This window comes from Hydra vulgaris, chromosome 12 (assembly GCF_038396675.1).
Source record: "Hydra vulgaris chromosome 12, alternate assembly HydraT2T_AEP".
Classification (NCBI taxonomy): Eukaryota; Metazoa; Cnidaria; class Hydrozoa; order Anthoathecata; family Hydridae; genus Hydra; species Hydra vulgaris.
Window position 1 is genome coordinate 77831309 of NC_088931.1, and position 60948 is coordinate 77892256.

A 60948-nucleotide genomic window follows, 5' to 3' on the forward strand; every position below is an offset into this window, starting at 1 on the left:
CAATTTAGATATGTTTTCTTTTAATCCAGCTTGACTATCAATTAATGGCCTGTAAAATTTTTCTAAGTCTAGCTGTAAATTAAATTTACCCATCTTTTCATATAAATTATTCTGCTGTATTCTTTTTTTAATACCTAAGAACTCTTTAACGATTTGATCTCTTTTTTCAGGATCTTCAATTTTTAGAAATGACATTTTGCTTTTTTATAAAAAAGATAAAAAAGCACAACATAACGATTTATGGTGTGTTTTATGTTTAATGTTTTATTTTAATACATTATTTTGTGTTTTTACGTTTACATTTTTACTAAATCTACTTTGGAGTATATTAAGTGCCTCATCTCTTCCTTGTTTAATTAATGATTCCTTAGTTTGTTCATTAATTTCAGCTTTTATTTTTGTTCTAATTTGTTCAAGCATGTCTTCAAATTTGACAAGTTCACCAAGTATTAATTCAAATTCATTTTCATTTATATAACCATCTACTAGAGCTTTAGAAATATAATCACTTATTGTATTTAGTTTTGAATCAGCAAGTACCTTAATCTTTTCATGCTTTTCTGCTTTTAAATTCAATTTTTTATAAAGTTGTTCTCCTAATAATGATAAAATACCTGGTCCTAATGCTGCACCCTCACATACAATAACTACTGGTGCCGCAATTATTGTTGATAAAAATCCAATTCCAATAGTTCCAAGTGTCATAATGCTTGCTAGTTATGAATTATCAATTGAAATGTTGAAATTATTTTTACAGCTCTACTTTTTACTTAAAATATTTATTTTTTCTCTCATTCTTTTTAAGAATGGAATATTAGCAAATGGTGAACTTGGTCCTAATAATAAACCTGATCCTGTTGATATACATCGAGATCTGTCATTACCACAACGTGAGTACAATTCATCACCTACAGAACCTTCCTTACTCCATGGCCTCAAAACCAGATCCTGCACCTGTCATTTTAACTCCTTGTCCATTCTTTTTTAAGTACACAACACCCCTTCCAGCAATTTTATCAACCATAGCTGATCTAGCTGCTGAACCTACTCCTGTTAATAGTCCTGCTGCAAGTTAATAGTCCTTTAGCAATGTTAATAGTCCTTAAGCAACGCTTGTAGTGCTCCAATAAATCCTCTCTCTATTTGAGAGTTGTGAGCTAGTTGTTTTTTACTTAAATTAATTATTACACTAGTACCTTTTTCATATGCTCTTCTAATTCTATTCAACTGTGTATTTGTTACAACTAAAACATGTTCACCATTAAGATCTGAACGCTATAACTTAATACTAGCTCCATAACCATCTTCAATTGCTTTTTTAAGTTTTTCTAATTGCCCTTGCGAAACATTTATATTAATATTAGTATATTTACTCATTTTGTTTTATATATACAATAGAAAAAAATTATTTTACTTCTCTTATATGAAATGTAAGAGTTTCTTCTCCTCGTAAATTCAAAAAAATTCCATTTTGATCAAGCAATTTATTTTCCATTTTAGTTATTGTTTTTAGTGTTACTGGTAAATAAATTAAATTATACGGCTCTAGAGCAATTTTATATCCAGGACCTACAGTTGGGAAAAAAGAATATACAACGTTATCAGTTCCTCCATTTATATACAATGATTCTATTAAACCACTTGTAATACGTATACTATTAACATTTAATATGTTTACTATATTAGTTGATATATTGTAGCCTGCTGAATTTATTCCACTGTCAAAACCAAAAACAGTTTTAATTGAATTTGAAGTTGTAAAATCAACTTTATGACCAGTTGCAATAGTTAAAGCTGATCTAAATATATAATTATTTCCTTCAATTGTAATATTTGCAATTCCTGAACTTGTATCACCGTTTCCTGTCATAACCAATTGAATATATTTATTTATATCAGTAATTTCATACCATCGATCAGGAATGTTTACATCCTTCCAAGTTGCTCCATTATTTGCGCTATATCTAAAATTGTTGTTTGAAGAATTAATATTAGGAAAACTGTATTATGTCTCTAACCTAACTAAAACCATTTCATATTCTCTATCTTCTCTAAGTGGAATAATAGGGCCAGGCTTAGTTTTTAAGATATTGCTATTTCCACTCACTAATAAATATGTCATTTTGTTTTTATATATACAAGAAAAAAATTTTTTTTTTATAATTTTGAAAAAAAAAATTAAATTTTTTTTTTTAAATTTGCAAGTTGGTATATAAAAGTTATCTAATCCACTTCTATATTTTCCATAACCTCTTTTGGGAGATAGATCTATAATAACAAATCCGTGAGGCTCTGACCAAGCATCTTTACAAAATTTTACAAACTCGTCTTATGTCATATCACTTGAAACATGATCTTTATAAATAAGATTTAAATTCTTTGAATCTTGTGGAAATAAGCAAATAAAATTTGTATTTTCTCTATAGTTTACCTAGGTAACATTAAATAATTTTGAGCAAGATATAAACAATCTACATTACTATGTCTTCCTCTTATATAACATTTTTCACACTTATTTTGTTTTGTTAATTGTAAATCATCAAATATCATTAAATTATTCTTATAAATATCAAGATCTTCAGGATCAGGTACATCTTCTACTGTTTCAAAAAACTTGCACTCTATATCCGTTTTCTAATTTAAATTTTTTGAAATGTCTTCAATTATAAGCTCAGGGTTTGCATTTAACTTTTCTATTTTGTCTCGTAACTTAAATAGTTCAAGAATAGTTTCTTTTTGTAATTTTTTTTCAAAAGATCGTTTTAATATTTTGTATTCTGGTTGAAAAAGAGATTTTCCAAAAACTTGTAAATTATTATGGTCTAACCAACCAGGTCTCAAAAGTAAATTCAATAATAAAGTAGTTTTTCCACAACTTGACTATCCAACAATAACTCCTCTTATACTCTTTGGTAACAACTTATTATTATTTCTCTTATTGTTATTTACATTCCATGAATTGTTAAATTCATGGAATGTAAATAACATTCCATGAATTTAACAACTGTAACTGTGTTAAATGCAAAAACAAAACAAATACACTAAACTTACAAAATGTTGTGAGTAAAAGCAAAAGAAATATGCAACGTAGAACTTGCGCTATTTGTGGAAAAATAAAAACTAAATTAGTCATCAAAATCAAAAAAAGGAGGTGATTTAGTTAGTTCAATTAATTCAGCAGCAAGTAAATTAAAACTACCATGGTCAAAGTTTCCAGGTGAAATGATTTACCTGGTACGAACTTTACAGGTCCTGGTACTAATTTAGATGAAAGATTAACTTCTACTGACGCATATAAAGAATGGAGTAAACCTGTAGATAGAGTTGATAATGCAGCTTACCATCACGATCTTGCTTACAAATACTTCAAGGATACGTCAAAAAGAAATTTAGCTGATAAAACTATGCTCGAGGAAATGGATGCTATAAAAAATCCGACGATTCGTGAAAGAATTGAACGAGGTATTATAAAACCTATTATATCATCTAAAGCAAAGTTTGATTTAGGTGTTCAAAAAAACTACCAACAATCAGTAAAAAAGACGAGGATAAAGAATTAAAGTGGACTAACAAGCTTGCAAACGAACTTCATAGGCCAGTTGTAAAACATTTCAGAAGAAGAAAAGTTATTGTAAATGGAATCGATGAAATATAGGCTGCTGATTAAGTTGACATGCAATCTTTTTCCAAATTCAATGACGGTATAAAATACTTAATAATGGTGATAGATGTTTTTTCAAAGTACGGATGGATTGTTCCATTGAAAAGTAAAACTATAGTTGATATTGCTAATGCTATCTAATAAAATCTTTAAAGATAGAAGGAGTCAAAAAATGTGGGTGGATAAAGGCTTAGAATTTTATAATAAGCATGTTAAAGCGCTAGGTGTTCAGTTATATTCAACTAAAAATGAAGAAAAAAGTTGAGTAGTTGAACGTTGGAATAGAACATAAAAAATATGTTCAAATACTTTTCAGCTAATTCTACTAGAAAATATATTGACGTTTTAAATAAAATGGTAAATAAATATAACAACACAAAGCATTCCTCAATTAAAATGACACCAGTTAAAGCTAGCGATAAAAAGAATGAAAATATTGTTTGGTTAAATCTAAATGAAAATGCACGATTAGAGTCTGTAAAACCAAAGTTTTTAATTGGTGATAGAGTTAGTTAAAAAGAAGATAGCGTTTGAAAAAGGATACACACCGAGATGGACTGAGGAAGTTTTTACTGTGTCACAGATTCAGTTCACAGATCCACCAGCGTATAAATTAACTGACGATAATGGTGAAGAAATACAAGGTACTTTTTATGAACAAGAAATGCAAAAAACTGAAAAAACTAAATTTAGAGTTGAAAAAGATATTCGTAAACTCAAAAAAAAATCATTAGTAAAGTGGTATGGGTATCCTGATTCGTTCAATTCATGGGTTGACAATAAAGAACTGATAAGTATGTAAAAAATAGTGGAAAAAGATTAGTAGTTACGTTAAACTCTGGGGATGCACTAGTTGGAAAATCTGGAAGTATTTATACTTTAATAGGACAAGTTTTCTTTTACGCTTAGGCTATATTACATTTACGCGTAGCTATATTACATTTACGCTTGAGCTCACCTTATAATTATTATTTCAACAAGAAATAATAATTAAATTAATACCATGTCATGCTAGTTGAGGAGATCTCATAATATACATGACGAAAAATGGTTGAGATGTATCATACTTTTTAACACACACTTTTTTTGAAAATGGTTGATGTAATACCATACTTTCTAATATATATATATATATATATATATATATATATATATATATATATATATATATATATATATATATATATTGTAAAATTGGAAAATAACGAATTTTTGTAACGTATTTTAGTCTGAATATTACTGAAACTATGTGCCAAAATATCGCACGCTTAAAATTAATAAAAATTTAATATGTTAAATAACTAGTATATCACTACCATCTTTTGTGAAATCATCTATTCATTCACGTAAATGATTTTGCAAAAGAGTTTAGAAATTTTTTTCCTTAAAACAGTTGCAGCATTAGTCAAATAATTTGTTTTTTAAAAGGAAAACTATACCTTGTAAAAAACTAGTTTTCTTTTCTTTTTAAATTTTTGCTGTAATGCTTTGAATATTTTAAAATATTTTATTTGCTGGTGATGGAGATCTTAAAGATAGTGTTTGAGTAAAGAGATTGGTTTGGTCAGTATTATCAGTAGCAATATCTGGATGACAATGACATCAATTGTTTTCTTGGCAGGGTTTTTTTATGGCAGGATAAATATCAAATTTAGTTTTTTTAACAAAGGATCAAATCTTGGTAGTAGATTCACTAGTGTTCGTATTGTCTAAAGTTTCTTTTTTGTCTTTTGCATATTTGCAGAAAATACAAAAATTAATGCCACAACATTCAATTTAAAATCGGGTTTATGATGACGCACATGCAATATTTATTACCTGAGATACAATATTTGTAAACTGATTCTAAAAAATAATTGCTGCATATAGGGGAAAATATCCACCCTTAGTCCTAAAATCCAGGAGGGAAAAACAAACCAAGCAAAAAGAATATAAAAGGCAAAGTTATAAAACTAATTTAGAATTATTTATATTTATAGCTCTAAGAAACTTTAATAAAGTATATTTGTTTTTATATTTAACAGTTTTAATTATTATTATTTTATAAATTTTTTATTAACTCAAAGCGACCTGGATTTTAGGATCAAGGGTGCATATTCTTCCCTACAAATATGTTTTAAAGGATGAAAATATGCACATTTCAAAGCAACAACCTATCTTTAACTCAATTCAGAATTCTTAAGAGGAAATTTATGGAAGGATTTCGTGGCGTTTTTTACATATCTACTAGAATATCTATGCAGTGAAAGATTTAATTATTTTTTATGGTGACTCGATTAAAGGAAATAACTAATTTAAAGTAAAGCTTCAGCAAGGTAAAGCAAATGATGTCAGGAATTAACTGCTTATATTATGTTATATTTACTGTTTTAGCCCGATATCATAATGGCCGATTAAAATAGTAAACAAAACAAAAAAAATCGGCTTCACTTGCAGATTATAAAAAAACCGAAGCTAGACATCTAGTTATTTATTATACGTCATTTTGAGTTACAGTTGACCGAATGTCAACGACGTTTTGGCATATAACTTAATGCTGAATTTCATGCTGATGTAATGCCTTAATTTTAGAACAAAAAAAATAATAGACTTTTTTTCTTGACTTTCTTTCGGCTTTAAAATGATCAAGGGTTTTTTTTAAATCTCTTTTAGTCTTATTCCAAGATTTTGTAGATATATATTTTTCAAGTTTAAATTAATTTAAATGTAAGTCATTCCATTTTAAGGTATATATGGCAAAATTGTTTATCGCATCATAAGCACACAAAGAAAATGTTCTGTTAAAATTTAACGAACCATATTAGCATATTTTTGATACATTTTAATAGTATATTTTTGATATATCTAAGTCTATTTATCTATATATCTCATGTTCAGGTGACGATATAAGATTAAAAAAATTGCACCCAATTGTAATAGAAAAAAATATTTTTTCAATTTCTAAAATTATTTATAAATACACCTATTAATTAAGAACTTGCTATTATTAAGTTTTTTGATTAAATAAAACGTTTTCTTCAATAAAATATTATTTAACATATAATTTTAAAAACAATAAAACTTATATAAACATTTAAATATCATTAGTTAACTGAAGGTTTAAAAATTAAAAATTTCAAGTACTAAAAATTTTTTTTTTAAAATTCAAAAAATATTTACAATATAAAGATATAAAAAGCTAATACTTATAAATACAAAAAACAAAAAACAAAAAAAAAAACATGCAAAACTAACAAAGTCACCCAAAATATCTTAAGAAAAACAAAAAGAACTCGTGATCCAATAAAATGTTTGATTATGTTATATACCTGGATAAGGAGGTGGAGGAGGTTCGATTACCCCTGAAAATAAATAATAATACAGTTTATAAATATAGAAGAATAAAAGATGCGAGCAACAACAACAACATCAACAAAAAATCTTAGACAACATCAACATTTTTTATTGATTTGTTATCTATAAATTAAACAATTTAAACAAATCATAAAATTGTCAAAAATGAAACTCGTCTTGTACTTCATCTGACAAGACATAAAATCGCTTGACAGAAATAAAAAAGACGTGATTAGCCTAAAAACCAATTCTTGCAACTTAAAACACAAACTATTATGCTTTTCTTGTGTCAACAATAAGCAATACCATTGTTTATATCTTATTGACTGTATTTGTAATCTTTTTAAGTTTCTATTGAACTTGAATTTACTTTAATGATTATTTTAGCTTATTTTATTAAATTTTACACTTTAAAAGAATTTATGCAAAACAAACTCACATATAAATATTATACTAAATGATTGCTAACTAAAATTTATTTAAAAATATATATATATATATATATATACCAAAAAAAAATTTTCAAAAATAAAATCAAAAAACAGTAATAATAAAAAGCTATTGTATAAAATAATTGCTACCTGTATTTTGCTGCTGAGGTGGACATTGTTGAGGTGGGGCTGCTAAGTATGGTTGAAAAGGTGCTGGGTATTGTACAGGAGGACCTGGATATTGTTGAATAGGGGCCTGATATTGCTGAGCAGGTGGATAGATTAATGGTTGCCTGAGTCCATCTTCACATCGAGGATATGCTTGCTGAACAGGGTATGGACTAGGATTAAAACTTTGTTTAGAGTAATATGCTTCCGGATTAGATGGAATGTTAAGATCAATTGTATCTGCACCTGAATTTGGTACCGCACTGTATTGTGGAGTCATATTTTGGTTAGATCGTGAAAGACGCCTGCTTCGAATACAACGATACACAATAATAATAATAACAGCAACAACAACAAATACTGCGGGAAGGACATAATTTCTTATATTTGTGTTCAAGAAAATCTTAATAAACGCTAAATCAGAAAATAATAATAAAAAAAAAATAACAATGAAAAATAAAACAAACTACAAAAATTACAGAAAAAATAAGTTAAAATCAGGAAAAAGAGAGAAAATTAAAGGAAAATATAATTATGATTTCATAAAAATTTAAATATCAAATTAACAATAGAATCTAATAATAAAATTTTTTTTAAAGTATAAATAATCAAAATGAAAGTATAAATAATAACAATGACAAAAGGGGTAAACAGATTCTATCTGTTGACTGTTGAGCCTCGCACCCCTTCTTCATCTATTAGGCTGGCGTAGATGTATTTTTTAACACATTGTTTTCAGTTTAGGATGTTGAATGCTAGACCTTCTTGACTCAATGCATGGATTTTGCTTGTGTCTCTGTTTTTATGACTAGGCAACTATTATTATTGTACTATTATTAATATCTCCTAATGAGGGTGCAGCTCTAAAACTCAGTTTTATGGTACTGAGGCTGGCTGGTAGTCAGACTTTCCAAACTCTGGGATTAGTAAACGACCGGGGCTGGTATTTGACTGTGGCCAAGGCAGGTTCTAAGGACGGGACTGCATAAACATCGGTGCATATTGAATCGTTTTTATATATCATATAAATATGCACCAATATTTATACAGCCCTAGCCACAAACCCGCGCATGGATGGCAACATGGCACTGATGGATGTCCCAGTTTGTTTTTTTGGTGTGCCTTGTTGAGGCCGCATTTTGAGTCTTTTGTTATAGCTTAGGGTTTATTAATACTAATGAGGTAATTGCTTGGACTATTAAATAGTGTACTAAGTAATACCTATGCTTTGAGACTTTAACAAATTTAAAAATTACCAAAGTATCAAAAATTATAAAACACAAATTTTTATCGCCAAGTTCTCTAAATCTATCATTCACAAATTTTAGTGGTCTTGGAGTAACTTTTCTTCTGTTGCGTCTTATCTCTTGCAAAGTTCACCAGAACTACTTGTCCTTTGTGAGACTAATTTGAATTCAGTCTCACCTTGTGATCTTAGTGTTGATGGTAATGTTCCTTTAATTCATCAAGACTTCAATAGTCACATACTTGGCAAGGGGATTTCCATTCGTAAGAATTCATCTATTCATCGGGAAACTAGATTTGAATTCACAGACCATTCTTTTATGTATTTTGGTTTAGCACCACTTCACTTTATTGCCTTTCTCTTTGTTCTATATTGCTCTCCATCTCAAGACTCTATTTGACGCTATTTTTGATCAAATTGACCAAGTCATTCCGCTTTATCCTTCAGCCAATATTGTTGTTGTAGGTGACATTTATGTTCATCACACTGAATGGCTTGGCTCTAGTGTCAGTGACTATGAAGACATGCCGGCCTGAATCCAACTTCTTGGATTCAGGCCAGCATGGAATCTTTTAATACCTCTCGACAATTTCAAGTCAAGCCTCACTTATCTCCATGGCTTTCCTCTTATTGTGCTTCTGTATTTCCAATTATAACTATTACTTTCATATCTATCAGCAAAATAATTCTCCAGAAAACAGACATCTATTTACTATTGCTAGAAACCAATGAAAAGAGGTTTTGTCTAACTCCAAAGCCCGCTATTCTCAGGTCACAAAATCTCGTATTTCAAAAACTAGGCTCTCATTACTTTTGTGATTTCAAAAATTAGGCTCTCATTACTTCTGGAGAAGTATCTATTCTATCTTAGCAGTATCTATAACAATGACAAAACTATTATTCCACCTCTTTTGTAGACAAAGCTGAATTGTTTGCTAAAAACTTCTCATCAATATCATCTCTTGATTTCACTAGCTGCGGTCTGCCTGATATAGCCGAAAAACAGGTTAATCCATTGCCTAATGTTCGTATCACTTCAGCTTCTTACTTTCTGATCATATGGATTTCAATCTTCTTGTTCTACTGTTGATTTGTAAATGCTAATAACTAGTTTTATCATGCATGTGGAGAGGCTAAGGCTCTTGATATTTCTAAAGCCTTTCATAAAGTTTAGCATGCTGCTCTTCTCAATAAGGTCTCTCTCAGTGTATCAGGTAACATCTTTAAGATTATTGAATCTTTCCTTACCAATCGTGTATAAAAATTGTCCTCAATGGACAGTACTCTTCTTCATATCATATAACTTCAGGTGTTCCTCAAGGTTCTATCCTTACCCTAATACTTTTTTTATTTTACACTAATGTTCTCCCAAAAATTCTTACATCTTAGGTGACATTGTTCGCTGATACTACCATCTATTCTTGTCTTGTTAAGAAACCAACACTCTGATTGCTTGGGGGGGACATTTGAGGTTACAAAAAGGATCTCACCTTTACTACAGCATGGACTCTCGTATTCTTTTTAAAAATTTAAATAAAAATGTATTTTTCAAGTTTAAACTCGCAAATAACTAACATTCCAATTACCTGCTAATGTTAATTTGTTTAAAATTATGATTTCGTGCACAGAATTTCATTAAAACTCTTAATTAAAAAAAAGTTTGATAATATCCAATTAATCTCATAATGAATTTTATTTTGTTGAAAAGAAGACAATTATTTTTTGAAACACAACTACAAAACATACTAATATTACTTAAAGCGAGATTTTACTAAACATAAATTTTAAATTTACCTATAAATCATTCATTCATTTATTACATTTGCAGCAAAAACTTACAAGAAAATAAATAAAAAGATTTAAAAAAAAAAATGATCAAGTAAATTTAAAAGAAAAAATGTTATAAGTTAAATACAGCAATTACTATATATTTTTATACTATTAAAATAATAATATATTAAATATTTTTATTAAAACAATAATAAAATTCAATTATTCATAAAAAAAAAAAAAAAAAAAAACTAGTAAAAGAAAATAACTTTTAATGCGAAAAAACTTAAAGGAAATTAAATTATGTTTAGAACAAATATTTCGAAACATCGCTCTTTTATAATTTTTTTATAAAATTAAGTGACATTTTTTATATAAAGTGCTTAATAACGAACAAATGTACTTTAATTTATCACAGAGTATAATATAATTTTTATTTATATACTTGTATCTTATTTCCAGTGCAGGATTAAGGAGATTAAGGGTTAGAAAGGGCTATAGCCCCGGGTCCCGCAATGATAGGGGTTCCGAATTAGTCAAGAAGACCTATTTTTTTGTTGTTTTTACGCTGTGGCACATGAAAAAAGGCTACTATCCAACAAGATTCGAATAAAACTAACATTAGTATTAGTTTTACTTAAGCTAAATTATTTTATAGTTAATTTTTTTAACAACTATTTTATGCTTCGTATAGTTTGAAAAGTTTAACATATTTGAAACAATTCTTCCTAGTAAGATGAACAAATGAAATAATTAAATCATTGAGTGTAGAAAATAAATTAACTAGATAGAAATCAACAAAAAAAGATTAAAAATACTTTATGAAAAGGAAGCGGAACTGCTTCACAATATCGCTGATGTTTAGTGAGTGGGCTTTTTAATTTTAACTCGTACTTAAAACAGAAAAAACTTTAAGTTTAAGTATAACGAGTTTGTGAGAATGGCAACTGAAGCGAAAATAATTAGAGTTAGTAAACCAATATCTAAGAACTTAAAAACTTTTCTTTCTTTGGGGAAAGAATCAGTTATTGGTACATGAAAGAAAATTAATTATGTTTGTTTTGTGAAAAAATATTGTCTAATGTTGGATATAGCTCCTTAACTTGTAGTTTTGTTGAGCTCTCTCCTTCTGGGATGCGTCATTGCTGTTTTCCCACTACTCTGTAGTTTGTACACAACAGAACAGTTTTTTAGTTTTATTGCTTAGATATAGTCCCATAAAATCATTATATTACTGAAGAGTCCTAGAGGATGAAACAGAATTGTCTAATGTTACTCTTGAGTCCTTAATACGAGGGGGATGGAAATAAAAGGGTGGGTGGGAATTTTACTCCAGATCTAAAATATGAAGGTTTGGTCTGAATTTACACTGAAAGTTTCAATATTTATCAGTTACTAGTATTTTTTTTAATTCTAAAGGCCAATTTTCACTTAAATTTTTTTTTTTGGTTTTGAGAAATAATTTTTTTGTTGATAACAAGTAAAAATTAATAAAGGGGTCAGGGGGGTGGGGTGGTGGCTTACTGAGCCTATGGCAGATTAGAAAATTTTTTAAAAATTAAATTTTAGAAAATAAACATCCACCACAATCACTTCTCTTAAGTACTCGAAAGTACATATATATATGCATATAAATATATATATCTATATCTATATATATACATATACATACTAGGGTGGTTCAAAAAACAACTTTTTTAAAAATAGTCTGCTGCACTTAACTAAATTTTTTTTTTTTTTTTTAAATAATTCACCTCCCAAGGCCGAGAAGGTCACTACAGATGAGGAGGCTACTTTTGGTTATAACCCTCTCTCAACTCTCTAACTCTGAAAGACAAACCTTGACGAACAAGGCTGCTGCGTGCATAAAAAAGTTGAGTGCGGTACTACCAGGGTCGTGGCTGGAATCAAACTCGGAACCTCTCGCTTATGAAGCGAGCGCTCTACCACTACACTGCTACCGCATAAACTAAATGTGTTTAATATAATACAAAAACACTAGGTTTAAAATTTTTTTGAATAAAAAATATTTTTAGGGGTGCCTCAAGACCCTTAAAAATTTGACAGGTCAATAATTTTTGAAAAAATTTTTTTTCTAAAGTATGTCATTCTGGTACTCAAAAGAAGCGAAATTATATAAAAACTTCAAAAATAATAATTAATTTACATAAAACTATTTTTTTTAAGATGAAAATAAAAAAAGTCAATATTTTTAAGTTTTTTTAAAATAATTTCTTTAAACATGTTTTTTATGTAAATTGATTATTATTATTGAAGTTTTTATATAATTTCGCTTATGATGTCGTGACCTCAGTGTTCTGTCGTGACCTCAGGCGCTGTGCTTGTTCATCCGCGATTTACTTTGTATGCATGTTTGTATTTAGTAACCAGAAACTTCTCTTGTATGCTTATTTCATAATTATTTTTATCAACTTTGATGACTATTAATAATTTCATTGAAAACGCAATTATTGTTGAAAGTTTTTTTGTTTACAAAATAAATCGTAAAGATTACATTAAAATAAAAAACAGATACACAAAATTACATTTACACAAAAAATACATAATTTTTAAATAAAAAATAAGAATATATTATTAAATCTATAATATATAATAAACTTTCAAAATTTTGACAATTTAAAAAATATATATTTAACACATTCATTTTTGTAAACAAATAATAGTTTAAAAGATTTACAGCTTTGCAGATGTGGCTCCAAGGAATCACACAGGATGTTAAAAGGTGCAATACCAACTGTTAATTAAGTCACATACATAATGTACGTCAACAAAGACTTGAAGAATACAGTTGATATGAACTCCTCCTCAAGTAACATTGTCGTCTTGACTTGAACCAATAGAATTAGTTTGTTCATAGATTTGGCAGGTTTTTAGAGTTCATGAATATTTTTTTTATTCTACCGCACTAAGATGTTTTTGAGAACATTCAAGTTTATGTATGCTTCCATGTATGTCCATAAAACAAAAACTTTTTTTTACAATTTTTTTTTACAACTTTAATGATTTCAAAACGACTAAAAAATCTGGCCAGTTTTTCGCAACTAAATATTATTTCCGTGGTCAGTATTCCAGAGCAATCGCTCTCACTTCCTGACCATTTACTTATATATTCTAACCTTCACATTGGTTGACATTAAAATTCTTAAAGAACTTTCACATATTGAAATTATTTATCCTTTATGGGGGATATTCGTTAAAAGTGTGAAAAGACACATTCTTAATATAAAAGCTTATAAAATTTTTTCCGAGAAAAAATAAAAAATAAAGTTCAAACTATATAATAAAATTATTGTTAATTTATGAAAAATCTCCTTTACAACAAGCCATATGACTCTTATTGGTTTTACAATTAACTAAAGTTTTCTAAAATATATAAAATTTATTTCAAATTCTTTAAAAGACAAAAATTAGACCTATAATAAATATTTTGACAAAGAAAAAAAAAAAAAAAAAATTGAACCAGTTTATATCCTTGTTTCTAGATTTCAAACAATTATTCTTTATAGAATGTGGAAATGAAATTTTTATTTTCTTTATGACACGATCTTCTGATCTACTTAAATACTGATTTAGTGCATTTCACTTCATTTCATGGGTGCTATTATTTTGAAAATGGTAAACACCTACAAAATGGCAGCTCCCTCTACATATTTAAAAGAAATATATTCTTTGTAAATTTTCAATAACTTGTCAATAAATTTTTAATGGTTTTTATTTACATAAAAAATGTCTTAAAAATACCAAACCTTCAGGTAAAAGCTGAAGTCAAATTTTTGGCATGTATTACTAAACATGTTAAAGTACAAGATCCAGACCTCAGATCTACTTTTGAAATAAATTTAAAAAACACTTTTGTACAAAATTTAGATCTCTACTGCAAACAAGTTTTAAATTGACTTTCATATTAATTGTAGACACAAAACATTTTCTTATTCTCTGTACACAAGTATGTACATATGACAAAAGAGTTGATTTAAAATTTAAATAAAAATTGTAATACAAGTAAAGATAAATTTTATATAGTTATATTAATTGTTTTTTTAACTCTCAAGTAGCATCACATTGACTCACTATATGATAATAAATATATGGTTAGATTCATTGATACACAAAATACACTATTTCATGCATTTCTGGAATGATTTTGAGATTAAATTAAATTCCTAAATTTCTGATTAGATCTCTGAAATCAGAATCAAAGCATACCTACATCAACATTTGATCCCAAAAAAAACAGAAAATTTAGCAGTTTTTAACACCTTACCCAGCCAGCACAAACACATGTTTTTAGAATCTAATATGTTAACACCTTAAGACGTCTAAATTCAGATAACTATAAGACATCTAATTGTATTTATCTTTGAGACAATGAATAATAGCTGTCTCAAGCCATCTAAAAGATGACTACTAATATATGTCTTATATTTATCTAAATTAACACATCTAAAAGTGTTAATATTTTGCGAAAAAATGCGAAAGATGCGAAAAAGAACAAAGAAGATGCGAAAAAAAACGTCTAAAAGACATGTTTGTGCCGGGTGTTATGCTGGGTGTTAACACTAGGTTTGAAATTTAAACCATTTAAAAAAAAATTATACCTTTACTTTTCCAAGCCGTAATCCCAATCACAAAACCTCGATTTGAAGTTAACCTTTCATAGTTTAATATATTCATTTGGACTTCCAAGTTATAATAATCAGTTATAATTGAAAACGGTTTACTATTCCGACAAAAATTCCATTTTTTTGGAGATTTGATTCCTTTGTCAACATAAAAGTAAATGAAAATCCTGAGAAATTGATGAAATAATTATTTACGTAGCTTCAATTATATTTAATAAAAAAAATAATCTGATTAATTTCCTAATTTACCATCTGATTAATTTCCTAATTTATTATTATTAATATTATTATTATTATTTAAAACATCTTCACTTCCAACAAGACTGCAAGCAATCACTATTAGAGTTGGAAGTTACTGGAAGAGAAAAGATGAAGTTAATGCAAGATAACGATTAACAAACAACTTAACAGATTTCAAATTATATAAATCAGGAAAACAAGAAAAAGAGAGCAAATTCCAAAACTGATGTTTAAGGAAAAAAAATAGATGAAAAAAATTTTTGAAGCACTTAGGAACAGACACAGTAAATAAAACATAATAAATGACGAGTAACACGGGAATAAACTTTAGTAGATGGCACAAGAGACATTAGCTCTTTAGAGCAGCACTTATTATAGTATTTATAGTTAAGAGAAAGAGAAACACCACAAAGATGTGATAATGGTTGAAGGTTGGCTGCATGAGCAGGTCTGTTTTGTCATGTTTACAATGCATGTTTGCACCTTGTCTAAAAGAGAAAAGACATCAATTGAAGATCTGCTCCAGATATGGCAACAGTATTCTATACAAGGAGGGATCAGAGATTTATAGAGATAAAGAATAGAATCCAGAGTAAGAAAGTGATGAGCACGATAATGAGATGCAACCTTATCAGATGGTAATTTTGCAATAGATTTGATACATGGTTTCCAAACAAAACTGGAAGTAAGAGCTAATCAAAGAAGATTAAAAGTAGATAACGCATTGAGTAGATTACCGTTCATAATATAGGAAGATCTAGATTATCGTGATAACGATTAGCTGAAAAAAATTGAGTTTTATCTGAGTTAAAGTTCACCAGTTTCTTTGAGCCCCATGCTGAAGCAAAGGTGAGATCCTTTTCAAGCTCGAATGCCCCCTCCAAGCAATCAGAGTGTGTAGGCTTCTTATCAAGACAATAATAAATTGTTTTATTATTGTCTTGATAAGACAATAATAAAACAATTTGTTATCCTTATTTTAAAAATTCTGGAGAGCAATCTGACTCAATTTTTCATTAAGATGAGAAATTGAGTCAGATTGCTCTCCAGAATTTTTAAAATAGGGATAACAGATGCCACAATCCAGCCAACCTTTCTATATCCACTTTTCCATTTGAAATTGATTCAGGAAAAGATTAGAACATGGCAGAATTACAAATCATTGATGCTTGAGAATATATAGATAAACAAATAGTTACACAATAGTTAATAGAAGCAACTTGGATGAATGGCTGGTGGAACAAATAATGATAGGTCGCTTGTGCACCAACCATTGTAGTATTATTAAAAAAAAGAAAGAGTTGCAACCTTAAAACAATTGGACAAAGGCACAAGCTTGGCTGCGAAAGCAGGTTTAACTAAACTACTGTGTTTTTGGACCTTGTCTTAAAGAGAAATGGAAAGTTAATAGGAAAAAAAAAGATTTGGTTAAATAGCACAATCGAAATGAACTAAATCTATTAAACTTTAGGAAAAAAAAAAACAATTTTTAAATAGTACAGAGAGTATTAAAGAGATTTCAGGAAAACACATTTGTGAGACTGTGACAGGATTATACTCTCTTAGTCTTTGCCTATAAAAGCCAGTTCTACACATAACAGCAGGACATGTGACATGTTATAATAGATTAAATATTATCAGCGCAGAGTGATTATGATAATTCTGATATAACCTAAATTAAAACATCAGAAACTTTATTACACAAAATATCAGGATCTACACAAAACATCAAAACTAACTAAACAAAATAATACTAACTTAAAGAAACTTAATAAAAAAAATATCAGGAACTACGCAAAAGATCAGGAACTACACAAAATATCAGGAACTACACAAAATATCAGAAACAATAATAATGATCAGAAACATCAGGAACTATATAAAACATCAAGAACTTTCTAAATATCAGGACCTAAAAAAATATCAAGAATGGCATATAACATTAAGAACTACACAAAATACCACAAAGTTTTTCCTTTCTTAAACTGCTGGTATTAAGGCTTATGGATTTTTATTTGTCTACATTTAAATTTCAGTTTCTAAGAAAATTAGAAGTAAATTTAAAGTAGAAAAATATTTTTCTTACACACTCTTACTACAATAAAATTTTTAAAAAACTATGATAATGATTTAAAAAAATACAATTTATTCATTGTATTCATTCATATTATGCTTTAATCCTTTAAAAATTTTCTGTTTCTATTCTAGAATATTCCATTAAAATATAAATATTAAAAATTTCTACCTAAATATTCTATTTACTTTGTAATGCAACATCAGTTTAAATATAACGTCAACCAAAAAAAAATAATTATGGTTTGGTAAATAAAACAACCTTTTATGAATAACTTATCATTGCAAGAAGAACCCTCTTGATAAATATCCAAATCCATGATATTAAGTTTAATTATGTCCATAGTATCTCCAGAATTTACAGACCATTTACATTTACTAATTGAACTTCTATAAGTAAGTGGCCAGGATGGACTGATAATCAATCCAGATGTAAATTGGTTGGCAGAGAAACTGTATAGAAAAAAATGTTTGAATAAAGCAAACAAAATACAAAATTCAAAATATTTAAGAAAAAGCAGTCATTTACTCTTCTATACATAACAGTTATTATATAAAAAATTTATAAATAATAATCATCACATATAATTTGTTAAAAAGATATTTTAGAAAACATCTTAAAACAAAATCAAAATATAGCAAAAAACAAAAAAAAAATAAAAAACTTTTATTCAATCTATAAATGTATTATCCAACTATAAATGTCTACAAATATGCTGATAATGTATACTAAATAATGCATAGAAATATGCTGATAATTATGTATATATATTTTTTTATGTTTATTCACCTCCCCAAGGTCGAGAAGGCCACTACAGATGAGGAGGCTACTTAATTGTGGTTATAACCCTCTCTAAACTCTATAACTCCAAAACACAAATCTTGACAAACAAGGCCGTTGTGCGGAGAAACAAGTTGAGCACGGTACTACCAGGGACATGGTGGGGATCAAACTCTGAACCTCTTGCTTGTGAAACAAGCGCTCTACCACCAGAGCACAATTGCATATGCATATAGTACACATACTAATGCTCTAATAAACATATATAATATTGTGATAATAAAAAATGTATACTTAACAGTGTATATTAATATGCCTAAAATATTAAATAATTTATAATAACGTGTCTTTAGTCTTCTAAATTTCTCTTGTTCAAATTTTTTTTTTTTTTCTTTCTAACATCTTTACTTCCAACAAAGCTTCAAGCAACCACTATTAGACTTGAAAGTTACTGTAAAAAAAAGAAAGATGAAGTTTATAGAGCAAGATAACGATTAAAAGACGACTTGAAAGATTGCAAATTATATGAATCAAGAAAACAAAATGAAGGAAGCAAATTCCAAAGAAGTGATGTTAGAGGAAAAAAACTAGATAAATATGAATTTTTGGAGCACTATGAAACAGTGACAGTAAAAGAATGAGACTTAACTGAATGACGAGTAACACAAGAATGAATTTTAGTGGATGGCACAAGAGACGCTAGCTCTTTAGAGCAGCGCCCATTATAATATTTATAGAAAAGAGAAAAAGAAGCAACAATATGATGGTGTGACAAAGGTTAGAGGTTGGCTGCAGATATGGCAATAATATTCCATACAAGGACGGATTTGAGATTTAAAGAGTTAAAGAATAGAATCCTGAGTAAGAAAGTGGCGAGCACAATAATGAGATAAAACCTAAGCAGTTTGTGTAAATTAAAAAGAGTATAGGGATAAAAATAGAACCTTGAGGAACACTTGAAGTTACAGGATATTAAGAAGAGTGCTGTCCATCGAGGGCAACTTTTATACTACGATTGGTAGGGTAGGATACTTAATACACCGTAAGAGGAGGGCATATGGAGAAGACCAGCATGCCAAACTTTATCAAAGGCTTTAGAAATGTTAAGAGCCTTGGCCTCTCCACATTTATCTAATGCATGATAAAACCTATCAGTTATTACCATTCACAAACCAGCAGTAGAACAAGAAAATTGTAATCCATATTGATGATCAGAAAGTAAGCAATTAGATTCAAAATGAGAGATTAAGTGTTTGTTAATTAAAGACTCAAAAACCTTGCTTATGATAGTAAGAAAACTACGGGAATGGTATTTAGACGAGTCAGATCGCTTTACAAAATTTTAGAAAATAAGGATAACAAATGGAAAATGCTTCTGCAAGACAATAACACGTATGTTGTCTGGACCACAAGCTGTAGTCTAAGCAGGAAATTACTTTGTATACACAGTAATTTCCTCCAGCAGTCATGAGAGCCTAATTTTTGAGATAAAGACAAAACTTTGTGACCTGAGAATAGCTGGGTTTGGAGTTAGAAAAAATATAGACAATCTATTTACTATATGCAATAGTAAATAGATGTCTGTTTTCTGGAGAATTGTTTTGCTGATAGATATGAAAGTAATGGTTACCAGTCTTCTCCATTAAGCCAGTGCTTTCATGCTCAAGTCTTTTTGTGCTTCCCCTTGCCAGCAAAAACTTTGACAAGCGCATTAAAAGCGCTTGCCAAAAAAAATAAGTGTTTTGTTTTAAATTGCAACAAAGAATTTTTTTGTTCATTTGTTCATCTTTTATGAAAAATACTTTTTTTTACTAGTTTTTTTTAAATTATTTCATCTATTGTTCAGCATTCTTTTCGCTATTTTTATTTTAATTTAAATAGCAAATAAAATGAATTTATTAAATTGCGCAGGCTAACTTAAAAAAGACTATCCTGTCAGCGCTTTTTTGAACGCTGGCATTAAATTTTAAACAGAGAGGACTGGGTTATGATTGGATATTGCAGCAGCACAATAAGAGGAAAACCATGAAGAGGAGTGAGGCTTGACTTGGAATCATTGAGAGGGAATAAAAGATACAATGCAAGCCTGAATAAAGAAAGTTATGTATGAAGCACATTTGTCAGCAGGAAGACAAAAATTTCTACCCAAGGGTCGTCACAAAGAAAATCACGGAAAGAGTCCCAGTTAGCTTTAAGGTAGTTGTAAGAGGTACAATGGTAAGGGGATTCTGATGATGAAGAAGAATGAGATAATTGTTTTCAAGAGATCAAACCGTGATCAGAAGACTAGGTTCAAAAACAAGACATAAGTTAAGTGAAGAAGGTAAATGATTGTCTGGAAAGGGAGTTGGAAAGGGAATTCTTGTTGTTTAAAAAGGCAGATGGAAAGTTATTATTGAGTTAGAGATTGAGAAAGGCAAAAGCTGTGGGCCTTAACGCTTGCAGAGTCACTGACAAAATTAGCTCTTGCAACTTCTGGAGAATCTTTAATAGTATTAATAATAAGGGCAAATCTTTAATTCCACCTCTCTTGTATGGTTCAGACTTTGTCACCTAACCTAAAGACAAAGCTGAATTGTTTGCTAAAAACTTTTCATCAATATCATCTCTTGATTCCACTAGTTGCATTCAACCTGATATTGCTAACAAACAGGTTGATCCATTGCTTGACATTCATACCACTCCAGCTTCTGTATCTAAAGTGATTTCCTGCTTAGACTCTTCTACAGCTTGTGGCCCGGACAACATACCTGTTATTGTCTAGCAGAAGTGTTCTCCGGAGCTTTCATCTATATTCTCAAAACTATTCAACAAGTGCTTATCAGAGTCTTGTTTTCCAGCCTGCTGGAAAGCGTCATCTGTTATCCCTATCTTCGAAAATTCTAGAGAAAGATCTGATACATCTAACTACTGTCCTATTAGTCTTCTTCCTATCATAAGCAAGGTTTTTCAATCTTTAATTAACAAACACTTAATTTCTCAACTTCAGGCCTTGTTTTAAACCGTTACGCCTAGAGCGATTTATGTACGCCTTAAGCGATTTTTACGTATGCGTAGAGCGATTTTGGTTAAGCTACTTTTTATCATTTTTTAACTTTTCAATTATTGGTAAGATAAAAGAAGCAATTAATTTTTAAAAAACCACATTAACTTTTGAATGACGATATGTAAAAATATTTATTACAAAAGCTTGAAAGTAGTTACGTTAAAAATAATTGTTGTAAATTTTTATTGCGATGATATTTCTTATCTTTTTATAACGATTATATTCAACGTAATTTTACGCTAACCTTTTATCTAAATATTTTACAAAATGAAAAAAGTTCGCCAATCCTTAACTAAATATTTTTTGCAGATGATTTTAATAAAAAATACAGTAAAAAAACTCAATACAAATCAATATTACAAAAAACATTTATATTCTGTAATCTCTGAAAACAAAAATATGAAGACACTTTTTCAAGATATTAAAAAAATGTGCCAGTATATGAATAATTTATTTTAAATTTACATAAAATTAATTCTTCATTAATTATTACTCTTTGCTTTTTTATTAGTTAAAAGTATATGGATACCTTTAACTTTAACATATACAGGGGTAGGGGGCTTTTACATAAGAAAAGAAAGTTACCTGTTACTCAAAATTTTTGAAAGAAGACAATTTGTTTAACTGCGTGCGATTCAATAAACTTTTTTTTTCATAAATCAAGTTATATTATAAAGTTAAAGACATCACGAGTAGACTATAATATCAGCTGATGACACAAATATTACCTTAAATATATTTATACAACGGAGGTTTCATTATGCATGCGCACGTTGCCGACTCCGTTAATTTAAAACTAAGGCACGTTTTAGTTTAATGACAGTCTTTATTCTTTACTAATGACTATGTATTTTTCTATATAAAATAAGACAAACTAGAATATCAAAACCTAGTATATTTTTATTCTCTCCAAATTGTTTGAAGTTCAATAATGGATTGTATTTTGAAGAACCAAAAAATTACTTTGAAAACTTTTAAGTCTAGGGACTTTGCCGATGTTTTTCAAATTGAAACATTCACAGAAAAAGGGAAGATTTATGTCATTAAAATCATATGTAGTTTATGTAAGCTTCATCAACAGAAAATCTTATCCAAAATGGTGCCGTGAGGGTAGCTGCTCTACGGTTTATAAATGGCACGAATTATGTTAAAAAAGATAGTATTTGTAGACATTTGTCAGGAGCAACTTATCAACATGCAATTCAATTAGAAAATGAAGGCAAAAATGAAGATGGAGTAGCCAACAGTGTAAGGGTTTATAAATTAGTTAAATTTTTTTGTTTCATTGTCAATCGATTCCATTTTAGTTAAAAGCAAAAAAAAAGACTATATTTTTGGTTTATTAAATTAAATATTTATCCAAGTAAAGTTGTTAGACTTGAAATAATTTTTAAATCTTGTAAATCGTGATGTTTATATTAGGATATTAGGGTTCTATCTCACTTTTGTAATGTTGAAAGAATTTAAAAAATTTGTTATACCCTTATAAATTTTTTAAACCAAAAGTAAAAATTTGTTAACTTCGTTAAATTAAATAATCAAAACATCAAATTTGTTTAATTGATTGCTTAGAACACACATTTTTTATTATTTATTAAGTAATATAAATTGGTTTAAGACAAAATAGCATATCGGTAGATGAGAATTATAAGGTTCTATCTCCCAATGTGCATAGTGAAAAAGTTCAATTTTTTGTATTTATTTATAACAGTTTTGCGTTTAAAATTATATAATTTTAGTATATTAATCTAATTATTGTTATTTATATAATATTTAAATTGTATGTTTTTCTTTTTTCATTGTTAATTTCAACCTTGTTTAATAAAGTTGGAACTATCAACTAATTTGTAAACAAGCAAGTTTAAAAATCATACAATTAATAATGTAAAATTAATTATAAAACATAAATAACATTAAAAAATATACATATTTGATCAATATAAACAACGGATAATTGAATAACTTAAAATTGCAAGTTAAATTGAAGGGCTTAGTGCTAAAAGTACTCAAGTCACAAAATTAACGTTTTGAGAAAATTTAGTTTGATCAGAGATATAACACTTCAAAAACAAGGATTTAAAATGGCTGATCAAAATAGATTTTCTTAAAACATTTACTTTGTGACTTAAGTACTTTTAGCACTAAACCCTTCAATTCTCTCAAGGGATCGTCCATAAATTACGCAACACTAAATTTATTTGAAAAACAGTAGTAGGAGTTCTTAAGTTCTTTAACTCGGCGATTTTCACTAAAGTTAAAACGTTATTTTCATTTTTTTTTAACTTTAGGCGCTGCAAATGAAAACTTTTGATTATTTTGTCTTGTTTATTAGTGAAATTTAGCATTGCGTAATTTATGGTCGATTCCCAACGTCAAAAAATGGAGATTGAACCCTATTATTTAAAAGTCACAAAATGTAAAACGTAATAACGTTTTATAATTGACTAAAGTCGCATGATATGACCATCACTTTAATGCAGTAATGCATGTTCTGGATAATAACATAATTTTGGGAATTAATAAATAACTTAATTTATAGTATATTTTTTCAATAACAATTTTTAAAACTAAAAATGTTTCAATAATATTATCTTATAAGTTCTCATCTCATAGGTTCGATCACTTTATAAAATATATTTTGTTATTGTTAAAAAAAAATTATTTTCACGAAACTATTAATTACATGTTATAATGGGTGACAGGAATAATGTCGCAAAATTAGATTGTTGCAAATTTGATTGTCGAAAATGTGAAAAAGGGATAGTGTCGCAAATTGTCGCATGATTGGTTGTCGAATAACAGAATAAGGAATAATGTTGCAAATGAATTTAATGAATAGTGTTGAAAATATAAGAAGGAATAATGTTGCAAAGGAGTTTAATGAATAGTGTCGAAAACAAAAAAAAAACGGAATAGTGTCGCAAATGAATCTATGGGTCCATTTTTACTATTTGCGACATTATTCCTTTTATAATTTGCGACACTATTCCTTTTTTTTTTGCTATATTAGGTCTTTTAAATATATTTGAAACTATTCCGAAATTCATTTTTCGACATTGTTCTTGTCAACCGTTATAACTAAAAACGTTATTATAAACAGATATCAGCCATGATAAACATTATTTTCAAAAAAATAAATTTTTTGTTAAAAATCAATACAATAAAAATGCTGTATTTTTATTATTTATAATAAAAAGGAAACACTATCATTCTTTTTTTTCTTTCGTTGCTTAGTAACGCTTTATTAAGTTATGAAAGATTGATTCATAGCCTTTGTTTATTACAGTAATTTTGTCACAAAAATTCATTTTCCGTTGTGGTGGCGCTGTTTTTATTTTCTATTTCTATAACAATTTCAAATAATATTTAGCAATATTTTTTTAGAAACACATCTATTCAACACTTCTTGTTTTGCCATATTTCTTATTAATGGTGAAAAATGGTTTTTAGTGAAAATCAAAACAGCGTTTTGTCTGCGATGAAAACGATTATCGTTCTGAAACTTTTTTCGTCTCGTGATAGTCGCCTTTACAAGCAGAAAAAATAAAATAAACAAATGCTACTATTTGTTTAGGTTGTCAAAAATTTGTCAACAAGCTCATGTTTAAACCCTTCTGCACTGAAAGAAATACACATGCAAAATTCCTACCGCAACCTTATAAAAATTGCCTATGAAATGGTGTGCCACCCAACAATGCCTCACGCACATTTTTCTGCTTTGGTAAGTCCTAAATTAGTTGCAATTTGCGTTGAAATACTTTGTTTTAAGTTTTACTTGTTTTATGTTGTTACTTGTAATTCATTACTTTTCTACTATGATTTTTTTTATATATATACGGAAGTTGTTCCCTCAGTCGCGGTAGTGAAGTCTGATTGGTTGATTTAAAATATAATAAAAAATATAAATATATAAATATCAAAATATATATAAAATAACAATTTATTTGACAACAAAATTTAAAAAAATTAAAGATACTATACCATTGCGCGAGCAACAGCCTTTTTATATATTGGAATGTATTTGACTTTATTATTTTAGGTGAGGTGTGCAAAAAGAACTGGCGCAAGCCTTATTAAACGCAACGAGAATGGGCACACATGCAAAGAAATGATTAAATGTTGTGCTGACTCTGATCGGGAAAAATGCTTTGAAAACCTCCAAAGGTGCATTTTTTTTTTCATTCTTAGTGATGGAAGTCAAACAAGAAAAACTGGAAAAGAAAAGGAACTAGTTTTAGTTCGAACTGATAACAATGGCATACCGATTTACATGGTAACAGAGTTGTTGGATATGTCACTTTTTGGTGGTAGCAACTTCAACGTCGTGACCATTGGTATAAACAGTATTTTTGAATTGGATAAATCATTATTTAAATTAAGTACCGAAGATTATACCAACAAAGTTGTATGTGCAACAATAGATGGTGCAAGTGTAAACTTCAGTATATATAAAGGTATACTTTCCCAGTTGCAGCAAAGCTGTCCCTTGTTGATTCAAATCCATTGTATTTATCATAGGATTGAATTGGCTGTAAAAGATGCCTTTAAAGAAATTTCTGATTATATAAAGATTGACGACTTTTATATTGCTAATTACTATCTATTAAGAAATTCAGGTAAATTAAAAGCAGAAGTTGAATCAGCTTCAAAATGCCTCGGTTTAACGCATTACAACTTACCAAAAATTACTGAATAAAAGTTTGTTGGACACAGGAGGAGAGGAGTTTTGAATCTGTTAGAAACATGGCCAGCTTTTATTATGGCTTATCAAAATTATGTAAGTGAACAGACCAATTCCAAAACTGTAGCGAAAGTGAAAGGCTTATTGAAATCATTTAAGTGCCATTCTTTCCTCTACAAAGTTGACTTGTATCTAGACAACTTGGAAATAGTTATTCCTGCGTCTAAAACATTCGAAACTAATGAGTTATTGGCTCATGAAATTCCTACTACTATAACTCAAACCCTATTGGAGATAGAAGACAAAATTAAATGCATTGGGCAAGATGACGAATTTACTGACAGCTTTATAAATCGCTACTTTGTCATCGATAAAACTGATGTCGAAGGTTCGTTTGCTAAGGCTGGTGATAAACAAAAGCAGGTCAAAAATGAATAGTTTTGATCATGACGAATCAATTAACGAAATTCGTCAAATTAAAAAATTTTTAATTCGACGTTCTTTCAAAACAATATTCGATATCATCATGCAGGTTTCAGAACTATTTAAGAGAACTTATATTGTATTGAAGCATAAAGTTATTGACCCAATATATTGGATAATTGAAGACCTAGAATCAGGAGTGCAGGAAATCAATGATATTTGCAACCATTTTTAAGCGCCTTTAAAAAATGTGGGTTTTCAAAAAGATGTTGCATTAAGTGAATGGAAAAAACTAAAACGGCTTGTTAAAACTAAGTTTGATTGTCATCCAGTGCGCAGTTTGTGGAAAATTATTTTTAAAAAATACTTTATGGAATATCAAAACCTATGTTGCCTTATGTCATTATGTGTATATCGGGGTCCAATTCAGAAGTTGAAAGAACATTTAGTACTGTCACCAATATCTTACGGATAAACGCCTCTCTTTGAGTCATGAAGCACTTGCTGATAGTGTCGTAATTCTTGGAAACCATAGTCTTTGGTCAAAAGAAGACTATGATGATATAATTGAGCGTTCTCTCGCCAAGTACATGCAAAAACGCCGAAAATGTGTCACTGCTATTGCAGAAAAAAATGTAGTTCAAAAAAACTTTTGATTTTGATCAGATTTTGATCAACTAATCGAAACAAGTGATACAGAGGACATTGATAGTGACAATGACCTTTTAACAGATAGTCTTCGCGAACTAATTATGTAATAAAAAAAATTATATATTCAAGTTTATATAGATAAATGAATTCATTAAGCTTGATTTTGACTTTTTTAACAGTATATTTTATTTAAGTAGGTACGCAAATAAAAACAAATATTGTTCAATAAAAAAATTGAATGTTTCTTAACAAAGATTACCTCATATTTATTCTCCTTCTTTTTATTTTATTACTCTAAAATAAATTGCTTGCTAACGAAAAAAAAGAGTTTTGTAATAAAATTAAAATAATTTTGAGTTTGTTTATAAGTTAAGAAACTAAATTTTTTATGAACAATTTTTAACAAATGCTTCTTATAAACAGATATGATACAATTTATTAATTATACTTATATTGTTTTACTTGAGAATTTTTAAGTTTGCACGATTGCATAGAAATATTTAAAAAGTATTTTGTTTTGAGAATTATTAACAAAAGAATTTGCATAGTTAAGACTTTTTTATGTAATTTAATTTTTTTTTTGTTTAATAAAATTCAAAAAAAAAAAAAAAATTAAGTTGTTAAAAACGATTATTCTCTATAGCTGTGTTTTTTTGTGATTTGTTTAAATGTAAAACATTTTTAGCAATCTTACTAAGTGCAAAAATATGCTCAAAACAGGCATTAAACTTTTTTATATTTTTTTATAATGCAAGTGAAAACGCTGAGCAACATAAATATACCTAATATACGTAATATCTTAAAAACCTAACTTATTCTTTGCTAGTCAAAACAAAATCGTTGTTCAAGTAATTAACAAGGGTTTTCCTTTATAAATATGTTAATATTTTTTGTTTACTCCCGAAGTTTTAAAAAAACAAAATAATTGTTTTTTTTATTAAATAACGCAATTACAATTTTTAGAAATGATGAATATATATATATATATATATATATATATATATATATATATATATATATATATATATATATATATATATATATATATATATAATATATATTTTACTTCATAATATTGAACTAAAATTGATTTTAAAATAACAATTGAAAACACAACAAACTTTTCATAATATATTCACATTTACAACATTTATACATTGTTTTAGTTAATTGAGTTAATTGTTAAATTAAACCAGTTTGCAGTTATTTATTTATTGCGGTAGTTAAAACACTTAATGTCTATAAAAAAAAAAAAAGATAAGCCTATGACGCCAAATATCACGTTAAGCTAATGCGTTAAGCACTTTTTTATTTAAAATAAGGCCTGCAACTTGAATCTAATAACTTACTTTTTGACCATCAAAATGGATTTCGATCTTCTCATTCTACAGCTGATTTGCTAACAGTAATAACCAATAGGTTTTATCGTGCATTAGATAAAAGTGCAGAGGTTAAGGCTATTGCTCTTGACATTTCTAAAGCTTTTGATAAAGTTTGGCATGCTGGTCTTCTCCTTCGCTTTTTACTTACGGTGTATCTGGTAACATCTTTAAGATTATTGAGTCCTTCTTTTCAAATCGTAGTATGAAAGTTGTCCTTATTGGGCAGCAGTCTTCTTCATATCCTGTAATTTCAGGGGTTCCTCAAGGTTCTACCCTTGGCTCTATACTCTTTTTAATTTACCTTAATGATCTTCAAGATATTCTCACATCTAGGGTGGCATTGTTTGCTAATGACACTACCATTTATTCTTATCATGCTAAGAAGCCAACACTCTCTAATTGCTTTTTTGAGAAGAAGATGGAAATGGATTTTCAAGCTCAAATGCCCCCTCTTCATTGAGGGGGCATTTGAGCTTGAAAAGGATCTCACTTCTGCTATAGCATGGGCTCACAGTGGCTGGTGAACTTTAATACAGATAAAACTCTATTTTTTTCAGCTAATCCTTATCGCAATAATTTAGATCTTCCTATATTTATGAACGGTGATGTACTCGATGAGTCATCTACTCTTCATCTTCTAGAATTAACTCTTACTTCTGATTTTTTTTGGAAACCATATATCAAATCTGTTGCAAAATTAGCATCTGCTAAGGTTGCATCTCTTTATTGAGCTCAACACTTTCTTACTCCAGATTCTATTCTCTATTTCTATAAATCTCAAATCTGGCCTTGTATGGAATACTGTTGCCATATCTGGGGAGGATCTTCTAATGATGCTCTTTCTCTATTAGACAAGGTGCAAAAACGTATTGTAAACATAGTTGGACCTGCTCTTGCAGCCAACGTCCAACCATTATCACATCACCGTAATGTTGCTTCTCTTTCTCTTTTCTACAAATACTATAATGGGCACTGCTCTAAAGAGCTAGCGACTCATGTGCCAAAACGTCATATGTCCAAAAACTCTTATTTGTCTAGTTTTTTCTTCGAACATCAGTTCTTTGGAATACGCTTCCTTTATCTTGCTTTCCTGATTCATATAATTTGCAATCCCTTAAGTCGTCTGCTAATTGTTATCTTGCTCTACAATCTTCATCTTTTCTCTTACAGTAACTTCCAACTTTAATAAGTGGTTGCTTGCAGCCTTGTTGGAAGCAAAGAAGTTTAAAAAAAAAAAAAAAAAAAAAAGGAGTATTGGAGTCTTTACAAATTAAAGAAATACATTCATCAACACTAAGATCACAAGATGAGATAGATGAACTCAAATTAGTCTCAGATAGAGCATTAGGTCTGATGAACTTTGCAAGAGATATGACTCAACAGAAGAAAAGTTAATCTTGAATTTGAAACTTGAGATTTAAAAACTTTCTAAAAACTTAAAAAGAATTTAGCTAATATTTTGTTATATAAATGTTCGCTTACAATAATTATAAAATTAAATGAATGAAAACAGCAGCGATGTCTGTAAGTGTCATAGTGAGGGTAATTCCTGAAAATCAAAGTTGGATCTAGCTACAGTAACAATATCAGAACTGTGGAAGAAAATTTTATTTAAATCATAAACATTTTAAATTGTTAAATATTTTCAGTTAAAGAGAGATTATTTTTTGTTTCTTAAAAATAGTAGAAACATTCTATTGCAAACATTAAACAGTAACTGCAAACATTTAAATTCTGGTTTTAAAACATGTTTTTTTTCCTTTGATATAATAGAATTAAATGATAAATTTATATAAATAAAACTATTTTCTAATATAAAATACACAAAAGTGATAATATAAATATATTTATTAACAGAAATTCTTACATTAAATTGTCTTAATACACTATTTGGCATCTAACAATTTAAAGCCATTTCTTTTAAATCTTCGTTATAATTCCAATACCAAAAAACTTATTCTATCGATTTGGTCTTATTTGTGATCTTTTTAATGGAAATTAATCTCTCTAATGATCCCATACTTTTTCTATAGTTTAAATCTGGGGAGTTTCCTGAAAAATCTAATAATTTTAAAAGCTCATAATTTTTAAATTAGATTTTGGAGTGTGGCATGGGGCTCCATCTTACATATATTTTTTCTGCTTATTTGGAAACAATTTCCTCAACCGAGGTAAAAGACAAGTTTTAATAAATTTTTTATATTGGTCTTATTTCAATATTCCATCCACTATGTACAGTCAACCAAGACATTTCCCGATGATAACTGAACAAAACATGATCTTAGGAAGATTTTTAATTGTCTGGATAATAAAATCTTCATGAATTTTAGACTTTTTTGCTGGCTTTCTACTTTTAATGCTAAACCAGTGCAAACTTTGTTAAACAGTGATTCTTGCTACATTTAGTCTCACCACATTTAACTTGCTGGTAATTGCGGAACATGTAGCAAACCTATTTTCTTTTACGAACATTTTCTCATTCCTAGGTGTAATTTTCTTTTTTGACCGCATTTATCTTGTTTCCCAACAATTATTGGGAGTCCATTTTTCAATTTGTCTTGGATTCCCTTTGCAATGCATTTTAATGTATCACATTTTTCTGCTATTTCGCTTAAGTAATACTTATTGATCAAAGATATAGAACACCTTTTTTACAGAACTAATGTCTTCTTTTTTTCTAATTTGTAATTTAGAACTTTTAAACAAGTTCTTTTACTAAAATTATTTTCAAAAGGATAAAAAGTAGATAGAAAAAAAAGTTTCTAGAGAAAAGTACATAACAAAATATTGAAATTCAAAATTGTTTAAATGAATGTTAAAACTTATAAATACAAACTATTTTTGTTTGTTTGACAGATTGCCTGCCCAAACCAAAACCTTTAGTTGATGTAGCAGCACTCCTTGCATGTTCTAACTATCAGCCAGTTGATGTAGCAGCATTCCACAAATGCTCTATTTATTTGTCAGTTGATGTAGAACAACTCCTTGCATGTTCTATCTTTTTTTTTTAGTCAATGTATGTAAAAAATATAATGAAAAACAATACAGCCTATATAGTTGAATTTTTGTGGTTTTTAAAAAAATGATAAAACTTGATTAGTTTCCTCAATTTATTTTAATTGCTTTTACATAAACTTGATTTCATCATTTTTACAGACAAGGATGTTAAGAGCCACAAACAGTAAATTTAAATGTCAAACTATAGGAATATATATATATATATATATATATATATATATATATATATATATATATATATATATATATATATATATATATATATATATATATATATATATATATTGGTGGTTATATCTAAATACCTTGAACAAGTTGCAGGACCCCAAGAAACATTTTGTGAATGTGTTAAGTAATAAGCAGAGAAATAGTTATCACGTAAAGATTTGGCATTTTTCCTATGAACAATATCTATGCATCCATCATATGAATATATTGTGTGAGGTTTCATTTTCATGTTTTTTGAGCAGAAGAGTGAAACTGAGTTTCTGTTAATTCCACAACTAAAAATAAAATAAAAATGAATCAACATAAGATAATATAATACTAAATTACAGCATTAACTTCAAAATACATTCAGAGAAATAAGTATTTGAACAAAAAATCTTATTGGAAAAAATCATCATTGTCTGGTTATTATAGAAAAATATAAAATTTCGATGAATACTGTTATAATTATTTAGAGAGCAAACTTATTCATGATTTTAAATATCTGAAAAAAAAAAGTTTTAAATAACCTACGTTTTTAAAATTTAACAACTCGTTGAGGTTTGTTAAAACCTCAACAAAAAATAATTATCATGTTGTTTTGTAAACAAAAATTTAACAACTCCTTGAGGTGTGTTAAAACCTCAACAAAAAATAATTATCATGTTGTTTTGTAAACAAAAATTTGAGTAACTATCAAAAAAAGTTTTTAATCAATAGTTTAAGAAAAATTGTTGTTTAATAACGAGTAACCATTAATAATGAGTGATAATTTTCAAATTCATTTGGTCTACTATTTATACCTCAAGTATGGGAGTTAAAATCAAAAAATGATTACAAGCTCAGCACAATTTGGCTATTCTAGTACAAAACATTTGGATATGTAAAAAATCAGCCAAGATTTGAAGCTAAGTGTAAAACAACATCCAGAATTGATTGACCAACTGTGATAATGGTGAAAAAACAAATAAACAATTTTTATCAGCACCAAATGTCTCAAACCTTCTTAAAAAAGATTTTGAATACAAGTGAGTGCATGTACTATTTGAATTTGATTGAATAAGAGTGGATTTAAAGCAAGAGTTCCACACAAGAAACCATTCCTTTCAAAAACTCAACAAGACTGAAGACTTGCATTTGCTAAAAAATGTGTATTCTAGTATGTTTCTGGAACAAAGTTTTGTGGATTGACAAAGTTTAACCTTGTGAAGTCAGATGGAGATTAAAAAGTATGAAGCAAAAAAATGAAGTATTCACAATCAGTTGTAATCAAGGAATAGTAAAATTTGGTGGAGACAATGTAATGGTCTAGGGATTGATGTTTGGAACAGAACAGGAAAGCTGGAGTTTATTGACAGAATTATGTCTAAGGGTAATGTCAACATTCTCAATAAATCTCTTCTGGCCTCAACTAAAAATTAAGATCAGGAAAACATTTTAACTTAATTTCTTATTTACCAAAAAAAAAACAACCCTTAGAATAATCGTATCAACCATCAGAAAATGTATCAGCGTGTATCCTGCATGCAATATGTTAATATTTAAATATTATGTTAATATGTTAATATGTTAATATTTAAATATGTTAATATTTAAAATTTTATTTGGTTATTACCTAATGTTAAAAAATGCATAGTTTGAATGCATCGTTAAGTTTTTATCAATTAAAGTTAATAATTGTAATTTTTTTTTTGCTAATTGAATTCTTGATTAAATTTGCATTCATAATAATCATAACCCTTTTCAGGCCTTGTTTTAAATAAAAAATGCTTAATGCATTGGCCTAATGTGAATTTGATATCATAAAATTATCTTTTTTTTTTCTTTCTTAAAAGACTTTTTTTTTCAATTACTGCAATATTATCAATTATCGCAAAACCAGTTAAATGTTATTTAATATCTTTTATATTATTACTATAATATAAAGAGAATGTTTATTTTATTTTTTTTCAATATTAAGTAATTAAATTAATATTAAATTTTTAAAAATGTTTGATATTAACAAATTTCTTTCTTTTCTCGATATTTGCATAAATGAATTAAAATATGTTAAGTTTTTGAATTTTTTAATGACTATTTCTTAAATTCTTAAATTGCGGTTTTGCAATTAAGAATGATTTTTTATATTAAAAAAGTTACATATTTATTTACTCTATTTATCAAAAGTTTATTATTATTTTATTAACGATTTTGTTGTAAAAGCAAAGATTATTTTTCGAAACATCATTTATTAAAATAATCATCTTTAATCATTTATTAAAAAATTGTAATATATATCATTTATTAAAAAATAATTGCTGTGTTTTAACTTTCATTATATAAAAAAAAAAAGCTTAACTTACGTTTTGTGCAAATTTATAATGCAGCCATTTTATTTAAAATTTAATTTTGAGTAAAAAAAAAATGTTTAGGAAGGGAAACTGAAAAAACCATTGCGATAAAATAAAGCTAATTTTTTTAAAGAATAAAATTTAAATATTGACCAATATTTAGTAATATTTTTAAATAAATTTGACTGTTAAATTAAACCCAAGCATTACCTTTAATGTTAATAAACTTGAATATACTTTTAAAATTAAAACTAAATTACAAATTTTTAAAATCTAAATTAAATTATAATTATTTTTTATCAGAATAAAATTATATATTTTTATTAAATTAGTTTTAAATTAAATCATATATTTATTTATCAGAATTAAAATTATATTATATATATATATACTTTAAACTTAAAGCAAAGATCATAATAATATGATCTTTGCTTCAAGCTTAAAGTATTATCATTTTTCAAGCAAAAAAATCAATCATTACAATAAAATAACAAATTAAAAATAAATTTTTAATTTTATTTGAGTTTTTTTTAATAGTAAGTAACTGGGCCAGGTGTTTTTAAAAAAATATGAGTTTTTGCTAACTGATATAAACATTAAACATAAACAGACTCAAGACAGAGCCTCGCGGTACAACAGTTTTGTTTTTTTTGAAAATCCATGCTGTTCATAGACCTTATAAAAAACCTAATTCATCATAAGGTTTTTTATAAGGCCTCCAAGAAGTCTAATGTGAAATCAAGAAAATTTACAATTTTTAAATCAATATTTATTTCAATTTTGAAGACAAAATTTATATTATATTTTTTCCAATTTACAAACCTAATTGATTAAACTGAACTCTTTTAGATAGGAAATTTAAAATGTAGGCTTATATATTTTAAATTCCCTAGCTAAAATAGTTCCATTTAATGAATTAGGCTTGTATGAGGTTTGCTATTAATTCTGATAATGTTCAATTGCTCACGATAAAGAGTCTTTGAAACTTTTTTATCAATGATTGGCAAATTATGCCAACACAACTTATTTTTACCATGTATGTATGTACCATGTAAGAAAAATTTTAGGTATTGCTTATTTAAAATTCACTTTGAAACTTATTGGGTATTGCTCTTTTAAAACATAGTTTGTAACTTATTGCAAGATAATGAGATGAAACAGTTAGAAATAATACATTTAGAATGTTGATGAGTTTAAGGTCAGAGGCAAGAGTAATCTTCAACTGATTTAGTTAAAGAACTCAATGAAATGTTTTCACATTTGTGACGATTTTCCTCTTCATTTCAAACTATACCTAGAATATCATCTTATTGACCTCACTATACTTAAGGTCAATAAGATGATATTCTATACCTAAAATATCATCTTATTGACCTCACTATACTTAATTGAAAATCTAATGTCATTGGGAAAATAGGATCAATTTTTAGAAATTCTTGTCCTTGATATTACCAACACCTGTTTTTACTACCATCATAAAATATATATATATATATATATATATATATATATATATATATATATATATATACATATACATATATATATACATATATATATATATATATATATATATATATATATATATATATATATATATAAATATATATATATAAATATATATATATATATATATATATATATATATATATATATATATATATATATATATATATATATATATATATATATATATATATATATAGTTTTTACTACTGTCATAAACAATATTTCTTTTAGGCTAAAAGAAACAGCTTTGATAACATTTGGATTTGATAACATTCGGATTTGTTGAAGCAATTAAGGCATGGAAATTGAAGGTGTTTTTTAGATTGCAAGGGTGATAAATTTCAAAATGACTAACAGGATTTTAAGTGAAAATTTTTTATTATTATTATTTTTGTTTTAATAAAACTTTTTAGTTTCATTATGGAGACTTACTGGTTATACGATCCCCTTTCAACCAGGCAGTCATTACAGTCTTTCCTTTCTGGTTAAAATATTCATGTCATAACTAAATATAAAGTAAAAAATTATTCCATGAATTGAATCAATATTGTTTAAAAATATTGATTCAATTGATCTTCTCCAAAATAGACCTTTTTTATCATTATTGACCACCATGTGCCTGGGGGAAACCAAACCTCTATGAAAACACCCAAAAAAATTATGCATGTCATTCTTTGACATACATATACTAGTTATAAAAATAATTAAAAAAAAAAACATTTGTTGGGAAAATTTTGAGAAACAGCCCTTAAAAAGCCACAAAAATAAAAAAAGGTATAAAAATTTTTTTTAAGGTGATGCAAAATATAGTTTACAGTTAAGTACAACTTAATTAGATATAAAAACTTAAAATACATATAATTGTATACTACGTAACTAAATATTATTAGCATTAAAGTTTAGAATAGCCTTTGAGTAGTTTTCCATATATCTAGGTAAAGAAATGTCTTTTATTAAGTATTGCTCCCAAACCTCCAAGAATGCTAAATGTGAGTTTTCTAACCCCTGTTCTGAAAACTGACCAAGTCCCCTTCCTGTTATGTTGATGAACTGCTCAATATGTGTGTGTATTACATGAAGCTTAGGGGTTTCAGATACTCCAAACTCTTCCTGTAAAGACTTAAAAGACATCCTTAAGTTTTTTAAAACATTCTTATAATCAGGATCTGCAGACACACCAAATTTAGAGTCGATGACCTTTGAAAAGTCATGCATGTAATCCAAAAAACCAGACAGCTCCATAGGAAGTACTTTCTCCAATCTAAAAAGGAGTCTTAGAACTTTAGAACACTCATTACCTTCAAGTGCGTCACCATGGTATGGTTCGAAGAGAATAGAATGTCGTGCTAACCAATCCTAAAGTCTTGGCCAAATGTTTTGTAGCTCCTTAAGGACACGATTTAGGGACAACTTAAGATGAAGAGCTGGTGGTGGACTCTTAAGGATCACCAAGCTGTCATCAGGATCATCTTCATGAAAGAGCAAAGGAGTCGCCACACAGTTAGTATACTCTTTTGCTTTGATTTTTTTACCTCCTGAGGTTATCTAATTTTCTTTGTGGTTTTTAATATTCCTGAATGTTCTGAGTGTAGCATCTGTCTGCCAGGCTTCACTTCCTTCACTATTTGGAGACTCACAGTATAAGCATGGATATTTTGATGCACATGATATTATTCCAGACACAATATTTAAAAGTTTAAGGTCAACAGTGAAGTTAAACAATAGAAGATTGATTCGAGTCTTCTCTATGAATATCTTGCAGTTATGATATGTCTCTGGAACCTTTGGAGCTGATCCAATGATCTGAATCTTCCTCCTTCCAGTATCTTTGTAATGATTTCCTAAATTAATATTTTTGAACACCTAATAACAGTTAACACATAAGTTAAAAGCAGTAGCAAGTGAGAACTAAAATTATTTTTACCTGAACCAATGCCCCTTTTCCTGATTACTCTGCTTGAAGGTCAGATGAATGTTAAATCATCTGGATCATAAAGTGTAAGAGTTAGCTTCAGATGTCCTTTTCCAAAATCAAGACCAAACTTTGAATTCATCTCTAAGAAAGGCTGTTCCCTACAATTTAATATATAATATAAATATTTATCAATTAGTTTAAAATAATGAATATGAAATCTCAAAAAACAAATAACGACCAAAATTGTTATGATTACCTAAGAAATGCTAGTTTTTCCACAAACTCTAAAATATTGGAACAGGGTCAGATTATTTTTTCCCCATTAGAGTCTTGAAGTGTGGTTAATTCCTAAGAAAATAACTTTCCAAAGATACCTTTCTGATCTCTCATATCCTCCTTTATACGAGGAACAATACATTTCCATCCCCATTTAAGTCTCAAGTTTTTCAGAACTAAAATAACTTGACGATCAGTCAGCCTAGCTTCCTGTTTTATTGTAGAGACATTCTCTGCAGTCAGAAATCCCTCAACTATTATTTTCTTGTTCTCTTCCGGCAATAGTATTAAAGGTTTTCCACCATTAGGGGATGTAATGGAGATAACTTAATTGCCTGATTCTTTCTTTGTTTTTATAGTTTTATAACTGATCTGTTCAGCCAGTTTGCGATCAACTAGGTTTGTAATGTTGGCTAACTTTTCCCATTTGTTTACACTTATCTTTGGAGTGGTTTAATCCCCTAAAGATACTAGCAAAGCAGTGTGAACAGATCCGTGTGGGAAACAATTTTGAGTTATTATATTTATTCTTCTGTTTGTTGACAAATAATTTCCACCGAAGACCATTCAAGCTAGCAATTTTACAAATTCTGCATTTACATCTTTCCATAGACCTGATAATAATGTATTTATTTACCATTTATTACATTATATTATTATATACTACTATGTAGTTTATTTTTTGAGAAAAACTAAAAATTTGTCTATAGAAAATAGAGAGGAGGAGATCTGTGATTAAATAAATACTTGTTAACTTAGACAGACCATATATTATAATATATTATATAATATATTATATATACATATAAATATATATATATATTATTTATATTATAATATATATATATATATATATATATATATATATATATATATATATATACACATATGTATATGAAGACCTCAGTGGAAAAACCGGCGTTGTCACATTTAAAAAGTATTGAGAAAGTATTTGTTGATCATTAATAAATGTCTTTATTTAAAGCAAAGAAAAAAAAAATTTTTGTATAAAAAATTACAAAATGTTTTGTTTTTGAATAAATTTTAAATAAAATAATTATAATATAAATTTTTTTAAATTGCTTAGTTTCATTTTTTGCTATTTAGGGCTTAAAATGCTCAATTGAAACTTGGGGCTATAACAATAAATTAAAGGAAGTAAATTTCTGAAAAAATATAATAAAATGGAGGAAAAAAAATATACATTTTCAAAATTCAACATTCTAGATAAGAAAAAAAGTTTCTATCCTGTTTTATGGCTTTTTTTATTTTTGCGAGTTTTAAAATTTCTCAAAAATTTCCCAATAAATGCTTTTCATTTTTATAACTAATATATATAGGTAAAAGAACTATACAAAAAGTTTTTTGGGGTGTTTTCATAGAGGTTCAGATTCATCCAGGTACACAGTGTGACATAACAATGTGTTGCTTTGACAGGCTACTTTTGAAAAAAAAATTATTTACCATTTTCTATTTTATAATCCAATATTCTGACATATTATCTTGATTAAAACAAACTATCAGACGAATAATGTAAATTAATGAGACTTTGATATATCTGAGCCATTTTTTGCAAGTGAACACAAAAAAACTTTGATTTAACAAACTCAGGTCATTGATACATGGAACAAAAATATTCTAAAACAACACCCCTAAAAAATAATTTGCTTTACTTACTAATTTCATCAAAATATATTTTAGTGCTTAAAAGGTATGACTATATCCAGTTTGAAATTATCTTATCTTTTGAGTATTTTACAGAAAAAAAAGGTCAAATACAAAAAAGGAAACGGTTCTTAATTTATATTTAACGTATTAACATTTTATATATTATGTTAATCAACTGCGATTATGCAATCAGTTATCATCGGAACTACTCTGTGAAGTTGGTGTGCCTCAGGGGTCAGTGCTAGGACCCCTGTTATTCATAATATACATGAATGATATTAACAGTTGTATCAGATATGTAAACATCAACCTCTTTGCAGATGACACATTAGTTTGCATTGAAGGTAATAATTACGAAGAATCTATGATGAAATTAAATTTAGACTTGGAAGTAGTTGCTACCTGGTTTAGTGGAAATGGACTGAAACTGAATGCAAGTAAGTCAATGGGTATGCTGATTACAAGCTCTAAAGTGAAATATTTGAGTATCACTGTAAAATATCCTAACATATATATCATTTTGGAAAATGAAAGAGTTAAATTCAGTGAATATGTCAAATACCTGGGTATTAAAATTGACAATATGTTGAATTTTTCTGAACATATTAAATATATTGCAGATAAAATTGCTAAGATAAAATTGCATATATTGCAAGATAAAATTGCAAAATATATTGCAGATAAAATTGCAGATAAAATTGCTAAGATTACTGGGTATTTTACCAGAGTTGCTAAATATCTGACTAGGTGGACAAAAACGTTAATTTTTAATACAAAACAAAGGTATGAGAATGATCTTGAAATGTGACTGGTTCACACATAGTTAAGACATGTTGGTTTGATTAGACTGGCTATCTGTAAAAGAAAATATTCAAGTGAAAGTATTGACATTTATACACAATACAATTCTATTACAGAAAATGGATGCCTTCCAAGAATTTTGTAAAATAAACAGTGAAATGCATAATTATTGCACAAGAAATGCAGCAAAGTATCACTTAAAAATTCAAAACAAAAAAAGTGGACAAAAGTCAATCCTTTGCAATGGTATAAAATTATACAATAAATTACCGAATGAATCGAAGTTGCTAGACAAGAAAGCATTCAAGAAGTTAGTTGTGAAACGCATAAAAGAAAAGGGATGTTTGTAAATAGTAGTTTCGCGGAATCTGAACTCTCTTTATTGTGATTTTTATTGTGATTTTAAATAGCATTTAATGAGCTAAATATATATTAAATAAATGAACTAAAAAGAGTGGTATAAATATATCTAAAGGAAAAAATACATCAACTGAAAACCTTTAAAGAAAAGCAATGCATAAATGAATAAACATTTCGATTGTAACATAGTGATAAACATTTTAAACCATTCTAAGTGATAAAAAGGTGATAAGTATTTGTTTTTTTAAGTGTAATTATTTTGACATTAGCAAATAAACATTCAACTTTTCCTGAATTTCACAAATTTTTATACTATCATAATCGATCATAAAAAACTAAAGAAACTGCAGCAGCACTTTACTTTTTTACAGTTTTTTTTATTGCATACTTATTTGTATTAAAAATGTAAACAATTATGCATTATAAATATTCTTAAACAAATAAATATATTATCAGAAACAGATTTAACTAACTATGCATTTAGAAATATCATATGGCTCTTTAGAGAAGCTTATAAGGGTTAAATTGAGCAAACACTGTAAATTTTTTGCAATGATTTTAATTAATTAACAATGCAATGATTTTAATTAATTAACAATGTTAAAAGGGGCATATTACTGAGTCCTGTACAACTAATTACTTGAATAAAAAAACTGAACAATATTAAACATAAAAAGACAATTTTATTTTAATAAACAGTAAAAAAGTTTTTTGAAAACGTACCCAATAGACACCTCAATATAGTCCCCATCCGTGCAAGTAGGCATAGTTGCATCCATTTCAAAACTATTCCATGTTAGTTGAACTACTTTTGATTCAACATTGATAGTGTAGTTATAACAACTAGCATTTGATTTAGCGATGCTTTCAACTAAACCTGTTGTGGCTGTAAATTTTGATTTGATACATTCAGAGGAACCAAGAACTTGTTTGAGAAGAAAAACAATCAAAAATTTATATATCATTTTTTCTGATCTTTAAAACAACATAGTATCATTAGTTATGATTATTGATTATTTCTCTAAGTTACACAGAAGCATTAACTTAATAAGTCAACATAAAAAATAATTGTCTTTTACATTATGAAAAGCTTTTGGCATTACCAAAATCATTTCTCGATTGTACTTCCTTTACTTCGGTTACCACCTTGACGATTTATTTAATGCGATAAAACATTTAAAATTCAAATATCCGAATTAAACATTAAGTCCGGATTAAGATTGGAATTATTGAAATACCTACGAAATCGCCTGAGATGTATAAAAATAGACTTAAATTACATTTTTACATTAATAAAGTGTCTTAATAGTAAAAACTTTAACTTTTTAAATCTATTTAAGTGGAAAAACTCTCAAAAAAATCAAAATTTTGAAAAAAACATTTCTTGTTTGGTGCAAAATTTGTCAGAGATTCACAATCTCAAAACCATATCTGAAAATTTGTTATAGATCTTCATTAAAATAAATTTTATTGAACCCTAGTTTTTTTAGCTTCCTTAACAACCGCCATGGCAACGGCTATTGTTGCCATAGCAAATTTTTTAAATTTGCTGTGGCAAAAACAACAAATGAACAAAGAACCAAAAAATTTAATAAAAAACAAATATTTTATTTAAAAAAAAAATCTTATTTGTAAATATGGGTGATATATGTTGATGTAGGATGTAAATATAAGCAATGTAAAAATGGTTGGCACATTTGTACATTTAGCATTCCAGGTGGCAAGTTGAAGTATAGTTGGCAAATGTCAAATGACGAGGACCTTTTTTTTTGTATGTGTGTCTCTAGTTGGTAAAAATCACATTCAACCCCTCCCCCCTGAAAAAAGTTTACCAAGATGACTTTACTAACTCGCCCAAAAATAATTTAAACTATTTTCTGAATTTTAAACTTTTATCATTTTTGAACTTTAGGCTATTTTAATTTTTTGAATTTTAAAATTTAGCAGCCGTGGCGCAGTGGTAGTGCACTTGCCTCCCAAATCAAAGGGTCCTTGGTTCAAACCCTACCTCTGAGAAAGCTTTGCGACACCGCTTAGAAAGGAGGCGTGAATTTCTTATTAAATGCTCTTCTGCGGTGCTCTGTGATAAGACAGTAAGGACTTCTTGGGACACCTAAATAATATTAAAAAAAAAAAATCTTGATATAATTGAAAATCTGAATTCTTATAATTTTCTTATCATTCATTAAATTCTGTTTAAGTTAAATTACTATAACAAATAACAATATTTTCATATTTAATTAACTCATATAATTATTTCGCATTTTATAAAAAACATATTGTGTTTATGTATAAATTATATCAAGTTATCATAAAACTTTCAATTTTGATAACAAATTGACTGTTCCTTCTCTTTGCTTTAAAATAATTTTAAATTTTATTAATTAAATTGTTTATTTCAGATATTGGTCAACTGACATTTTATACAAAAAGGATATTGTTATAGATTATGAATGGTCAACTTTAGTTTCATCTTCTTATGCAAAAACACAAAAATTATCAAGCTTTTCAATGGAATGTATTTTCTCCTGAAACTTTCATTTATTTTAGAAACCCGTCAAATGAAACAATATCGCGACTTTTTGCAGCATATTTTGTGTTTTTATTGTTTTGTTCTCACATTTAATTATTTGAGGCGTTATATTTCCGAGTCATCCACTCACGCGTTTCTGTCGGGTAGGTTTGTTGTGAATGAGAAATCGAGTATCTCTAGTTTTTGAGGTTAGTGTTATTGTTTAGAGTTTGGGGAATTTATTATAAGTTTCCCAGAGACACTAAACAAATCACCATTTTTGTTAACGCTTTATTATTGTATAACCATTTGACTAAAAATCTTCTTATTTACAAATATTCTTTTTTTTTTTTTACTTATAAATTCACAAACGCTAATCGCTCCTTAGTGAATTATAAAACATGCTGCTAAGCAAACACATTTTTATCTTATTTTGTTTATTTATTTTATTTTATTTCGTCATTAAAAAAAGAATGCAATGCCGTTTATATAAATAAAATTTACATGACCGGGGATATAAAAAGACAATATTTGCCTTATCACTACGCCCCGACGTGCTTTTATCAGCAAGCGTGTACAATCATTAAAATGTAAACATAAAGTCATTATTTCAAATACAAAACTTTTTTTCTAATCTTAATTCACCTCTCCAAGGCCACGAAGGCCACTACAGTTGAGAAGGCTATATTAACTGATGTTATAACCATCACCCAACTCTATATCTCCAAAAGACGAATCTTGACAAACGTGGCTGCTGCTCGTAAAAAAGAAGTTAAGCTTGATACTACAGGAACACGCAATAGAAGTTTCGAATTCGATCCCCACCGCGTCCTTGGTATACCAGTATACCTTTATGGTGGGGATTGAATTCGGTGGGGATTGAATTCGGAATTTCTCACTCATGAGGCGAGCGCTCTACCACTACACCACTACCGCATTAATAAAACTAAGATGCTAAACTAGGATTTACAGCAATTTTTTAACTTTGTATTTAATGATTATTTGGTTAAAAAAATGCTCAGTGAAAGTAGTTCTGATGATGAACGTGAAACAAAAAGAAAATGTGGTGTTGTAAATAACGATACAAATAAACGTCACAACGATACAAATAAGCGTCACAACAATACAAATAAACGTCAAATAAACGTAGCGTCATTAGAAAATCAAGAGTAAAAAGTAAAGAATACGCAAACTACAAAGATGACCTTGTTCCTGGTAAATCTATCCTTGGTGAAACTAGTGTGCAACTGTCCTTGAAAAGACGGTTTGCATCATGGTAAAAATGCAATTGATGACTTTATATATGTGTTGATCTGTGATACATTTTAAAATTGAAGTGAAGGAAACCGTGCAGCCGTGACACAGTGGTTAGAGTTCTGGCTTAGAACCAAGAGGTTCGTTGTTCGACGCCGGCTCTAGCCCAAAAAGCGACATAGGTAAGAAAGGAGACGTGAACTTCCTAGTTTAATGCTCTTCCGCAGTGCTCCGTAATAAGACCCTAAGGACTTCTGGGAGCACCATAATAATCACAAAAAAGAAAACATTATGGTGCTAGGATAAGTAATATTTGGATACAGAGTTAAATATTTCCAAAATGTTTGTAATGTTTCAAATGGACCACCCTGAGTTAAGAGATAAAGTGAAATATAGTTGTTACTATTGGTACTTTTTATATAGTTTTTACTTTAGATAAGCGAAAACTCCAGTTTATTATTTAGGGTACTTCAAAAGATACTGGAAATAAAAAAGAGCGTTGTCCATTAACAAATTTAAAACTTCAATTACAATGAAATGGTTAAATTCTAAAAACCTTTCTAGAACACCAAAACACCAAGACACTAAACTTTTTCAAAAACTTTTGATAAGTCAAAAGCCATAATCTTTTTCTCACTGCTTCCGCCTAATGCACAAAAGAACCTGTTATATAAGTCAGCAGAACGAGAGGATTAAAATCCATTTTGATTGTCAGAGAGTAAGTTGTTAGACTCAGGTGAGAGATTAAATATCAAATGAGAGATTAGATGTCAAATAAGAGATTAGACATCAAATGAGAGATTAGACGTCAGTTTGATTCAAAGATTTTTCTTGAATTATTTAAAAGACTGATTGGGCGATAGTTAGAGGTGTCATAGCAATCCGGAATTAGAACCATTAAATTCGATTTTCTAGCAGACAGGAAAATAAGGTTCAGTGGTTAAATAGTTCAAGTAGTTTATGATAATAAAAAGAACAGCTTTTTGAAGACAGGAACATAAAATAAGTAACTTTTTGTGACTTTCTGAAACCAGGGACCATTTACCAAGCTTAATTGGCTGCTGTTTTAAAATTTTTTAAATGTTTTTATAAGTACTTTAACAAGATGAATGAATTTTACAGTTTTTTTTTTGTTAAGGAATGAGTATTTGTGGTTTGCTCATTAAACCAAAAAGCCACATTACAAACAAAAAACTTCAAAGTTTATTATGTTATTGGAATGCATTCAATAATTTTATCTTACTTAGCATATTAAAAAACTAACCCTCCAACTAATTGGCTCAGAATTAACAAGTATATTAGATTTAGTATATTCACTGTTTGTTTAGTTAATATTTGTTAGTATTATGTAGTATTTAGTGTTTTCAGTCTCCCTTTTCATATTACCAAAGCATCTCTTTTTGTATTCCTAATAATTATTAAGATGCTTCCAGAAGTTCTTACTGTCTTATCACAGAGCACCGCGGCAGAGCATTTAACTAACAATAAAAGTTGATAAAATTTACAAACAAAATGACCAATATCAAAAGTTTTTCTCATATTTTGTGTTAAACTTATTAATGAAATGTTTTGATTTTAAAACTTTATTTTGAAATCAAATTAAAAATCATTTATACAACAAGTTAGTTTAGAAAATAGAACACTCTAAAATACATAAATTTTTCAAAAAGCTTACTAATATTAGATAAAGGAGAAATAGGTCTATAGTTAGTGCATAAAAGTTTATAGCCATTTTTAAATATTAGAATAATATAAGATAATTTCAGAATATCTGCAAATGTTTCATTTATGAATGAGATAATCAGTGACGGATCAAGAAATTTTTGGTGGTGGTAGGAGGTGGGGGGATGGGGTGGAGAAGGGTGGAGGGGGTGGAGGAGAATGTTGAAAATTTTTTGTATTTTGTTCTAAATTTGCGTCTCCTGAAAAAAATTCTGGAGTAGGAGGGGTCGCTGGAGGTATTAAATAGTTTAGAAAGATTATTTGAAAGTTTATTGTTAAAATCTATAAGAAAGTTTGTGGGAATGCTATTTGGTCCAAATGAGTTTAACAGCAAAACCCTTTATGGAAACATTTTCTGCACAACAAAGAAAGTGAAACAGCAATGTGTAAACTAAACCATTGCAAAAAAATATTGAAAACTACTGGCGGATCAACAAAAAATCTTTATTCGCATCTACTTCAGTTACATTTAAAAGTAAATTTAAAAGCAGAACTGGCATGTTCTTCAACATCGGAAGAAGAACCACAGAGTAAAAAAAGTAAAACTAGTTCATATTTTTCATCAATTATGAGTAAGGAAGACAATTTGCCTGAGGTGCTTGCAAGATTAACAGCTAAAGATAGGATTTCTTTTAATGTTGTAGGCATATCTAATGATATACTTGCTGGACTAGCTATGAGGCAATTTGTCAACATACCTAAATCTCCAAACACTGTTTTAAAAAATGGTACTAAATTTCTTAATAATATAAAGAATGTTATAAGAAATAAATTATAAGACAAAAAATATAAAATATAAGACAAAAAATTATTTGCGGAACTAAGTTTTCAATTTCTTTTGATTCGAAATACCTGTTATTTGAATATCAATTTACACGATAAAGAAAATTTTTAAAATTTAGTTTTAGTAAGGATTGTAAAATGTTCAAGGTGTAAAATGTGTAATTTTACTTAAAGATAAACTCTCTGTCTTTAGTTTTTAACCTTGAAAATAGTATTGTTTCAGCGTAGTGAAAAAAATTGGAACACTATAACAGTTTAATCAATAGCTATGCTTTGCTCACGGCACTCAACTGGCTATTATTTTAGTTTTATATAATACGTCAACATTAATTTGTGCGAAGAGACATTTATTCAAGGAAGTTGATAATCACATTGAAAAGATGAAAATTGAAAATTGAAAAGATGAAAATTAAATTTAGTGAAAGCAGTGAATTCAATAGCGATGATAATGTTGATGGTAATTGTTTAACTGTGGATAATCAAATAATTGAAGACGTAGTAATTTCAAACAAAGCGATTGGTTCTGTCATTAATAAAGTTAAAAAAGTCGTGATGGTTTTTAAAAGATTACCAACGAAAATGATGACTGTCTTCAAATATACTTAAAAAATGACTTTGGAAACAAACTTCATATACTTAAAGATTGTAAAACAAGATGGAATAGCCTACTATCAATGCTTAAAAGGACTCATAAGTTAAAAAATTGCATAAAAAAGCGCTTGTTAATATCAGTGTTAATGATTCTATAAAAACGTCAGATAATAAGTATAAAATTGTTTCTGAACTAGTGAACATGCTAATTCAAGTAAAAGCAGTGGTGGGAGCGGTTTTTCAACGCGATTTAAACCTTGATTTAAACTGCTGACAATGCGTTTATGTTATGTTTTAATTTAGTTTATGCTAACTAAATTAAAAAAACTGAACACTACAACAAGTTGTCAACTTTTTAATGAGTTTGCCTTCAGAATCAAAGGGCAAAGGACTGAATTAAATAGTCTAGTGCCGTATCTACATTACGTAGAAAACACCCATATGTGAAATTTTTGAAACATCTTCAAATTTTAAAAATAAAAAAATAATGTTGAATCATCTAAATAGATTAAATGTAACAAATTTAAATCACCCTACAAATTCCTTGGACATCGTTGAAGATTTAGTAAGTGAAAAATATGATGAAATACCGAAGATAATGAAATGCCGAAAACTATTAGTGAGCAACTAAATTAAACCCTAGAAAAATGTTTTCTTGCAACACCCAGAAATTGTTTGTAAAAGTTTGAAACCCAAACAAAGCTAATCCAGATGCAACCAGTTTCGCTTCTTGGAGGATTTGGGGCCGAGAAAAACGTAGTTGGTCAAGATCATCGATTATAGTCTTTAAAAACTTTGTCTCGTCATCTAAAGAAATGCTTTCTGATTGAAGAAAGAGAGAGAGAAAGAGACATCATTGACACATAGGAAAGCCTTGAACCAGAAAAAAGTCAAAACAATGAATTCAAATGATTGAAATCACTTTTAAGTGCCTTAACTAAAGACTTAACTTCAAGAAGTTTCAAGGACTTCAGTATTTCTTTTGGTCTTTTCGACAATGGCCGGACAGTCTTTATGCGCGCACTCCATCTTGTGAAGAGACTGCCCAGTTGCTTCAGTCTAAATTTTTCAGCGCATAGGGCTACTACTAAAAGGGTTATACAACAATTGAATGTTGCCAAAATAGTTCTTGACTACAGTAGAGGATTCTGCAGAATGATCACTAGCTAGATTGAGACTACACGCACTGCAAGGCATAAACAAAGCTTGAGGATTATTCTCGAGAATGATGGCCTGCACTCCTTTGTATTCACCGGACATATTAGCCTCGTTATCATAGCCCTGGCCCCTCAGTTCTTTAAATCAATTTGGCTTTGATCCAAAACGTCTATAATCAGCTTCGCAATGTCAGAACTCTTTTTTTTCTCCAGATTTTCTACCTTCAGAAAACTCTCTTTTACTATCCATTGGTTGTCAGATCCTATGAGGACAAATCGAAGAACAAAAGTGATTTGTTCCGTATAAGACACGCCTGGAGTTCCATCAACAACAATTGAAAAATAAATGGCTGTGTACCTCTTCGTTAATAGCAGCAAAAACAGTTTCACCACATACCATAATGAACTCATTTTAAGTTCTCCAGCTCAAACAGTGCGCTTGCACTGTTTGAGCTGGAGAACTTAAAATGAGTTCTTGTTCCTTGTTTTTGGTGTCGAGGAACTTCATCTAGATGGAACTGAATTGTCTTATTTGTTTCCCTAACAGCTCAATGGTTTACTCCAGATAAGCCTATCTCTGTTAATCTTTTTTCTGTTGAGAGAAGTTTCATAAAAAACTGAGGTAGGAACTTTTTTGTTTGTAGAATCACTAGGAAAAAGTGCCGGATTTGGAGGTGGTCCATTTAGTATGACTAGATTGCGTTCTACTTTGAAAAAACCCTCGCCCACAAAGAGGGATTGTTTCTAATTGCTTAATCATCCAGTTGAATCGCCTTTTGATCCTAAATTAATAAAAGCATTTGAGAACTGTGGTATGTTTTTGATATCTGCAGATATTAAATGATATGTTTTTAATATCTGTATGTTTTTCATAAAATAAGAATTCCTCCCAAACTTACCCGATCATCATTTTCTTCTTCAGAAACCGTTGAAAAATTGAGAGGGAAGATGGCTTTCTTGAACTCAAGGGTTTATCAACGCTGTTAGTAGCATGGTCTGTCTAAAAAAGAATTGTTTTTACAATTTTGGAATAAAATTATGAATATAAGATTGTGAATAGAAAAAATAAAGCTGTTAACTTATACCTTGACTATTTGGTCCAATGTAGAGTTATTAGATGCCTTTTTTTTGAAGATTATTGAAGCCACACTATTCCAGTGTATGTTTATTCTTGTGTTCTTTTCCAACTTTTCCTACAGTTTTGCATTGGGACCCTGAATCATTCTTTCAAAAACTGACGTTTTCACTATATGATGTGTGTTACTTATTTTTAATTAAAGAAAAAAAGTTTTTCATTTGTTTCAAAATCGAAATGAAATTTTTATATAGAATTTAATTCTTAAAGGAATTAAAGGGAAAAAGAATTAAATGCAATTTCACGATATCAAAATAATTGAAATGAATGTATTGAGAATAAATTTTTGAAAAGTGTTGGAATGAGAGTTAACTGATTTATATAACATAATATTGATAATGTTTTAAAACAAACCTTTGTTTAGGATAAGTGTTATGTAATTCGAATTTTAAGATACATATAAATTTTGCAAAATGCTAAAAATGTCTTTAGAAGAACGCGAAACTATATTTCTACTGATTTAAAAGAAAAGTAATATAAGTATACATATATATTAATGGATACAGATTTTCTACATTAATGTTTAATAAGAATAACAATAATAACAAATAATAACAACGTTTTTTTCTTTTTTTTCTTTTGAATTAAATATGGAATAATTATTTGAAGTCTGTTGTAATAAATTCGAATGTAATAAAAGTCTTTTAGATTCTGTTTTAAATTTCTCCAAGGAGTAATCCTCTTTATGATTATTAAAAATTTTAATAAAATCTTTCATTGGGGGTTGCATGTGCCCCCTTTGTACGTGTGCCTAAGTAAAACGTACCCAGTACCCTTCCCCCCGGGTGGCCCTGGCTCTACACGCTCTGCAAGTCGCAACACTTGCTTGGATATTGGATTTCACGACCTAGTCCTACACAATTGGCTATTGGTTATAACACTAATAACTATTTAAAATCAGTTATAACAGCAGGTAAATTAAGAAAAAATGATGTTTCTTTTTAAAATTTTTTTTAATGCGGTGTTTAATACTAAAACAATAATCGTATCTATATTAAGCATATTTGTAAATAAAACATTTTTGTATAACATTTTTAAAATCATTCAAAGGTAGGGTGACCATCTACGAGTATTTAGCCGGGACAGTCCCGTATTTTTACAAAATGTCCCGTGTCCTTTATTTGACCACATTTGTCCCGTATTTTTGAATAATTTAGTACAAATTTCACTTTTTAATAAAAATTTAACGTTTTTTTTAAAAGCAAATTTGCGCTTTATGATGCCTTTGAATTTCTTTCGAATTGCGAATTTCAAATTTCGTCGAATTATCTTGACCTGTGTTGAAAGTTATTTAAAGTGACAAGAAATTATTTTAATATTTAAATTTATATTTGTGATTCCTAAATAAGATTAATATATTAAACTAGTTATATTAAATAAGATAGTAAGTAAAAAAATATACAATTAAGATTGTTTTAATTTGTAATTTAATTTTTTTATAGCATCATGTCTGAGAAAAAGAAACGAAAAACTCAATGGAGTGACAAATATGCAAATGAATTTGAATTTATAAAAAAAGTGGTCGGAAACGGCAGTAAAGCGTTTGCAATTTATGTTGCAAACATAAATTGCAAACAGCAGAATTTTCACTTGAATTTAGAGATCGAAGTGATATTGTTCAATATATTAATACTAAAAAGCATAAGTCATCGATTGCTGCTTGATCATCAAACGTGAAAGCAAATGAATTCTTAAAAAAAATAGATGCATTAAATAATGATCTTGAAATTGCTGCTAAGGAAGCAACATTTGCGTATCATACTGCTAAACATTATTTTTTATTTTGTTCTAATGATTGCATTTCAGAATTAGTACGAAATTTTTTTGAAAAAAAGTTTACACTTGGAAAAACTAAAACAGCTACTTTCATTACACAAATAGTTGCGTTTATTGATAGTGACAACAAAAAGTGAACTAGAAAAGGCTAATTTTATACCTCTTGTAACAGATACTTCCAATCGTAAGAGCATCAAAATGTTGCCTGTAATTGCAAGAATCTTTAATTCAGTCATTGGTGTGCTTAACAAAAAAATTTCACTTTAAACAATTCCAAATGAACAGTCAAAAACAATTTCTAATTTAATTTTAGCTGAAAAACAAAATTTAAAGGAAAAAGTAGTTGCATTAACAGCTGGCAATACAAATTTGAATTTTGGTGGAGTCAATCGTAATGGTGTCAATAATGTCTGACGTAAGCTTCAAAACGATTTAAAAAGAGAAGTTGTTGGAAATGGATGTATGGTTCATATAGCACACAATGCTTCAAATCCAGGATGTGATACGCTTGATATTGATATTGAAGCAACTGTTGTTAAAATTTATAAACATTTTAATATTTACACTGTGAGAACAGAAAAATTCAAACAGTTTTGTGATAAAGTTGATTCATATTATAAACCTTTGTTAAACCATTCAAGCACACGCTTTTTAATACTTTAACCTGCAATTTTTCGTTTAATTGAGTTTTACAATTCTTTGAAGAATTACTTTGCATCGTTAACAAAGTGTCCACCAGTTGTCAAATTTTTTTTTTTGACAACAGTGAAAATAAATCTGGAATGATGTTGAATTATCAACTCACTATGTTAGGAAAAGATATGAAAAGAAGTTCAATAACATTATTAATGATTTACTATTTGATGAATATGGCTTAATGCGTGATTATGTTATACAAAATTTATCAAGCTGGTCAAACTTAAAACTTTAACCAGAAAGCATTTGGGTTAAGATTTTCATAAATTATAGAGAAAATTCAACACCTTCAACAAATTTAGAAAAATTAGTAAAGTTTGCATTTTGTTTGGTTCATCAGCAGAAGTTGAGAGATTATTTTCGATAATTATTCAGATAAGGGATGATAAAAATAAATCGACTTGATATTGAGACAATTGATTTATCGACAACTATTAAATACAATTCTAGCTTAAAATGCTTACATTTTGATAATCTAATTAAGGATTTCTTATTTATATTTCTTTCCTTAATAATGTTATTTCACAAGAAAAATATGCAAAATAAAAGTGAAAATTTATTTTTAAAACTTGATTTTTTTTTAAAAATATCTCACATTACTTATTACTGAATTTCTTAGCCATTAAATTAAATTTTTAATTTAAATTAAACAAAAAAAAAAAAAAATTGTTTTTAGTACAATAAGGTTAAGCAATCTCAATTTTTTTACTTAAATGCACTTTTGTCATTCATTAAGAAATAAAATATATCTAAAAATGTCGAGCAATTTTTTTAAAAATAACTACCAAATTTAAAATACTTCGAAATTAAATTAAAAAATATTTTTTGCTTCGATATATTTACAAAATATTTTTTTTAGCAAATGTCCCGTATTTTTATCAAAAATCCCGTATTTTTTGCAAAGTTTCCCGTTTTTTTGAAAAAAATCGATGGCCACCCTAGATAAAAGCAAGACGCTGCCCTTCAATTTTGACACATATTAACAGCATATTGCTTAAATTTCTTGTTATAAAATATTAAATTGAAGTTTTGTCTTCCTGAAAAAAGTGGATAAACCATAGGATTTAAGTTGGCTGATATACTGGATATAATTTTTATAGGATGACCTCTCGAGTAAATAACAGCTTTCCTGGAAACAGGTGGAGCACCATCTTCACCAATGAATACAACTGTAACTTCATTATGTGAAGGCAGATTATAACGATGTCTATTCTTTCATTCAAATAAAGACATTTTTAAAGTTGAGGCTTAGCGATCTTCTATAGCTGCTTAATGAATTTCTTTATCGTCTACTTCGGCCATGTTTTTCAATGCAAGAGTAAATGGGCTCACTTTACTAACTATAGTTTGTAATGAAACATTAAATCACGTAAGCAAAGATCATTGCCACGTTGTTGCATTCTAAAATTTACTGCTGCAAATGGGTCATAGAAATACAGTTGGCAATATGTTAGGGGAATATCTTGATCTGACCTAAGATTACCTATACAATGAAAAACCTGACCACATATTCTAAAACATGGGGGCCCATGATTCCTTGGTTGAATCACATAATCTGCAAATGAAGCAAAAGAATGACACACATTATAATTTCTAATATATATTATAAAGTTCATATAGGAATTATGATCTATATAACTCCCTGTATATAAATCTTGTAACGTTTATGGAATTGGTAAAAGTAGAGGCAAATCTATCTTTCCATTATGGCAACACAAAAAATGTGTTTCATCAGGAACTTTTTTGGCACCACAATGCTAACAAATCTGGTTCAATTCTCCTTAAAAATTATAATCTGGAACATTTTTACTTTTTGCAATAAAGTGCATTCTTTCTTGTCTAGCTACATTTCATACACTTTGTAGATTGATTTCATTATTAGGCCTAGCCTCACTTCTTTTAATTCGATGACTGTTATAACTTGCCTGAACGCATTATTCTGATTAAAGTTCAAATTAATTTCTGCTCACCGAATAACTTTTCTTACATTTTTGAGAGAATTAAATTTCATCTTGCCTAACTCCATCTCTTTCATTTCGATGATAGTTATTATTATACTTGCCTAACTAAATTATATTCATTAGTCTTCAATTTGATTTCGGCAAGCAGCATTTCTTACATTTTGACAACGATTAATTTAATTTTGCCTAGCTCTGTCTCTTTCATTTCGACAATTATTTTCAAGTTGTCTATTAACAAAAGGTGAAACACTACCGTAAGCAATTTCTTTTGCAAGCTGCTTATTTTCAATTACTTCATATGGCAGAGCTAATTAATTTAAAGCATAGTTTGGAATAGCTGAAGTATCAGTTGAAATAATAACTTGACATTGGTCAGAGAAAACTATACTTATATTCAAGTTGATTTGAAAACGATGGAGGGTAAAAAGGTCCATGACTATTAAACTGTTCAAAATCGAGAGGCGTGCAATACTTTAAGCCACCTAGAGCTGGACCTCGCCAAAATGCAAGTGATACTGCTGCGTTGGCTACAGTTGTTGAACCAGTACTAAATCCAAATCTTAAAAGAGTTAAATTTCCTGAATCAGCTTGGTTGTCAATACCTTGCATTAACGGTCTGGAAGAGCTTGCACTGATGAGGGTAAGAATAAATCTTGAACACTCTAATAATTACCATATATTGAATTACTTTACCATACACTATAGTAAGGTTACGCCGAGGGTCTAACAAAGTATCATAACTTGATTGAAGAGAAGAACTCATTTTTTTATATTTAGAGGTGAGATCACTATCTAATATATTGTTGTTTACAAGATGGCAGAAGCTATTGACCTAGGTAAAATTAACCCATTGGTTGGAACATCATTTATTAATATCGATCCCAGCGAAGCTCTTCCAGAAGTGGAAGTTAAGCTACCTGTCGTCCCAGAAATTAATCCAGGGGTAGATAAAACTGAATTTCTTAGAAATAAGCTAAATGAATTATTTAATAATAATAATAATTTTGATGGAAATAATTTTTATGATAATGACTTGCAAAGTAAGATTAATTTAGCAGCAACAGTTGATATTTTTTATAAGAGAATAGAAATTTTTGCTGCAAAAAGAATTTATATTTAATAAAAATTCGAGAACGTTTCATTTATCAAGAGGACTTATTAATGGTGGAAGGAATGAATACTTTGTGGGTTATTTACAATAACACTTTTAATTGAACACAATTTTGCTCTTTAAAAAGTATAAGTAACACTAAATTACCTGAATTAGGATTCGCGTTTAATGAAAAACCGGAAATAACAGACGCACTCTTAACACAAGTAATGAAATTGTTGATGAAATTAATAAACCTATTAAATTGTTTTTTGAAAAAAAAGGGGTACAAGTTATTGCTGCTTTAGATAAAATTGGTACTACGGTTAGCGATGCTTTTCCAAAAGTAAAATTTAGCAACATTAGAAGAGAGATGCAAAGTACAAGTGATTGTTTTGCTGAAGAAAGGAGCTAGAACGTGCAGCTCAAGTTATTGTAAAAAGAGTTAACAATAAAATAAAATCAATAAAAGACGGAGAACAAGGTGACATCGAGAACAAGGTGAAATTGAGCTTCAAACATGTAATCGTGATAAAGCTGTTAAACATGTAATCGTGATAAAGAAAATCGTGATAAAGCTGTTAAAGAAATTATTAAAATTAACTTTAGATTTGCCGATCTTGAAATTAAATCAAAAAGCCAGATAATAGAGATTCGACAGCTAATTAGAACACTATTTTATGATAACAGACTTACTTTACGGCAAAAAATTGAACTTGTTTTTTGCGAACAGGGGATAGCACTATTTGCTGTAATAACAACTACTAGAGTTGTTATACATGCATTCGTTAATAGCCTTACTAGCTCAGTAGTCGATAAAAGAAATATTGGTGACAAAGCAGGTGAAAAAGGAGGTCACAAAGGTGGTCAAGAAAAAAATAAAGGCTATCTTGACCATATTGCAAGTTCTTTAAAGTTTTGGCTTGCCTCAAAAGCTGAAGACGCAATTCCTTTAAAAGATTTATATACAAACCTCTCGAAGAACCACTAAATTATATTTTTAAAACTGAAGATGTAAAATTGAGTAATGTAAATTATTACATAATAAGAGGAACAAGTCGGTATCCATCAACTATTACTGATATAGAAAACGCTATTATTTTTGTTAACAAAGATTTCAGCTTTAAACTAAATTATAATAGTATATTTTATACTTATAGTTTTAAACAACCTCATGTTTCTCAAGATTATACTCCAAATGAGGATGCCAGTAATATATGTCTTTTAAATTTTGCTATCTATTGTGCTACTGCCTGTTGCGGTGTAAATACACTAATGTTATATTGTACGGATCTTTTGGCAAGAGCTTTGTTTAGATTTTATTTGTATACTGTACGCCACGTTTTATGGAGGCATAGCGTTACACTCCCGAATGAAGAACTTTTTAAAGGATGAAACTGTGATTATAAAAAAGAGATTTTGAAAAAATTAAAATTAAATTTAATATTGATTGAGAAAAATAAAATTAGGGATGGGAGTATGATTATGATCCAAGAAGATTAGTTCAAGATGGAAAGACGAGGATTATTATATCATTAAATAATTAATTTAGTGGTAGGTCATGTTCCTGATCAATCAGATGGTCTTACACAAAACGGCCTTCAATTTATTAGCAAATCATTTTGAGAATATGCTATATACCTTTTTTCAGTGCAGCTGGCTGTTCGAAGTTCAATAGTTGGCCAAGATTTATCTGCTTTTTTCAGCTCAAGCCGAGTTTTTTAATGCTTTAGAAGCACAAATTAAACGTCCTGTTGACTTAAATTTTGATATTAATACTTATCAAACTAAAAACTCGCCCCATTATTTTGCTCTTGAAGGAGGATTATACATGATTCCAAGTGATCTTAGCCTTAAAATAAATAAATTGGTTAAATATAACAGTCAGTTCCTTATTGCCTCTGTAAGAGCTCCTTTAGGGTTGACAAATGTATATAACATAAAAATTTTTACTGAGACAAAAGCAACGGAAACAAAACCAACTGATGTATATATTGACACCAAAAATCATAGAGAGGAGCTTACAGCTCTTGTTACGGCTGGTGGTATAGGCATTGCAACTTATTATGTTCTTTAAAGATATATATTTGTAACAAAATATAAAATGTCTCAAACACATACAGTTTATTGGACTAGCAACTCAACTGTAACATACACATTAACAACTCCGTTATTGACGTCAATCTATTCAGAGATTGCTTTGAAACCTATGATATGGCAAGCAGGATCAGGATCCCCAAGCATTTTTATCTGCCTCTTAGAATGTAAAAAAATTGGCAAGTAACACTTCAACTTATCAAGAATCTCCAAAACGAATACTTGAAAATATGCGCTTCGAAATTTAGGAAACGAGTACTTGCCAAGTTTGGAAACCAAATAGTTTGAGTTGGCACGCTCTTCAACCTTATCAACTCCAGCTCAACAACAACTCCAGCTCAATTTTTATAAACCCGAATAGCGATTAGTTTCTCTAAAGCTTTTCTTGTTTTCAAAACTAGACAAAAGCCTTGCTGAAAATCAAAAAATAAACAAAATATATAAATAGTTATGGAAAAACATTTACACCCAGTGCTGGCTGAAATACCATTACAGCAAATGCCAGGAAACCTAAGCCCATGGCGTTTTAATAGAGCATTGACATAGATTCAACGTATTACAACTATTTCAGACAACTTTCGTGATAAAAGCAAGAAACGTAAAAAAGTTTCAAAACGTTTATCTATTACTGCTACCACTTGTGATAAAGTTGGACTTTTATCAGGAGTTGTTGCAGGCTCTAATGCTGTTATTGTTGTTGCTGCTTCTGTAAATATTACGCTAGCTGCAACTGGTGCTTCATGTGGAGTTATCTCTGCAATGCTTAGTTTAATACAAAAAATATATAACAGCAGTAGCAAACGCTTTCACGTGTTATTTATTAGCTATAGAAGCTGCTTCTTCTGTGATATTTTGTGTGCTTATTAATGATGAGCTGACAGTTGACGAGTTTCAAGTTCTCGAGGAAAAATATCAAAAAATTCTCAGGCAATTTGATGCAGAAATGATGTAATTTATAATGTCCCAGAAAATGTACAAAATATCCAACAATATTTAACGATGAGAAGAGCTTAACAAACACTCTAACAATCTCTTTCAGGCTGAAAAGGTTTTTTATTAGTTCAGGTGCTGGAGTAACTGAAGGAGTAGCTTAAGGTTTCATTAAACGGCAAATTACCCCAAGAACCCCTACTTTAACAAAGAGACAAATCCATTACTTGGATTTTCTCTTTTTTTTCAACCTTTTTTCAACTTTTTTTTTCTGTTTTAAAAGTTCTTTTTACTTTTTTCAAGCTCATTTAGTAACGCAGCTTGATTCTCTTTTTGCTTTGCAGCATATATCTGCCCAGCTCTTACTCTTTTTTCTGATTTCATTTTTACCTCTGACTGCTTGCCTTATTCAATTTTACTATTAAGTATAGACTTAGCAATTTTCAATAGGTTGCTCAGGATTGCCAAGCATTTGCTCAGGATTGCTAATCAGTTGCTCAAATTGCTGCTCAACAGTTCAAAACGGTTTTGTTACATCAACATGATTTATTATTGTTAAAGCAACAGTTAATGGAGCAATTGCTAATCCAAAACGGTGGTAGACTTCTCCTGCAAGAGTACATAAAGCTTGCTGAAGGACAGGATTATTATCGAGATCCTCCGTAAGAGCTTCATGAATGCCAACTGGAAAGAGTTTTTTACTAAACCCAACATACGTCTTCACAGCCATTTTCAAAATTGAATTTCCTATCCCACCCAACATTCTTTCTGTATATTGTGAATAAACACTGGTTATCTGCTAAGACATCATTTCTGATAACTCTTGATGTATTTACCGCCGTCCAAGAAGCTTTATACTGTTTCCTTCTGAAATTGCAACAGCCAGACATGATCGGTAAAGCTTGATAGAACTATCTTCTTCACAAGATTACACTTCAACTTCATTCGACTCCATTAAATCCTCTAAAACAATATCCATTGTTTTATTTCTTATATAGCGTAATATCTTTTTTCTCCAAATACATGATAACACTAAACTTGTAATAATATTTTCGATCAAAATCTCTCAAGAAGGCAAAGCACAAGCTTTGTTTTACCCGAGATCTATATATATATTTTATATATATATATACATACATGACAATAAATTATATATATATACATACAAAGACTATTTATTTATGTATACATACAAAGACAATCCATACAAGAAAAAGACAGCAGAGGTTGTTTACCACAGTCTAACAGTTGGACTGTTTGCTTTAGGAGCATCAGTAGCTGCAGAAAAAATGTTAATAGCAAAGCGCACCGAGCTTGATTTTGAAATGATGAAATGTGACCCAAAACAATAAATTAATTACATACAATAAATAACATAAGATGGAAGGTATTGGAGCTATTTTGTTTGGAGCTGTCCGCTAACGTTGTTAGCTTTGTCGGAGCCCAAGAAATTTTTGCGCCAAGATCGCTTGACGTAATAAAGACATAATAAAGCCACAGAGAAGCTTCAAAAAGCTGATCAACAAAAATAAATAGAAGCACTCAATAAAATAAATAAGAAAATGCTTGAAACTTGATTGCTGCTAAAAACGCTTCAAAACAAAAAAAAACTTTTTTGTACAGGCTATCCGTTTGTATCGAGAAGTTTACAAAATTAAAAGCCTTCAAATTGGTACTAGTTTGTTAGAGTTATCTAAAAAACCAGAATTTTAAGATTTTTACTAACCTAGTGAAGAACAAAAAACAAATGATTTTTGTTTGTTGCAATGGCTGCTATTTTTGATGATGTCGTAGGATGGTACCTTTCTTATATTAATCGAAAAAAAATAAATAGACAAGAAAAAGTCAACCCTACACAACTCAGCCAGATGTCAAGTTAGGTTAACAATTTTTTAAATATTTTTGTTATTTTGCAATTTTAATATTTTTTTTGTATTTTTTTTCTTTTATGATGAACAAGGATTAGTTTTTGATGAACAACGCTTAGTTTGCATCTATCTAATTGAGCATAGATGCAGCAAGACAACAAATTCCTTAGTTTGAAACAAAAAGAGCATAATCTTTTGCTAAGGCGATAAGCTCAGGAACAACATATTTAAACTGGGATTCAGGAAGGGGATACCAAAATAGAATCAGAATTCACACCAAAAGCAGTTCGATATGCATTTATAGCAGCGTTTATTTCAGTTTGGCTACCTGGCTGTCCTAAAGTAACAAGAGCTGCATAAACCAGTCCGAGGCGGGTATTTACTGCTGCTTGCCATGCTTGATGAGCTTAGTCAAATGTCTGCTTAAGACTATCTTTTCTGTCGAACTCAGCTTTGACTAAATTAAGGAAACGTGTTTGTAAATAAATCACTGATTGAGCCACTTTGATATACATAATATTTTCAGATCTTTTATTGAAAGTTTGAAGCGTTAGTAATAAGATGGGTATAACTCTTACAAAAGAAAAATTATCATAAGCGTTGGTACTCGTGAGGATATTTGTTGATTCGCTTGTCGAAAAGGAGAGCTCATCACTGTTAAAATGATGCTCGAAGATTATTTTTTCCTAAGGGATCCAAGTTTCCTTATCGAAGCAATTAGGTAAAACCAGCTTGAAGTTGCAAAGTATCTCTGCCATAGCTG

At 28.7% G+C, this 60948-nt stretch overlaps 1 protein-coding gene across 2 annotated transcripts; it reads right to left on the reverse strand.

Moving 5' to 3' along the window:
- Positions 1-6571: 6571 nt before the first annotated feature.
- On the reverse strand, positions 6572-52322 carry LOC101239122 (uncharacterized). 2 transcript variants are annotated; one of them, XM_065814533.1, is made up of 7 exons: positions 51704-52322; positions 41337-41538; positions 31853-32050; positions 17828-18018; positions 15229-15390; positions 7576-8007; positions 6572-7002 (listed from the first exon to the last, which is right to left on the reverse strand). In XM_065814533.1, the coding sequence occupies exons 1-7, from the start codon at positions 51777-51779 to the stop codon at positions 6962-6964; spliced, it is 1302 nt and encodes a 433-aa protein (XP_065670605.1). In that variant the 5' UTR covers positions 51780-52322; the 3' UTR covers positions 6572-6961. The 2 variants fall into 2 exon arrangements, with proteins under 2 accessions (XP_065670605.1, XP_065670606.1); XM_065814534.1 differs by lacking the exon at positions 51704-52322 and adding an exon at positions 41717-41783 and having other exon boundaries at positions 6673-7002.
- Positions 52323-60948: the final 8626 nt, after the last annotated feature.

What these genes read in the sequence shown, in the direction of transcription:
- LOC101239122 (XM_065814533.1), bottom strand. Translation starts at nt 51,779, where the DNA reads ATGACTGAATTAAAGATTCTTGCAATTACAGGCAACATTTTGATGCTC. An exon ending in GGTCCTGCAACTTGTTCAAG is followed by an intron (nt 18,019 to 31,852) that starts GTATTTAGATAT and finishes TTTTCTATACAG; the next exon opens with TTTCTCTGCCAACCAATTTA. An exon ending in TGATAAGTTATTCATAAAAG is followed by an intron (nt 15,391 to 17,827) that starts GTTGTTTTATTT and finishes ATGTTGACAAAG; the next exon opens with GAATCAAATCTCCAAAAAAA.